This window comes from Peromyscus maniculatus, chromosome 4 (genome assembly GCF_049852395.1).
Source record: "Peromyscus maniculatus bairdii isolate BWxNUB_F1_BW_parent chromosome 4, HU_Pman_BW_mat_3.1, whole genome shotgun sequence".
Lineage (NCBI taxonomy): Eukaryota > Metazoa > Chordata > Mammalia > Rodentia > Cricetidae > Peromyscus > Peromyscus maniculatus.
Window position 1 is genome coordinate 107751479 of NC_134855.1, and position 60948 is coordinate 107812426.

Genomic DNA, 60948 nt, shown 5'->3' on the forward strand with positions numbered 1-60948 from the left:
ACTGATACGTCTTCCTGCAGGAAGCTTAGATGCTTCCTTGGCCTCAGAGCCATCCCTGTTTCAGGAAATTCATCTCCTACGCCCGCTGCTCCTTCACTCAAGCCTTTTCTCATCCTTTTTCTTCTGTCACTGTGCCGAACTCTGAAGTGCAATTCAAAGGAATGAACTGATTCGCTCCGTCCAGCTCTCAGCCCAATTAACAAGAATTTCATCCTGAGACAGGGAGCCCAGGTGCGGCTGGGAGGTGGGTGCTGAGCTCTGCAGCCAGACTGTTGGGGGCGGGGGGGGGGGGGGGGAAATGTGCTTTTTCATCTGGATGCAGAAGATGAAGTCTTTAAGAAAGAACATAGATAGAAAGAACATAGATAGCTGGGAGCTCGGGGCGGGGCCTAAGGAATCCTCTACTGCAAATTGGAGACTGAGTCCCAAGAAAGACTTTCAGGGAAAGCAGATGTTTCCCATGTGGCTAGCAGGAAGGACAGAAATCAACTCCACCTAAAAGAGAAAAATCTGGCTGTATGAAAGGGTCTACATGTCCAGAGGACCTAAGGCACAGGAAGATGAAATGCACTTAAGGAACGGACATAGGAAGGGTGCATAGAGACCCATAGTAAATTAATTATATGTAATTATAATTAATAAGTGCTCCCTCACTTCTTAGGGGCTCTCAGAGAATCATACTCCACCCCAGAACTAAGCCCCTGTCACAGAGACACAAACACAGGCTCCCATTGCCAAGGGGTGCAGGAGTTGCTGGTGAAGATTTCACTGTGCAAGTCAGTCCACAAACAGACCCAGAAAAGGCAGGGGCAGCAGCTGCAGACAAGCACTGGCCCACAACGATGTTGTACATGGCTTCTCTCCCTCAGGTTGTAGATTTGCCTCGAGTGACTGATAATCTTTATTTCAAAGGGAGGTAAGTAAAAGCTGATTGGAAGTTGTTCAGACACGGAGATGGCGTGACAACCGGCACAGGTCATTGTTGAGCAATGTGGCATCCAGCAAGCTCTTTCACGAAGCAGCCCCAAGGGCCATGGCTTCAGATCCTTCATCTGCGGTAGTCCAATTTCTTCATAAAAATGTACTCTAATCCATTGTCTGTGGGTGCCCAGGGGAGCCTAGATATGGTGTTGATGAGCTTAGATGGAAACCTTCACACAGACCCTTCTCACCAAAAAGGCTCATGTGTTGACGCCAGCACATTGTATCCAATCATTGAGAAGTAGGTGGATCATGAAGGCTCTTTTGGAGGTGGGGCCTGCTTGGAGGAATTACATCACTGGGGAGCATGTCCTTAGGACTGTGTCTTGTTCTGGGCTCCTTTCTGCTTCTATGTGACCTGGTCCCATGAGGTGAGCAATTCTGCCCCATGATGTGCTACCTCGCCACACCCGAAGCAATAGAGTCAACTGAAAACTACAAAACTATGACCCAAAGTAAGTATTCCTTACTTTCATGCTGTTCTCTTGAGTATTTCACATTGCAATGAAAAATCTAAGACAGATGTGAAACTCCTGGAGCTGATCTGTGAATATCGGGGGCATCATTATTCAGTAGCATCACATGGAAACCTGTCAGAAAAGTGAATCTTTTGGGTTCTCCCCTAAACCTACTGCCTTGGTTTCTTTTCTTGTTGCTATGATGAAATACTCTGACCACAAAACTTAAGGCAAAAAGGTTTATTTGGCCCACAATTCCAGGTTCCACTCCATCATAATGGGGAAGTCAGTAACTAATTACATTACATCTACCGTCAAGAGCATAGAGCAAAGAATTAATGCATGCATGCTAGTATTTAGCTCACTTTTTCTGCTTCTATATAGTCCAGGATCCTCTGCCTAGGGAATGGTACCACCTACAGCAATCAGGTCTTCCCACCTCGGTTAATGTAATCAAGTGTTTCACAATGCTGTGAGAAGTCTAACACAGATGTGAAACTTCTGCAGCTGGTCTGTGAGTGTGGGGACATTATTCAGGACACAGCATTTTAGTTTACTTTAACGTTTAGTTCTATCCTCGTAACTTCCCATTTGCTAGGAATGTCTGTAGTCATTGAATCTATAAACTGTGTTCTAAGTTCCTAGAGATTAGTCAAGCATGGTATCATATTCCAGCAGCCAGGAAGCTGAAGTAGGAGTATTACCACAGCTTCAAGGCCAGCCTGGAATACACTGAAAGATACTGTCTCAAAGAAACAACAGTTCTGAGAGATTATGCCCATATTGCCCCGTTTCAAAGCCAGTCCTGCTGTTCAGGTACCCTACTTTCCCCCCATCTTCTCAACATCTGGTTCTGCCAACTCCTGAGTCTTTCGAGCATTCTAGATGAACTGGATGTCCCTCAGTATCTTCCCTTCCTGGACCATCATGGATGCTCTTCTATCGCTCTCACAGTGTTTACCATTCCACAGCCTAGTTCCCATCTTTATCCGCACTATTTCTGGGTTAGTAATTCCCACTAGCTTCATCAAAGATGGAAAGGGTGCTTTTGTTGCATGCCTTTATTGCCTGAAGTGCATTTAAGGAGAAGATGGCAGAAACAAAACTCAGTCATTTTTTTTCTTATTTTATTTTTTTAAAGTGTGTGTGTGTGTGTGTGTGTGTGTGTGTGTGTGTGTGTGTGTGTGAGTACCAGTGCCTCCGAAGGCCAGAATAACCAGATCAGGAATTCCAGGCCATTATGAGCACTGGGAATCCAGCTCTGGTCTTCTGCAAGAAGAGTCTGTGCTCTTAACTGCTGAGCTCTCGATAATCCCCCAAACTCAGGCATTCTTAAATATGCTTAACACTACTGAACTGTACTAAAGAGTGATTAAGATGGTAAATGTTATGTTATGTGTTTTTAATTATAATTAAAAACAAGACAAACAAAATTCTGCCATTTAAAAAAATTCCCCATTAAGTTTCTGTAAATTTCAGAAAACAAATACAATAAGCCCTGTCCTTTTGAATCTTTGTCTACACAGAATGTGTCACTGCCTTTCTGCTGCTGTGATAGAATACCTGACAAGGGCAACTTAAAAAACAAATGGCTGGGCAGCCCCAGTTGCAGGATCTTTGGTTTGTAAAATGAATGAAAAATTTTCTTAATAAAAAAAGTGATATCATGAAATTTGTAGGTAAATGGATGAATCTAGAAAATGCCATCCTGAGTGAGGTAACCCAGACTCAAAAAGACAAATATGGTATGTACTCACTCATAAGTGGATACTATTTGTAAAGCAAAGGATAACCAGATTACAACCCACAGCTCCAGAGAAGCTAGGAAACAAGGAGGACCCAAAGAGGGAAGCATAGATTGCCCTGGGAAGAGGAAATAGATGAGATCTCCAGAGTCAACTGGGGGCAAGGAGGAGCAATAGAGAGGAGGAGATGGGGAATGAGAACATGAGGGAACAGGATGGTCAAGCTGGAGGAGGGACGGAGTGGGAGAACATGTAAGAGATATCTTGATAGAGGGGGGCATTACAGGGTTAAGGAGAAACTTGGTACTAGGGAAATTCCCAGGAATCCACAAGAGTGACCTCAACTTAGACTACTAGCAATAGTGGAGAGGGTGCCTAAACTGGTCTACACTGGAAAGCAGATTGGTGAATACCTTAACTGTTATCATGGAGCCTTCATCCAGTAACTGATGGAAGCAGATGCAGAGATCCACAGCCAAGCACCAGGTTGAGCTCTGGGAGTCCGGTCGAGGAGAGGGAGGAGGGATTGTATGAGCAAGTGGGGGTCAATATTATGATGGGGAAATCTACAGAGACAGCTGAACCATGCTCATGGGAACTCAAACTATAGACTGACAGCTGCAGAGCCTGCATGGGACTGGACTGGGCCCTCTGCAAATAAGAGACAGTTGTGTAGCTTGGTCTATTTGGGGGGCCCCTGGCAATGGGATCAGGATCTATGCCTGGTGCATGAGCTGGCTTTTTGGAACCCATTACCTATGGTGGGATGCCTTGCTCATCTTTGATGGAGGGGGAGGGGCTTGGTCCTGCCTCAACTGAATATACCAGGCTTTGCTGACTCCCCATAGGAGGCCTTACTTTTTTGGAGGAGGGGGTAGGGGATGGCAGGGGGGTACTGATGGGGAGCAGGAGGAGGGATGAGAGGGGGATCTATGGTTGGTATGTAAAATAATTAAATAAAAATTCCTTAAATTAAAAAAAATTAACAAAGGGTTTATCTGGGTGGTGGTGGCACACACCTTTAATCCCAGCATTCAGGAGGCAGAGGCAGGTGGATCTCTGTGAGTTTGAGGCCAGCCTGGTCTACAGAATAAGTTCCAGAACAGCCAGAGCTATTACACAGAGAAACCCTATCTTGAAAAACCAAAAAAGGAGGATAAGAAAGGGCTTATTTTAACTGATAGTTTAAGAAGAGGTCCAGTCTAGCATGGTGGGGAAGTGACAGTGGCAGAAATGTGAGACAGCTGGTCACACTGAGTCCCCAGACAGGAATCAAAGAGAGATGAATGCTGGTGCTATGCTTGCCCTCTCCTTCTTATGCAGCTTAAGATGTCAGCCCATGGAGGTGCCTCCCACACTCAGGACAGGTTTTCCCACTTCAGTTGAAGTTCTCTGAAAACACCTCCAGGAACATACCCAGGAGTTTTTCTGGTCTGTGATGCTGACCAATCCAGTTGTTAAGACCACCCATCACAGAGAGTTAGAACATTTTAATCCCATCCACACAATTTATTCAAATTATTACAAGAACCATCAAAAGTGGAACTTCTCAAAATGTGATTGTGTTAAGTCACTGTGACAAAATACTCAAGTGCAACATCATGAAGGAGCAAAGTGATTTGACTCCTCGTCTGAGAGGTTCTAATCCTCTGTGGCAGGGAGGGTGTGGCAGGGAGGGTGTGGCAGGGTAGAGCCGCTCCTGGCGGCAGGGAACGGATATCCTGTGCTCCGCCCTGTTGTCCCCCCCTTCCCTCCAACCCCTGACCTATGGGATCGTATCTCTCCATATTCAGAGCATGTTTTCCACCTTAGTTAACCCTCTCTGTGTCCTCAGGGACACACCCAGGGGGTGCTTAGACATCTCTCAATCTAATGTAACCAAAATTAACCACCAATATGGCTCCTAAAGCATCAGTACCATCACAAGGGAACTTTTCAGAAAAGTGAATTATTGGGTTTTTCCCCAAGCCTACTGTCTTGGTTTCTCTTCCTGTTCCTATGATAAAATACTCTGACCACAAACCTTACAGAAAAAAAGGTTTATTTGGCTCACAATTCCATGTTATACTCCATCATTATGGGGAAGTCACATGGCATGAACTTGAAGTAGCTAGTTAAGTTACATCCACAGCCAAGAGCATAGAGCAATGAATTAATGGATGCTTGTATGCATGCTAGTATTTAGCTCACTTTTTCTACCTTTTAAAAATTATTTATTTTTATGTGCATTGGTGTTTTGTCTGCACATACGTTTGTGTGAGGGTATGAGACTTCTAGAGATTTTGAACACATGAAATTTGAGGGACATATCCAAACCATAGCAATATTCATAGATAAATATGATCCTGAATTTAAACTTCAAATCTTACAAAAATTAACACAAAATGGGTCAAAGATTAGATATAAATTTGTCACTATACTTAGAAAACAATGGGAGAAGATTTTCAGGAGGTAGGACTGGATGGAAGTTGCTAGATGACCCCAAAGCATAATCTATCAAAGAAAAAAAAATGATGAAAATTGAACATTCCAAGTGAAAACCTTTTGTTCTGAAAAAGATCCTATGAAAGGGTTAGAAACAAAGGGGGTGCTTGCAAACCATGTATCTGACAATGTGCTGAAATCCCATAAATACAAAGAATTCTCAAAATTAAAATAAAGGCAATCAAATCAGAAAATGGACAAAGGCTCTAAGAAGTTACTGTACTGGAAAATATCTAGTTGCCAAGTAAGTGTGTGAAAATATTTTCAGCATCATTACACATTAGGGCAATGCAAATTAAAGTCAGTGAGGTGTCTCCTATAGCTACCAGGACTTTTTCAAAGAGAGAGAACTCAGAGTGTTGGTGAGATGTAGAGAACAGGGAGACAAATGAGAACGCCTCTCTTGTAGACTGCTGGGGATGTTAAATGGCTCAGCCAGCTAGAGTGAGGCATTTTCTCATGGTCTTACATGTGTGTTTATAACACAGCCAACGAGGGAGATGAGTTGCTGGTGAGTTGTTGAATATAAGCAAGCACACCACACACACACACACACACACACACACACACACACACACACACAGGTTAAACATGAATCTGGAGACGGTAGGTGGATTGCATCCACACCAATTTTGTGGTAGGGGTATTGTTTCTTACAATTACATGCCAGTGTACAGTGGTCTCAAAATTAAAAAGATGTTTTAAAAAATGTTTTGAGAACTGCAATGATATTTACTATATTAGAAATTAGACTGGGCACTGGTAGCACAGGCCTTTAATACCAGCACTTGGGAGGCAGAGGCAGGTGGATCTCTGAATTTGAGTCCAGTCTGGTCTACAGAGTAAGTTCCAGGATAGCCAGAACTACGCAGAGAAACTCTGTCTCAAAAGAAAAGAAAGGAAACTTAGTAACTTATTTCTAATTAATAATAAACACATTAATTTAAACATTTTTATGAACTATAATTATATTTGGCATTGTTCTGTAGTTTTGTAAGTCTATTTAATGTTCGACTTCACATAAAACTGGATCCTTAGCCGGGCGTTGGTGGCGCACGCCTTTAATCCCAGCACTCGGGAGGCAGAGCCAGGCGGATCTCTGTGAGTTCGAGGCCAGCCTGGGCTACCAAGTGAGCTCCAGGAAAGGCGCAAAGCTACACAGAGAAACCCTGTCTCGAAAAACCAAAAAAAAAAAAAAAAAAAAAAAAAAAAAAAAAAAAAAAAAAAAAAACTGGATCCTTATATTTGCTTCCACAAAATATGATAGCCATGCCGAGCAGCCTGGAAGGTTCTCTGGGGGTGCATATACTGAGTATGTAGTTCTGGGATAGAATGAAAGGTGAACAATGCCTTATTGTTAGTATGAAGAAAGTTTTCAACCTCACAGACCCCTTCAAACAGCCTCAGGAACCGCAAAATCCTCAGCATACACACTTTGGAAAGCCCACATTATTGTGACCTTTAGTCCACATTTGCTCCTGCATGGACAGCTAGTGAGGCAGAACAGTGTGCTTTCATTTTTTCTATTCCAAATGCCTTATATAATTCTTGGTGCTAGGCAGATACCGAATAAACATTTGATGAACCAATGAAATGTTAATGACTTGTTTGCCAAGGACAGAGAGAGGAAGGGAGGGAGGGAGGAAGGGAGAGAGGGAGGGAGGGAGGGAGGAGAGGGAGGGAGGGAGGGAGGAGAGGGAGAGAGAGAGAGAGAGAGAGAAAGAGAGAGAGAGAGAGAGAGAGAGAGAGAGAGAGAGAGAGAGAGAGAGAGAGAGAGAGACTGTCAATCTGGTTGACAGTTTATTACTGTAGACTTGTAGCTCTGAGTCAGAATAAAGGTCAGAATGTTCTGATCTAGTGTGGTCCAGGGAACAAACATTGTTCTGAGAGGCTCCTAGGGCATAAAAACCAGGGTATGGAGACTGAGTGGCCTTTTGAGAAAGGTCTCCCCACAGTTTTCACCCTTGCTCTTAAGGCCTCACCACACCATTCAGAACACGCACGAAGAAAAGGGACTTAGCAGGTTCTGTAGAAACATCATAAATGGCTCTCTCCTGATGTGCATCTCTCTCATACTCCTGATTCCTTGGGATGTTCCCCAAGGATCCATTAGTGGCCAAGCTCAATTCACTGAACCCACAGCAGCTCTAGGAGAAGGAAAAGAATTTTGGGGGTGCAGTTTGATTATGAGTTTGTTATTAGTTCTCTCTCTTTTTTATAATCTTTTTTTTTAAGATTTATTTGTTTATTATTCATACAATGTTCTGTTTGCATGTATCCCTGCAGGCCAGAAGAAGGAGCCTGATCTCATTACAGATGGTTGTGAGCCACCATATGGGTGCTGGGGATTGAACTCAGGACCTCTGGAAGAACAGCCAGTGTTCTTAACCTCTGAGCCATCTCTCCAGCCCATTATCTAACATATTAACCAAATCTTAATCCAGCTGGGGCACAGGTGAAGGTGCCATCTTAGAACAATCCTTGCAGGCTCCCACTCTGCACTGGACTGTGAGAAGGTCTTGTGGAGAAACACCAATCAGGCTGGCCAAGCTTAGCCCCTGCCTCGGTGAAACCCCCAGCCTCTGAGGGTGGGAACTCAGCTTTGTTGGCTGAGATAAAATATCCTAAGAAAAGCCAGGTGGTGGTGGCACACACCTTTAATCCTAGCATTCAGGAGGCAGAAGCAGGTAGATCTCTGAGCTTGAGGCCAGCCTGGTCTACAGAAGGAGTTCTAGGACAGCTAAGCTACACAGAGAAATCCTGTCTCAAAGGAAATAGCACAGAACAAAAAATCCCAAGCAAAGTAACTTGAGGGAGACAGGCTTTATCTTGGCTCTTAGCTGGAGGGTAAACTCCATCATGGCGATGAAGCCCTGGCAGTAAGCACTTGAGGCACGAGGTCAGGAATCTACAGTCGGGAAGACAGCTGCTGTCAAGCTCCCGTCTCTCCTTTTGATCCCATCCAGGACCCAAATCTGTTTTAAAGAAAAGGGAGGGATTTTTGCTTGGTGGCAACTTCAGAAATGACAAATTTCTTTAAAGACAGAGCTTCCTTTGTCTTGTTTAACTCTTTGACAGAAGAAGTAGCACATTTCATTTACAGTTCTGATGGGTAGACTTGTTTCTTTACTGTTACTGATGCCCCATCCGGAATGAATCAATGTTTGTTCACATAGCCCCAGGAAATGTCACACTAGAGCTCCTAATTACCTTCTTCTAAATGATGAAATATAGTTTGGGGAAGACCACATAGACGCCACCTAGAGAAAATGAATAGAAAAACAATTTTTGCCATAGCTGTAAATCATTATATCGAGAGCTGTCCTCACTGTCAACTCTTCATACGTGTGTTCATACATGTGCACTTGCCTGTACGTGCACACATTTGTGTGCTAGTGTCCTAACATTCATGTAGAGGCCAGAGAACATCCTTGGCCATTCTTCCTTAAGTTCTGACTACCTTGATTTTTGAGATAAAGTCTCTCACTGGCTTGGGGCTTATCTAGTAGACAAGGCAGGTTGACCAGTTAGCCCCAGAAATCTACCTGCTGCTGCTTCTTCAGTCTTGGAACCACAAGCATGTGCCACTTTGTCTGCCTTTTTTTAAATGTGGTTCTGGGAAATCAGACTGTTTCATGTTACCAGAGCACTATCCTCCAATCAAAAGAACCATTGTTGTTACAAGGCTAGCTGTGCCTGCTTGTGACAGACCACCATAGCTGGGCTTGTTGACTGAAAGGTAGGGGGTGGGGTAGATCACTGGACCCTCACCTGAGTGTCCATCCATTCCTCTCAGCCATGTATACATAATTCAGCTTTAATGCAATTGGCCTCAGGGCCTCAGGAAAGTGCTAGAGTACACAGGCTGTGGGAAGCAGTGGAAAAGGGCTCCATCTTTGTGGCCATTGGGAAGCCATCATCCATGCTCTATAACAGACCTTCCACTCCGGCTGCTTCAGGATCACCCACACTCTGTCTGGCCCATAACCCCTCACCCACGCTCTGTTCAGTAAGCCTAGGAAGTTCATTGGTTCCCCAGAGTGAACCTTGCTGGAATCATACTTTGGAAGGAGAAAGGACATGTTTACATTTCCTCAGGGAGAAAATTCTCACAACTGCCCTGAGCCAAGCGTGTTGCTGACTGAGCTATTGTGCCCGCCCTACACCCAGATTTTACGCAAATCTTTTGCAAGTTTTATGGGAAAAGGTTTTTAAAATATATTAAGGGAGAAAAGCTACATTGAATATTAGCATTCTGTGGCCAGGAATAGAAACCTAGAGGGGGAAATGGAAAAAGAAAAAGAAAAAGGTCTTCAGGCTAAGAAAGCTAGCTGAAGTAATTTGGAAGCAGGAGGATCTAAATGCTAAAAAGGTGCTAGATCACAGTGTAAATAGGATGAAAAAGTACGTAATCTAGAGAGTGCCCTGGATGATGCTGGACAGTAAAGATACTGAGATCCCTAAAAGAAAACCATCCATCAGTCTGGAATAGACCACTGAATGGACAATCCCTCTTTATGTCTTCACTGAGACCATGAGTTCCTGCTGGTTCTATTCATCTGTCCCCAGGCTGAAAAAAAAAAAACAAAAACAAAACAGGGGTTTAATGAGTACTCATTATACAAATAAGGAACATTCCATATTATTAGATATTATTTGTTACTAATTGAATTGTATTGTTTTTTATACCTGAAAAAAATAATTTAAAGTTAATGCCCCAAATACATAGAGAAAATGTTCAGGTCATATAGCATTACATTGAATGTAAAGGAGTCAGCTGAAAAATTTTTCCTTGGCTTTTAGAGCATGATTTATCCAACTATTTCCTTTATGTATGCAAAACTAACTGTCACTACAAAGGTACACATGTCATGTAATTGCTCAAGATCAGGAGTTTTGGAATCAGATATATGCCTAAGTTTGAATCTATCCATCATTTAGTGCTATGGCCTTGAGAAAGTCACTTAACCTCTTTTTTTTTTTCTCACATTCCTTAGGGAAATTAAGATAATGATAAAATATACTGCAAGATTTATTAGAATAATAAATTAGTTAACACTTAGGCTGGTCTTAATACATATATAACTCAATTAATCTTCACAGTTGTATATGCATATATTTTTTAATGATTTATTTATTCTTATTTTACATGTATGAGTGTTTTGCTTGCATGTTTATCTGGGCACCACATGCATGCAATGCTCAAAAAGGGCAGAAGAGGGCATATGATCCCCTGGGATTGTACCTACAGCTGGTTATGAGCCCCCATGTGGGTGCTGGGAGAAAATTTGGGTCTTTAGCAAGAACAAGTGCTCTTACCCACTGGACCATCTCTTCAACCCCTATGTATGCATTTTTAAATAAAATATGAGCTCATGCTACATATATCTCTCATGTTTTCTTTCTTTCTTTCTTTCTTTCTTTCTTTCTTTTTTTTTTTTTTTTTTGAGACAGGGTCTCAGGTAACTCTGACTGTTCTAGAACTCTCTATGTAGACTCAGCTGGCATTGAACTCACAAAGATCTGACTGCCTCTGCCTCCCAAGTACTCCATCATGCCTGGCATTTGTTTTTCTATGTAACGAAATGTCACAATATTAAACATATGTATATATTTAAAATATGTATTCGTACATGCAGAACAGGTCATTCTTTTGATGGCTATATTGCATTCTAATGTATAGCTCTACATAAGCAACACCCTGCACGAGTGTTCCTAATATTTTATCACTATAAATAACCACAATTCTGCTGCATATAAAGATTTTTATAGGTCAGGGGTGAGTGTGGACATGGCGTGAAGGGCAGAGGATAACTTCCTAGATCCCGTTCTTTCCTTCCACCCTGGGTGGGTTCTGGGAATCACACTCAGATTGTCAGCTTTGAGTGGCAAGGGCGTCTACCTGTGAGCCACCACACTTCTCCTCCCCAAGTTTTAATTTTTACTTTTAATTTTGTATGTGTTTGTGTGTATGTTTGTGTGTGATGAGTGTGGGGCATTTGAGTATTTGACACACATTCCTAGAAATGCAGTTCATGAATCACAGTGCATGAAATAAAGGAATTAAAATATTTTATTTAAAAATTGTCAAGTTGTTTTTAAAACATTTTTAAAAGATTTATTTTATGTGCATAAATATTTATCTACATTTATATCTGTGCACCACATGTGTGTCTGGTGCCTGAGAAGATCAGGGGTGGATATGAGATCCTTTGGAACTAGAGTTATAGATGGTTGTGAGTTACCACGTGGATACTAGAAACTGAACCTGGGTCCTCTGCAAGAGCAGCCAGTGCTTTTACCCAACGGGGCATCTCTCTACCCCCAGTTGTCCTTCTAAAGAGGTTTATGACTTTCCACTTGGACCAGCTAACATACTTTGTTTCATTTTGATTGTATATATTTTAGCCAGACTATAGTTTAACTCAATTAATTTACCTCAAATGTCCCAGTAGTTCCAAAGCTAAGGACTACACCTTGCCAGTTCTACATTTTAGTTCTTTATCTTCCTGCAATTTATAAGCAACGAAGGATTTAGCAACCACTATTCAGCAACAAATATTCAGATACATGGACTGTAGAAAATGTTTGTGCTACCACCAGATTGGAAGGGATGATATGCTGGTGTCTCATGGCCTTTCTGATGGCTGATATGGAAGAATGTTTGGAATTAAAATCATCCAAGTTTGGGAGAACAGTGGCCGCACCTACATCTTTCTGTTTTCTGTGACAGGCATACTCATTTAATGGACAAGAAGCTCTCTCTCTCTCTCTCTCTCTCTCTCTCTCTCTCTCTCTCTCTCTCTCTCTCTCTCTCTCTCTCTTCCGTTTTTTGAGACAGGGTTTCTCTGTGTAGCTTTGTGCCTTTCCTGGAACTCACTTGGTAGCCCAGGCTGGCCTCGAACTCACAAAGATCCACCTGCCTCTGCTTCCCGAGTGCTGGGATTAAAGGCGTGCGCCACCACCGCCCGGCCCAAGAAGCCTTCTCTATGGAGTAGTAATCTCTTTAGCCCAGTGTGTGATAAGGCTTGGCTGGCAGCCCCCAGATGAAGGTAGGTGAAACAACTGTACCTCTTGGCCAGAAGCTGATCAGCATCACCAAGTGGGAAGACTAGTAGTTAAGGCCTGTACACCCTTCTTAAAAATATGTGTGTGTCTGTCAGGCGGTGGTGGCACACACCTTTAATCCCAGCACTCAGGAGGCAGAGGCAGGCAGATATCTGTGAGTTCGAGGCCAGCCTGGGCTACAGAGTGAGTTCCAGGAAAGGCTCCAAAGCTACACAGAGAAACCCTGTCTCAAAACAAACAAAGTGTGTGTGTGTGTGTGTGTGTGTGTGTGTGTGTGTGTGTGTGTGTGTGTGCCACAACTGGCAGGTACTGGAAGAGGCCAGAAGAGGGTGTCAGATCCCCTTTAAGTGGACTTAAAAGCAATTGTGAGCCTCCTGATAAGGATACTGGGAATTAAACTGGAGTCCTCTAGAATAGCAGCAAGTGCTTTTGACCACTGAGCCATCTCTCCAGTCTCCTACTTTTATTTTAATAGCTATTTTAACTCAAAAGATGAACGCATAATATTTAAGAGTTAGATATCACTATGATTTGGATACTACCAAGGGACTAGGAGTTAGATCCCTGACAGGCAACGGACAGGGGGGAAAGGCTCTAGGTTGATCAATGTACCTTTTCACTTAAGCATTTAAAATGGCTGAATTCCTGCTTCTTCACCTTCTCTAAGAGACAAAGATTTGGGTTCTCCACCCCCCAAATCCAAAAGGTACTATTCAATGGGACTTTCAAACTCCCTGGGTCCTGTTGAAAGAGGCAATCAGTTTCTTTATTTTTGGATTATTCATTATGATGGAATAACCCAAACAATCCAATTCTGAGAAAAGTAAGGGATTCACTCACTCCATCCCCCCAAAAGAGTTTTGGCTTTGCTAGACAAACTTAGACACCATCTTTGGGTTCCTTCCCCATTAGGGAAACCTGTCTCTTTGTGTGCTTTGGTGAGTGTGTGTGTGTGTGTTTCTTTAAATTTTTTAAAGGATTATTGTATTTTGTAAGTATGAGTATCTTTCCTACATACATGTATGTGGACCATGTGTGTGTGTGGTGCCCATGGAGGTTAGAAAAGAGCATTGGATCCCTTGGAACCAGAGTTACAGAGTTGTGAGCCAACACATGTGAACTGGGGACTGACCCAGGTCCTCTGCTAGAGCAAGCAGTGCTCTTAACTGCTGAGTGATCTCTCCAGCAGTATGTGTTTCTACTTTCACTAAAACTTGAGTCCTGAGACCTTGCTTTCCCTGCCTTTTTACTCATTAAACTGACAGAAAAGGAATCCTGCAACCATAAATAACTTAACCACGATGTCATCATCACTCCAAAGCTAGTACGAACAATCCTGTCTTGCTGCCAATCCCAACCTGTTTTGGTTGTTTTTGCTCTCCACCCAGCTCCCAAATAAATCACACACAGAGGCTTATTCTTTCTTATGAATGTCAGGCCTTCGCTTGGCTTGTGCCTAGCCAGCTTTTCTTAACTTAAATTATTCCTCTGGACTTTTTCCTTTTCTTACTTCTGTATATCTTACTCTCACTCTCACTCCATGGCTGGCTGGGTGGCTGGGAGGCTGGCCCCTAGCATCCTCCTCTCCTTGTTCTTTCTTTGATCTCTCTTCTCTCATTCCTTCTTTTTTTCCTCCAAGATTTCTCCTTCTATTTATTCCCTCTGCCTGCTAGCCCCGCTTATCCTTTCTCCTGCCTTGCTATTGGCCGTTCGGTTCTTTTTTTTTTTTGGTTTTTCGAGACAGGGTTTCTCTGTGTAGCTTTGCGCCTTTTCCTGGAACTCTCTTGGTAGTCCAGGCTGGCCTCGAACTCACAGAGATCCGCCTGCCTCTGCCTCCCGAGTGCTGGGATCAAAGGCGTGCACCACCACCGCCCGGCTGGCCGTTCGGTTCTTTAATAGACCATCAGGTGTTTTAGACAGGCACAGTAACACAGCTTCACCGAGTTAAACAAATGCAACATAAAGGAATGCAACACATCTTTGCACCATTAAGCAAATGTTCCAGAGCATAAGCAAATGTGACACATCTTAAAATAATATTCTATTAATTATTATTAATTATATGCATCTTAAAATAACATTCTATTAACTATTATTATTATCAACCTATAGGTAGTAACTTTAGCTCTACAGTTGCTGTCCCTTACCTGATTACCGTGATATAGATCTTTCTCCTTTCTTTTTTCTCCCCCTTTCTTGCCCGCCTATTTTTAAGTTTTCTTCTCAGATAGGGTGCTCTCCAACTTACAATCTTCCTGTCACAGTCTCCTGAGCTCTAGAATTACAGGTACTCATCACAATGGCTGGCAAGTGTCACTTCTAAATGTCTTGTTTTGTTTTTTCAAGACAGGGTTTCTCTGTGTAGCCCCGGCTGTCCTGGAACTCACTCTGTCACCCAGGCTGGCCTCTAACTCACAGAGATCCACCTGTCTCTGCCTCCCAGGTGCTAGGATTAAAGGCGTGCACCACCACTGCTAGCAGCTTTTTTTCTTGACTTGAATATCACCTCGGGTCTTATTTGTTTAGTGGCTTATATGAGTTCCAAGTCAGACCCACACTTGTTGCCAGATCTCAGACTCTCCGCAGTCACCTCAGATTTACACTCTGTCTAGGATTAGGGAAATGTAAGGCATTCATTCATAAAGTGTGATCCCAAGAGACTAGCAGATCAGCGTGGACATCACTGGGACTGGAAAGAATTGCAAGTCATCACACCCCGTCTTAGTTAAGCTTCTACTACTGTGATAAACACATTGACCAAAAGCAATTTTGAAGCAGAAAAGCTCTATTTGGCTAAGCAACCACCATCTTGGAGAGTTCAGATTACCCTAGCTGGGTTTGCTGACTTGTTCACTATCCTTCATGGACAGCTGGGGGTGGTCACGTGACCATCACCTGAGTTTCCATCCTCTATCACGTTGTATGTATGCAACGTTGCCTTAATTGCGTATGACCTGGGGGGCGGGGAGCTAGAGAATACAGACTGAGCTGGCTCCATCTGTGTGGCTACTGGGGAGCCTTCACCCCTGCTGGGTAAAGGCTTTCCAGGCACGGCCTATTGAGGGGAAGGAACACCCACACCCCTGTAAGTAACCCCTCACCTGTGCTCTGTAAGGAAACGTAATAATCTCATTGATCACCCAGCATGAACTTTGGTGGAATACTGTCTTGATTTGTCATTGGGACCTTAGGAGAAGGGGTAGTGGACGTTGCTGACACCTCCCCCTGGAAAAGAATGTTAACAACAGACTTACTGGGCATGGTCCATCATCGGGGCAGCCAAGAGAGGAAGTTGGAGGCAGGAATTGAAACCGAAGCCATGGAAGAACACTGCTTACGAGATTGCTTCGGGAAGCTTCCTCGGCCTGGGTTCTTACACCAACCAGGACCACCAGGTTGGCTGGCAGCTCCCACATCGATCGTTAATCAAGAAAATGCCACACAAACTTGCCTACAGGCTAATCTGATAGAGGCAATTTCTCACTCGAGAGTCCCTCTTTCCAGAGATGTCTAGGTTTATGTCAACTTGACAAAAACCACCCGTGTATATCCTGCCCCAGACTTCCTGAATGAGTGGTTCTTTGGAGGACCTGGAAATCTGGGTTTAAACAACATTGAAGGATTTTGTTTGTTTGTTTGTTTGTTTTTCGAGACAGGGTTTCTCTATGTAACAGTCCTGACTGTCCTGGAACTCACTCTGTAGACCAGGCTGGCCTTGAATTTAAGAGATCTGCCTGCCTCTGCCTCCTGAGTGCTGGGGATTAAAGGTGTGTGCCACCACCGTCCAGCCATTGAGGGATTTCTCATAGGCACTCAATTTGCAAGCCCCAGTCTTCTCCATAAAATGGGGACACAGTCTCTTTCATGTAGCTTTTGTGAGTGGCATGGTATTGGGCATTACAGGAAGCTCCAACTTTCTCCTGGAGACTATTCTCATTAATCTTGATTGAATTAAGAAATGCCTATTGCACTGGTCAGTGGCTTAATACCAGCACTCAGGAGGCAGAGGGATCTCTGAGTTCAAGGCCAGCCTGGTCTACAAAGTGAGTTCCAGGACAACCAGGACTACACAGAGAAACCCTGTCTTAAAAACAAAGAAAGAGAGGAGAGAGGAGAGACAGAGACAGAGAGACAGAGAGAGACAAAGAGACAGAGACAGAGAGAGGAAATTCACAGTGCATTAATGAGGCACATCCTTCGGAATGTTTGTGTCTTTCACAGAGTTTTAATGGAGAAATGAAGACCCATCCTGTATGTGAGTGGCACTATCCCATGAGTTTCCAGGTAGAATAAAAGAAAGAAGGAAGGAAGCCACTGCTAAGCGCGTCCTCCTTTCTCTGCTTCCTGGTCAACACCTTGGACCAAGCCACTTCTAATGCTGTGTCTTCCTCGTCATAAAGGACTTCATTCCTCTGAACTGTAAGCCAGAATAGTAAATCTTTCCTCCCTTAATTTGCTTTTTGTTAAATTTTTGGTCTCAGTGTTGTACCCAGAGTCCCCCAAAGACCACCGAGAGACTGAATCCGATGGAAAAGCAAAGTCTTTGTACTGTTATAAGTGAACTCAGGACTCTCCATCTGTCTGACACAGCAGCAGAGTGGGAATAGCAATGGGGCAGGGTTTTTAAAGCAAAGGGGGAGCTTGGTGTCTACAAACTACATAGGAACAGACTCAGGATTCGTTTATGCGAGTGGCAATCATGTTAGTAACTTTTAATTGGCTAGGGTTAGTTGGGGGGTTACAGTTACCATTTTTGGGCAGGCCTGGACAAGTCCCAGGCTCTGTCCTTGAGCTGTCATGGCGGCTGGCTGGCCTAGCAGGTACTGACTGTGGGGGCTGACTCCGTGGCTCAGGCTCTGTCCTTGACTCATGCTCATAGCTCTAAGTTGGTGAGGGGTCCCAGACAGTAAACAATTGACAGAACCTTGAGCAATCAGAGTACGTGCAGAAAGGGAGCTACTGCAAGGACTATGTCTTTTGTTCATGGCGCTCCCAGAAACTGCTTGCTCAAGCCTCAGGAAACTGAAATTGAGGCCTGATCTCTGAGAGAAGACTGAGCAGCCTGTTATGGTTGTCTGCTTGGTCCTTTCATCCGAGATGAGAAAATAGATAATACAGAGCCTATGGAGTTACAGTGTTACTCAGGGGGAGCTTCACAAACTAGCTGCTTGATCCCCAGGCCCTTCCTAGTGTTCCTTGCTCAAGTGTCCACTCCATTGCAGTCCCCACCTCAAGTGACTGTCTCCACTATTCCTTCATCTCGGAAGTCCTCCTGTATCCTGGTACTGTGGTTTACCAAGGGCCGTAGATAGTAGATGAGGATAGCGCACTCACCCTCAGCTCACCCTATAACAATCACCATTCCACAGTGTGGCCCAGAGCAGCCCTCTCCCTCCCCCAAGTTTCCCCCAGCCTCTGGAGCTATCAGCTCTTTGCTTATTCCTTCTTCACTCTTCTACTCCCCACACCTTTCTCTACAAACCAGAACCCCCCCCCCACCTTCTCATGGAACCCGAGCCAGGCCTGGTGTTTTGTGGGTGTTCTTAGCCCCTTGGGGTGTGAGCATGGAGAAGGGGGCTGGATTCCCAGTTCCAGCTTCAATCTTCAGCCGGTTCACACTGCAGGCAGTTTTTGGTTTTGTTTTGTTTCATTTTGTTTATTTCAAGACAGGGTTTCTCTGTGTAGTTTTGGTGCCTGTCCTGGATCTCACTCTGCGGACCAGGCTGACCTTGAACTCACAGAGATCCGCCTGCCTCTGCCTCCCGAGGGCTGGGATTAAAGGTGTGCGCCACACCGCCCCCTGGGGGCAGCTCTTAATATGACTGAGCTTCAGCTCTCTTACCAGAAGTGTGGCTGTGTGTAGTAGCCTATCATCTCAGAAAGCCCTAAACCCTTACCGTAGTCTCTGCTCCTGCCTCGGTGTGGGTCCCCACACACCTGTTTCCTGCTGCTCTTACCTGTCCCACTCTCTGAGTTCCTGACCCACTGGCTTCTTGGAGTTCTTTCACCTCAGGGACTTTGCATTTGCTCTCCCATCTGACATGGAATACTTTCATAGTAGAGGTACATTTGGTTGTTCTTTTACAGAAATCAAGTCCTTGCTCAATGGCCCCCTATTTTCCAAACCATCCTTTCTAAACTGACACCTTGCCCCCACCCCTAGCACCACCTTGCTAAACCCAGGGAGGGTTTTAAGAGCCTGGGGCTTCAGTTCCAAACCTAGTTAAGAATTTTCACCTTCACCTGGGTGGTGGCAGCATACGCCTTTAATCCCAGCACTCAGAAGGCAGAGCCAGGCAGATCTCTGAGTTTGAGGCCAGCCTGGTCTACGGAGAGAGATCTAGGACAGGCACCAAAACTACAGAGAAACCCTGTCTCGAAAAACCAAAAAAAAAAAAAGGTTTTTCACCTTCATCTTCATTGTCTGTAAACGGGGCTAATGAGAGTAAGCGCCTCTCAGCAATGATAGCTCTCAGGCACAGCCAGAAATACGGTTATGTTTGTAATGTACCTGGCAATTTGTCAGCTGCAGAAGACTCACACTCATAGTCCTCCCAAGACCTGCATGCCCAACCTCTCCAAACTCGGGGAGGACAGTCATAGGAGGAGAGTGGAGTGGAGGCAGGCTGTGTCACATGGCACTCTGGTCTCAGAAACTTCTCCTTTAAAACACAAATCTTCATGGCTGTGGGACTTGGAATTTGTTTTTCAACTTTTTTGTTTTTTAGGACAGGGTTTCTGTGTCGCCCTGGCTGTCCTGGAACTCACTCTGTAGACCAGGCTGGCCTCGAACTCAGAGATCCACCCACCTGCCTCTACCTCCTAATCACTGGGATTAAAAGTGTGTACCACTACCAGCCAGCATCGTTTTTCAACTTTTAATTAAGCTTTATTGTGGTATAATTCACAAATTCCATCACCTTTGTGCCTGAAAGTCAACAACTGAAATTTCTACTCCCAAAGGCAGTGACTATGCTTTATATTAATAGAATCACACAGTATGTAGTATTCCCCGCACTGTTCCCAAAGGCTAGTGACTACACTTTATATTAATAGAATCACACAGTATGTAGTACCCCCCTATTTTTAGAGGTGAAGCTAAAAGGTGGATGAACATAGACCAAACCCATGAAAAGGCACAATTTGAGGTATTCTAGCATTTCCTATTAAAACCACCACCACATAAAATAATGAATATATTTCTCATCCTAAAAAGGTTTTTCTTCTATTTTCCATCACCCACTCTCCTGTATAAATTAGGTCATATTTCTTTCCAGAACTGTGTAAGAGTTACCCAGCACGTGTTCTTTTGTGCCTGGATTCTTCCACTCAGCAGTATTTTGATTCATCCGTGCTGTCGAGTCTCAATTCCACTTTTGTTCCCATTGTATGGCGATGACACAATTTGTCTATTTATTTATTGGTGAACACAGGAGTGTCTTCCAGTTTCTGGACTCTCATAGGAAGAGCCACTATAAATAGCTTGATACAAAAAGTCTATTTGTGAATCTAAGTTTTTATTTATCTTGCCGAATACCTAGACATGGCATTAATTAGGTGGGCCACAGGCAGGCATACAGTTAACTTGGAAAGAAACTGACTTTTAAATTTTTATTTATTACTGTGCGTGTGTTTCTCAAGGCGTCACCGGCTTTTTGGTCAATCTCTGTGCTCGGAAGATAGAAAATGCTCATAAATGTTAGCCATCAAGCATAGCAGTGAGTGAAGGTTACTTTAGAAATTTAAGCAAGTCCAAAATAAAGCATAAAATTTGAATCCAGGATTCACTAAGTGATTCAACAGCTGCAGAAGATTCGTATCTTTCAACCTCCCGGTTTTACCCCAAATCTTTGTGTGATTGTGGGCACCAGGGGAGAGGCCAGAGGACAACTTTGTGGTTCTCTTTCCACCTCTCTGTCGGCTCCAGGAATTGAAATCTGGTCAAGGGGTTTACTTGGCAAGCGGCTCTACCACTGAGCCATCACCCAGGCTGTTTCACATTCTACCAGTCTCTGTAACTGACTACAGTTTAGCACCAGTCTTGTCCTTACAGCATCCCTCTTGGGCTTGCTGCTGCTTCTCCCTGCAATGCCCCCACCACTAGTGACGGCAGGACTAGTTTCTTGCCATTTATCACCCAGACCAGTGTCATTTTCCAGAGACTGCTACCAAATGAATTACACCCCTATCTCAAAATCATGTGAAGTTACAATCCCCAATAGGCTGTTAACCATATTTGGAGATAACATCTTCAAAGAAGTTTAAATTATTAAGTGTGGTGGCTCACACCTTTAATCCTGACGCTTGGGAGGCAGAGACAGGCAGATCCCTGAGTTCAGGGCCAGCCTGGTCTACAGATCCAGTTCCAGGACAGCCAGGGCTACACAGAGAAACCCTATCTCAAAAAAGGCAAAACCAACAACTAAGAAAAGAAGTTTAAATTAAAATGAGGCTGTGGGAACCCTAATCCCATAGGATGGGGACTGATGACTGGTATCATATTGGACTAAAAGAGAAAGAAGCCGGACGGTGGTGGCACATGCCTTTAATCCCAGCACTAGGGAGGCAGAGCCACGGATCTCTGTGAGTTCGAGGCCAGCCTGGACTACCAAGTGAGTTCCAGGAAAAGGCGCAAAGCTGCACAGAGAAACCCTGTCTCAAAAAACCAAGGGAAAAAAAAGAAAAAAAAAAAAAAGAAAGAAAAGAAATAAAAGAGAAAGGAAAATCATATAAACAAAAACATGGTATTGTTAACGGTCCTGATTTTGATCATTGTATTGAGATTGTGCAAGAAAATCTTTGTACTCAGAAATAAAATATATAGAGATAAAGGAGTATGACATCTAAATTTAAAAGTATTTATAAAAGGATATACACATATACAAAATGTATACATATGCATGTACATATGTTCATAGAACATGAAAATATAGCAAAACAATGTAATTCTGACAAAAAGGGTGAGACTTCTCTACTAGTCTTACTCTGTGTGTGTGCACTTGACACTTAACAGACACAAGCGTCAGGGGCTTTCAGTGTGTGTGCTATCTTAAGTGGTGTAGCCCCAGATTTCAGAAACTAGTGCGTTTCTTTTACAGTACATTTCATCTATCTTGTTTGACTACAATGTCTACCATTTATTTTGCAAAACTCCGTTCTGGTCTCAGTACTTAACTCTGTAAACTCTATGAAGACACAAGGTTGATTGTCTCCTCCAGTGGCAAAGAACCACAATTAGGGCAAAGAATGTCATGCCCACTGCTCTTTGAGACTTAAAATAGCATGTAGCAGAAACTCTAGATATGCCCTTCAATATCTAGAGATTCAGCTAACAAATATTAGACATCTAGGCATTAGGGTACAGAGCAGGGCACGAAATATTTAAAAATCCACGTATAAGGGCTGGGGGTGTATGTAGTTCAGTTGGTAAAGTGCTTGCCTAGCATGCACAAAGCCCTGAGTTTGATTCCTAGCTATGTATAAACTGGGTGTGGAGCTGCACGCCTTTAATCTCATTACTCAGGACATGAAGGCAGGAAGAAAAGTTCAAGATCATTTAACTACATAGGCATTGTGTGCTCCCTCCCCCTACAACTGGCGGCCGGGGTGGAGGGGATCCAAATCCAACCCCAAAGCAGCTTATATCGGGGCACTCAATTAGTCAGCCATCGTATTTCATTTGGTTCTTTGCAACCTCGGAAGTGAGGACCACCCTGTTTGGCAGAGAAGGATATTGAGGATTACGTGCGGCTGAGATCACTGGGGTCATTAGTGGGCGTGAGGATCAGCATTCTAACCCAGGCCTGAGCTGTGAATCAATCAAACCTAAGCCATTCACCCAATCAGCATAAAGTGCCGGCGTGGAGCTACTATGCAGGTCAGACGCGGAGAGTGGTTTGCAGAGCGCAGACGACTCGCGAGGTCCCTCAGTACAAGTCGCGGGATTTTGGCGCGCTCTTTTTGTTGGCTGGGTGTTCTTGCCGGTGATTGGTTCCGGACTGTCGCGGCTGCTGGGTCGATCTCGGTTGTACAGAGGCGGCACGGCCCTGGGCTGGCCTCCTGGGGGATGGGCCACCAGGAATCTCCACTGACCAGAGCAGCGGCGGGAGGTGCAGCTTACATAAAGAGGTTACGTAAAGTGCTCAGCTGGCGCGAACTCGAGGACAGCCACGGGGATCTGGAAGCCCAGGCCTCCCCCGGGAGCGTTGCTGTCACTGCAGGAGCAGCGCCGCGACCGGCTGCACGTCTCGCCCGGGTCACCGCCTCGCGCCCTACGCGGCTCGGCAGACAACCTCGGCTCGGAACGGACCATCATCCGGCGCGGGCTCCAGGGGGGAACCGGTCCGCCCGGAAGTGGAACAGCGCCGGGCAGGTAAGAGCGAGTGGAGGAGGAGAGGCCGAAGCGGGAGACCCACACCCCACGGCACTCGGGGAGGGCCGTGGGACGGTCTCGGTTTGTTCTCGGAAGCCGGACTTCTTGCCCGTCTCCACCCGCTGTCCCCAGGGGCTTGGGTCGACCCGCTGGGCTCGGTAGGGTTTAATTCAAAGGACTGTTTACACCGGGAGAAGCCCGGGCAGGACGCGGGGAGGGGCTGCGGGGTGCGGGTTAAGCATCAGGAAAAGTTTAAGCGGGCCAGGTCGCCCCTGGAGACGGCTGTCTTCGGTGGTGGAGGTCCCCACTGCCTTTTTCTTTCCCTACTCCTGACGGATAAATCAATGGAGAAAGGGGACGGTTTGTGTTGGGTTTCCGGTCCTCCCTCTGTACTTCCCGGTGGTTCCGTCTTTCCCGCTTTCCTTTCCCCTCCCCCGTTCAATCCGAGGCGGTGGCTCCTTCTTAAAGGGGCCGCGACGACGGGCGGCGGAGGTGGGACGCCGGGCACTTCCAGCTCCTTGCCTGCCCTTCTCGGCCTAGTGGTTTTAATTGATTCTTTCGCCCTCAGATCACAATCCAAGGTACCGCTCCTCCGCATCTCGGGGCTAGACGGAGGGATGAGGCAGGGGGGGCCCGGGCGGCGCCGTTGCTGCTCCCCCCGCCTCCCGCAGCCATGGAAACGGGGAAAGAGAACGGAGCCCGCAGAGGGACAAAAAGCCCGGAGCGGAAAAGGCGAAGCCCAGTGCAGCGGGTGCTCTGCGCGAAGCTGAGGCCGGCGGCCCAGGCCATGGATCCCGCTTTGGCCGAGGCCCCGGGCGAGGCCTTCCTGGCCCGGCGGCGGCCAGAGGGCGGCGGCGGCGGCGGTGGTAGCCCTGCTCGGCCGCGCTACAGCCTGTTGGCAGAGATCGGGCGCGGCAGCTACGGCGTGGTTTACGAGGCTGTGGCTGGGCGCAGTGGGGCCAGGGTGGCAGTCAAGAAGATCCGCTGCGACGCCCCCGAGAACGTGGAATTGGCGCTAGCTGAATTCTGGGCCCTGACCAGCATGAAGCGCCGTCACCAGAATATCGTGCAGTTTGAGGAGTGCGTCCTGCAGCGCAACGGGCTAGCCCAGCGCATGAGTCACGGCAACAAGAACTCACAGCTGTACCTGCGCCTGGTGGAGACTTCACTCAAAGGTAGAATACTGCAGGCAGTCCTGGCCTCTCCTGGACCCCCTTCTTCTCAGTACTGCTCAGCCTGTCTCTGGCTCACTCAGGCCCTTGCCCAGGCTTTGGGACCTTCTCTTCCCTGAATGCTGCAAAAAATGAGTCTGTTCCCCAAACATTACCTGGCATTCTGTAACAAGCTCACTGAGTGCCAACCATGATCCCTCTGAGTATTCACTCAGGAGGCGTGAGCCATAATTACAAGTCTAGCGTTTTAAAGAGAGGTGAAGAGTAGGATTCACAAGTTATTGACCGAACTGCAGAGCCCCCCCTCACGCCTTTTCTCTTCAAAACATTGAGGAAAAAACTTAGTGGACCCACCCACCCATGCTCTCCTGGCTTTTAGTTTCCCGGTATCTTCCAGCTCCATTCCCAAACTCTTGCTTCCAAGTGTGGTTTCCTCTGAGAACTGCAACCCTTCACCCCAGGGCAGACAGTCATTCAGTTGGTTCTCACTTAGTCCCGGAGGCATGCAGGTTAATAACTCACAGAGTAATAACCCCCACAGGTGGGCCAAGAGCTTGGATAACAAAACACACCTTACATCTTTTCCTGCCAATTTACAATCTCAGTAGTTTTCATAACCTCTAGGGATGACTGAGAAGTGGTTTTGTAGAAAATGGGGCTTCTGGAGGCCGAGGGGCTTGCATTCCCGGGTGAACTACGAAAGGTGAGAGGCAGTGGACTAGAGAAGTCTGAGGCTTCCTGTGGCCAAAGAGTCGATGGGAACAATGACTAATCCGAATCCCAGCTATAATCTGAGCTCTAAACAATTGTAGTTAATATCTGTGAAAGTAAATTCTATCTCCATTCTATAAATAGAGAAACTTCGGCTTAGAGGGGAACAAACACAACTTGATTAAGGTTAATCAGCTTGAAGGGGTGAGACTCCTGGCTTCCAAGTTCTTGTGTCCTTGAAGCAGAAATGTTTTGAATCCAGACTTGTCTGAATGCGAAGATCTTCGCAGATGTAATACTGCCTTCCCTACCTAAGGTTGAACTTGTAAGAATGGGTGGGACTAGATAGGGTGATTTCCTAAAATCTTTCTGGAGCATCTGTCAGATTTTGCTGGAAGACCCCAGGAGAATCCCTTGTAGAGTTTTGAAGTAACTTAACAATGGATTGGATGGTGTGATCTATTTCTCTGGGGACCCTTTCCCATATTGCTTGTCCATTCTGAAAAGGCCTTCATTTCCAGGAGGGCGGATGCTTTTTCTTTCTTTAAAGACTTAGGGTGAGTTTTCTACTTTGCCTGCATTCTTATCACTTATTTTGTTAGCCCTTTATAAAAACACCAATTTCTTGATGGTGTACAAATGAATGAAACATACTTAATAAATGGTTGGTGTTTTTATATTTCAACACCCTGGAGTTTGGGGCTTACGTGCATGCAGTCCTGGCTTGTTCTGAACTGATACATGACACTGGACAAGTTGACAACCCATGAGGAGAGTGTCTTTAAGATGGGTATCTCTGTCATGAGGTGGTTGTGCATGCTGGGGATGTCAGTAATATTCCATAAGGAATTCACTGCCACGTTGGTTCAGACTGCTTTCTGAATTTCTTCCATCTTCATCCTCTTAGAGATTGGGGTGCTTACTGAAGTTTCCCAGACTTTGATATGGAACACATTTCCTGTGTGGTCAGAAGAGGAGGTTGAAAGCAGTACTAGTTTTTTCAACCTCCCTTTAGGAGCTAAAACTAGAGAAATTCATTTTTTTCCTTTGGGCTGATATTACTATTGTTCGTTTCAATCTGGAGTCCTAATATACATTGTCTCTACTAACGAAAATGACAGTCAGGCTTACATGTCAACTTAGCAAAGAAAATAGTACCTAGCCAGACCCTGCTTGCTGACCCTGGAAGTGTCTGTCCTGTGGCCCTGGGTTTCTAGCACGTTGTCCTGTGATAGCAGAGCTGAAGAGAGTACTGGATAGCCAGGGATAACTTTCCTTAAACCCAGAAGTTCTTTGCAACCATTCTTTGCCCTGTTTCTTGTAATTTAGAATTGTTTTGAGATAGCCCAAAATGGTTATCTACATTGGCATCTTTCAAACATACTTTTTAAACTGCATGCCTCTGGTAGTATTGGAAGGGAAACAAGAAAACAAAACACATTTTATAGCCTTTATGAATATTTGAAAAGTTTGAAGGCATAAATAGAGATCAGGGTTAGCTCATTAACCAGGGCTTTGTAGAGAGTGTTGTAGAGAGAATGAAGAGAAAAAGAAGGAAGAGTTAGCAGAAAAGGTGATATTGAAAGGCTAGCGCTCAGGCTTTAAGTGGCAGAGTATTGTAACAATAGACTAGTTATTTCCCCCTCTTACCTCAGCTTCTACTGAATACACAGAAAGCAGTTTTATAGTTTACAGAAATAACTTGATGTACAAATAAGTATCCACAATAAATTTAAAAAAATTAGAAAGAAAAACTGTGTTCTTGGTCATATCCCACTCTGTTAGTGTCTGTGCATTAAATCTTTCTGAGATGGACCAAACAAGTCTTACCCACAAGTACAGTGTGGCCAGAATATCTTATACCTCTTTGGGCCTTTTGCGGGAGAACACATTATGGGGCATAGGATTCCATGTAGCTCAGGCAGGCCTTGAATTTACTGTGTCCAAAGATGACTTTGAACTAAGGATTCTCTGCCTTCAGCACTAGGGCTAAAGGCATGCACCATCATACCTTTTATGTGCTGTTGAGGATTAAACCTAGGGCTTCGTGCATGCTGGGTAAACACTGTCCCAGTGGTGTTCTCTCCCCAGCCCTTAGCCTGTTTCACAAAGAAAGAAATAGGAGCTCTGAGAGGACAGGACTTGCCTAAAATGAAATGATGGCGCAACACTAACTAGCTCTAGAGCTTTAAAAAATGATTACCAGCCCTATAAATGTGATTGATAGGTTAGCAACTGTCTTCCGCTTTGAAGTCCTTCAGTGAAAAGGGGAATTAAGGCTTTAACAGTTGCTTTTATCACCTTTTTTTCCATCCCTAGAAACCCCTGTCCTGAATGTTCTTAAAACAAAGCTTAAGATCATTGCCACTTAGAAAATAGCAAGCAAGCTTTACTCCTTTTCACACTCCAAGCTGTTGTCCCAGTCTAAATCCTTCTGACAAGCAGGTAAAGATTGACCCCGTGTACTCTAAACACATACAAATTCTGCACTAATTCTCATAAAAATAGAAATTTAAAAGAGCTGGGAGGCCAGCTTACTTGTTATTTGATAAGCTCTGATGTCTACTCAAAATTCTTTGGTTCTCAAGATGGGTTTGACCCAGGCATTTGGGCAGCAGTCTTTGCCGCACACGGATGCTGCTGTAAACCTGGTTGCTGTGTAAGAGGCTTTGCAGGCTTCCCTTTATAAGACCTGTACACCTAAGAGATTACGCTGCAAGGTCACAAGTGGTGGCATCCTAATAAACAGGGTCTTGTTGAGAATTTCGTTAGTGGCCTAGTGAAGCAGGAACAGAAGTAGCTGACCGGGGACCTAGTCTGGAAATGAATTAACTTCAAACTTCCTGACTGAGTGCCTAAGGAAACCAGCCTGAGGGGCTCCGAGCAGGGTAGTCATCTTTTGCCCAGGCTTCAGTAAAGCAACTCTGAATTCTCTGCTTCTGTGGCTTGGCCTTGGAATGTAGAGACCCTCCAGGTCAATAGAATTGGATGTTCTTTGGCTGTTTTGGCATGGATAAAAGTGGCATGGGGGACTTTCACAATTAATGGGATACAATAGGACAATGGATTTAGGGTCCAAAGGTTTTATTCCCAATTTTACTAAAATTTGCTTGATGAAGCCAGTTGTGATGGCTCTCATCTATAAACCCAGCACTTGGAGGATGAGATAGGAAGATTGCTTTGAGTTCAAGGTCAGCCAGGACTACAGAGCGAGTCCTAAGTCAGTTTGGGCTGAGAGTGAGACCCTGTCTCAGAAACAAATAAAACTTTGCTGATAAGTGTCAAGTGCTGTTGTAAAAGCTTATACCATAGCTCATTCAGCCGTCCTGAGCATCTCTTGAAATGGATACTGTGAGTGTCTCTTTTGCAGGTGATGTATCCAAAATTAGTAAAGTGCATGAAGTTGTATTGTATAGTGTTAAATAGCTGAAGAAGTAACTGAACCCGGGGCTCAGGTGCAGACCTTCTGATTTGAGTTGTCTTTTAACTGCTAAGGGGCTGTGCTGGAGAACACGGCTTCAAGTTCAGAATTGTGTTTTGTTGTTGTTTTGGTTGTGAAATGTATGTAATTATACTTTACAGGCAGGATTTAGTACTAATGTATTAATACACACTGATGCAGACTGCTGTTTGTTGAATTCAGTGTTATCCGTGCTTATTGCACGGCTTTCTGTTGGGGCCTTAGTATCTCAGCAGCCAAAGACACTGCACCTGCTTTCTGACCTGTTCTTGGATGCCTTGGGGCAATTGTACAGACTTTTCTCTTGCTACTGCCTGTTTTCCTTCTATGTGTAGGGATTTTAGGAACCAGCCCCAGGAGATAGAAGCCACCCTGTCTTAATTGAGAACATTGATTAATTGGAGTTGCATTGGGTAAGGCTTTTTCTAGGGTAAACTCTCAGGGAGAACTTCACTTCCCTCATAGAGTATCAGTTCACCTTGAATTTGTTCTTCAGTCCTATCCTTAGGGCTAGGAATCCTCCTGAGTGACTCAGATTCTCGATCCTTATTTAGCTGCATCCTGATGAGTAGCTCTCACAAAGCACATTTAAGTCAATCAAAATCCTGTACCATAAAAAGGAATCTGTATATTCTGTAGTTGGATAATCCAGCACTAGGGACTTGATGAAGCTTAAGTTGCTTGGTGTATGCAAGAACCAGCATGTAAGGAGCTTGTGTAACAAGGAAAGTAGAATCTTCAAGTGTGAAAGTGCTGTTAGCTTTGAGTGAGGACTTCTGAATCTTGCCCCCAATTAGCTTCGAGACTACAGACAAATAGTTAATCTTTTGAGCCTCAGTCTTCTCACCTGAAAATAGGGTATAATTATTAGGATTAAGGGTGTAGTTATCAGGATTACAGTTTGGAGCAGAGACAGTTGGAGAGAATGCTTTGAATTCTTTGATTATCACAGGAGATTAGTTACTAAATTCTTATGTAAGCCTTCAAATCTTTCCCCTGTCCCTTTCCAGCTCCCTTCCCATGACTGTCCTCACCCAGTTTCAGAGTCTTAGCTGCTCATCTGCCTTCCCCACCTCTCGGCCTTCCGAGGGAACTTGGTCATCCATTGTCTAAGGTGTGATGCCCTTGCACAACTTAACCTCTCTGGTCTAGCTAGAAAGTCAGCTTCAGCTATCACAGCCCAAGAAATGTGATGTTGTCAATGGAGCAATCTACCTTCCTTTTGGTTCTAAATTTCCTATTTTGCCTAACATGTAACATAATCTATGGGCAATATTATAGTACTGAGAAATCAATGATTTCCAAGCTGAGTGTGGTGGCATACCTGTAATTCCAGTACTGGGGATAGCCTAGGCTACGTATCAAGACTCTGTCTCAAAAACAAAAAACAAAACAAACAAACAAAAAACATCAGGGGCTGGAGAGATGGTGCAGAGGTTAAGAGGATCTTCCAGAGGACCTTAGTTTGGTTCCCAACATCTACATTAGATGGCTTACAGCTGCCTGTCACCCCAGCTCCAGGGGATATGATGCTCTCTCCTGGCTTTTGCAGTTGCATAACAACCCCTCCTCCCCATTGATTTTTGAGGGACCTGGGCTTGGGTTGTAATGAGGATGTTAGTGATGGTCAGTAGATAATTCTCCAAAAGTATCTTATGATCTGCAAAATTTGTTGCACACCTGTGACTTAATTCACTGGAACCTTGTCGGGTAATGTTCAATTCTCAAATTTGATGGGTAAGAATTCTGAATTCAGGGATTTTCCCAAGGTTCTGGTTACCTTCCATTTGTGCCAATGAGCTATACATTAGACTAGAGGGTGAAGTTGGGGTCCGCAGTCATTCAGACTCTATTTCCTGGTCTGTGTTCATCCCATTTCCTTCATTTTGACTTGCTTCTCCATAGAAATTCACTCAGTACCAGACATTGTTTGTGTCTTCTCCCTTGGTCTTGATCATGAGTCAGCAGAAGCTCAGGCAGGTAGTCTGCTTGAAGGAAGGACTGGATAGGTCTCTTCTGTGTTCTGGGTGGGCAGCTGGGACTCCTGCATGAAAAGATACTCCAGGAAAGCATGCTTCTCCTGAGGGAGGCCCAGCTTCTTGCCTGCTCAGAGAAGTAACCCGGCAGTTTTTCCGTGTGGTTTGGTCAGTGATGTTTGTTGCACAGGTTCTGAGAAGGCCACTCCGCTCAGCATCTCTGTCGTCACAGGGCTCCTCCAGCATCCTCAGGCTCTATCTGCCCCACCCATAGAGTAGCGTGGGGCACTTTTACCTAACTTTTCTTTCCTGAATTCTTTTTTTTGTCCTGGACTCACTTTGTAGACCAGGCTGGCCTCGAACTCCCAGAGATCCACCTGCCTCTGCCTCCCGAGTGCTGGGACTAAAGGCGTGCGCCACCACTGCCTGGCTCCTTTCCTTGGATTCTTACAACCTAGATCTGTGTTATAGTTCCTCTGGCCAACTTGTTTTCTTTTATTCCCCTTAGTTTCCATAGTTACCAGCTTTGTGTATAAAATAATAATTTCCCTATCCGTGTCCGCTATTAGAAGTTTAGTTGCTATCTGATGTCGTCTTTACAGAAGGAATTTGATGGCTTTCTTCCTGGCTGTACTGTCAGGGAACAGTTCTTGCTGTTCCTTTTCTGTCTCTTACCATCTAGATGGGTTTGGGCTTCAGGTTGTGGCTTCATTTTTCTGGTTTTTTAGGTAGACTCAGCCTGCTTGCTAGTGACCAACAGAGAGTTATAGAGCAGGGGGTGGGGTTGAGGGGACACTGATCATAAAAAGAAGCCACATGCCCTGAACTGTTTCTGTCCGTGTTAGCTTTGATTGTGACTAATATAAACAAACAAACTGTACAATTACAAGGGAAGTGGGGTCTGTCAGATTGTGGTTAAAACCAAAAACTTTTGTCATATCTCCTCCTATCTCTGGCTTTGGTAGACTTTATTTGTACCTTAGTGATTTAGGGCCATTGGGGAAGCAGAGACTCATCTGGCTTATTGAATCACTGTAGTATGATACTGTGGTAAATAGCTAGGAAAAAGAACCTCCTTCCAGAGGCTGAGGAAGTGTTAGCCTTGTCTTTTGGGACATAGCATACTCTGAGCCAAGGGACCAGTTTTCAGGTCTTAACTCACTTAACAAATGGCCAGTCAGTCTGTAGTCTGGGTGTCTTCCTTCCTCCTTTTTTTGTTTTGTTTTGAGACAAGGTCTCAACTTTGTAGCCCTTGGCTGTCCTGGAACTTCCTATGTAGACCAGGCTGGCTTCAAACTCCTAGAGAGCTGCCTGCTTCTGCCTCCCAAGTGCTGGGATAAAAGGTATGAGTCTATACACACAGTATCTATCTTTCTGTTTCTCAAAATAAGACATTTCTGCCTTCTTGGACTCAGCTGATAGGGCATTTATCATCCAATAGCTTTCCCACAGGGACTTGGTGTTTCATCAGTTGCTTTGATTGACATGGAAGTGCCAGTCACTGCTTTCCTGGTTTTGAACCTACACAACCCAGCCTTCTGCTTCTGCCTCAGATCTCACTGTCCATCAGGCTCAGTTTTCCTACCTCTGTCTCCCATTTATCTAAACCTTCCTGCTCCACGTGTCCCGGTGCCCATTGTCTTTCTCATCTCTGCCTGGATGTTGCATGTGTGCTGATCTTCCATAGAAGGTGACCTTATTGCCAACATTCCACTTACGATAATTGCTGTCAGAGACCTGTGCAACCAAGCTCCATAGAGCCAGAGGCATGGAGCAGACCTCTCTTGGACTAGGCATGTGGTGAACTAGCATGGATTGGAGTGTACATCTGAAATAAAATTGTAATGTCATTGTGTTAATAAGAATGCTTAAGTGCATCAGGAAAGAAGAGAGCAAAGAACACGTGCCTGGCACCGATTAGAAGTTGTAGAAGCTGGGCCAGTAACTAAATGGGAATAGCAGAAACAGCACACACTTGACAGTTTTTTTGTATGCTCTTTATGCTCATCCTTCCAGCAGCCCTACAAAGAATGGTTAGACTTGTACACAAGTTCGAAAAATATAAATAAACAAAATGGCCTCCAAGTCAACTAGATGGCAGTAAGCTTAGGTTCTTAAATTCAGACCCTAGGTGCTCAACACCAGGCCCTAACGCCTTTGCCATCCCTTGACTTGTTCTCTCTGGGTAGAAGTGGACTGTGTGCATAGGGTTTGCTCAGTGCCAGTTCTGTAGGTACCTCTTGGCACAGTTATTATCACCGTCTTCTTTCTTTAATCTAGTGATGTGAATGTCCACTCAAGCTCTTTCCTGTCCTTTGGTTTAGGAGAAAGGATCCTGGGCTATGCTGAGGAGCCCTGCTATCTCTGGTTTGTCATGGAGTACTGTGAAGGTGGAGACCTCAATCAGTATGTCCTGTCCCGGAGACCAGACCCCGCCACCAACAAAAGCTTCATGCTACAGCTTACAAGCGCCATTGCCTTCCTGCACAAAAACCACATCGTGCACAGGGACCTAAAGCCAGACAACATCCTCATCACAGAGCGGTCTGGCACCCCCATCCTCAAGGTGGCAGACTTTGGACTGAGCAAGGTCTGTGCAGGGCTGGCACCTCGAGGCAAAGAGGGCAATCAAGATAACAAAAATGTGAATGTGAATAAATACTGGCTGTCCTCAGCTTGTGGCTCAGACTTCTACATGGCTCCCGAAGTCTGGGAGGGACACTATACAGCCAAGGCGGACATCTTTGCCCTGGGCATTATCATCTGGGCAATGATAGAAAGAATTACTTTTATTGACTCTGAAACCAAGAAGGAGCTCCTGGGGACCTACATTAAACAGGGGACTGAGATCGTCCCTGTTGGTGAGGCGCTGCTAGAAAACCCAAAGATGGAGTTGCATATCCCCCAGAAACGTAGGACTTCCATGTCTGAGGGGGTGAAGCAGCTCTTGAAAGACATGTTAGCTGCTAACCCACAGGACCGACCTGATGCTTTTGAACTTGAAACCCGAATGGACCAGGTCACATGTGCTGCTTAAACTCCAGGGCTGAACGTCTTGGGTGTTTTTAAACTAGGTGAGTGCTTTCTTGTTATTGTACATACACACTCGCTGGGCTGGCTGTGTGTCCTGTACTGGGTTGGACTCTGGAGCTGCAGAGAAAATGCAGGGCCAGGAAGAAGTAAGTCTTGTTGATGCAGACTGGCCCCTAAGTCTTGGTGAGTGGAGATAGGTCAGATTATTTAAGTACAAAATGAGAAGTGAAATCTTTAAGAGGAAATCTTAAATAAGGCGGAATCTCCCAAGTATTTTAGAAACACCTTTTCTTATTATCAAGTAATAAAATTCTCCCTGTAAAATGGTGCTGAAAGGAATACAGTTTTCAGAGAAGGAACTTTGTCCAAACTGTGTTTTTGCTGATCATGTATCCAGTTCTATCCACATGGAACCTGATGCTGGAGGACTTGGAAAGAATAGACCAATTTGGTGTAGTGTGGAATATAGATAATATAGAGAGGAAAGAGGACAGGGACCAACTGGAATACAGAACACAGTATCCAGAGACGTTTGATTTTTTTACCCAGAACAGTTAAGACTGGGCCTGAGTTAGTCTGAGGTGTGGACAAGACAGGATATTGGAAATTGGCCACCATATATGCTAGATATTACACATACTGTAAGTCATTTATTCCATTTCCTATTAAATTAAGGGTAGGTATATCTTACCTGAATTCACCTGCCCCCTTTTCCTGGATAACTGAGATGATGGGTAGGTAGAAATAAGCTGTACTTAGAGTTTGCTGATGTCTTGAGACACAGTGGTGGGGTAGTGCTGGTTTCATGGTCACAGCCATGGGCCAGCAGGCACGGGCCTGGCTTCTCTGTAGCTCCATGCCTCTGCAGGAGATGACTTGTACCCAGCTGAGCAGCCTGCACCTGTCTTCTTCTCTGTGGAGTGGGCTGGCTAGTGCTTTAATTCTGTTTCTACTGTAGCTTTCCATTTCCATCTTCGCCTCTGCATTTCAAAAAGACCTCTTAGGATTCAGATTTTCCTTGTATAAGAGAAAGGTTGTCATTGGGAAAAGGACCTGAATTTAGGTTAGGATTATGGGATTGTCTCAATTCACTGAGATCTGGGCCTGTTTTTGGATCAGCACATGAGATTTGTGCTGATTTCCAGGGCAAAGAGAAGCGACTTCATCTAAAAGAAATAAATACCCTTGAGAGGAGAGGGAAAGGGTAGGGACTTGTTTTTGGTTGCGTGTCCCAAGCTCTTCGGTTGGTTCCTTTTGTTGTTGTGACGACTAATTTGCCTGGCCTGTTTTGCCCTGACCTAGCAGAGCACTTTGTGTGACTGGTGCCTCGGGCTTCAGTACTGGTCAGATGGGCTGGATCTGCCTAGCTAGAGAATCCGAGGCGAGAGTTAGAAAGGGCCTTCGACCTAGTTTCCCTTCCCATTGCCAGACTAATTTCAGTATTATTGGGAAACATTTTGCTAGATACTGTTTTAAACATAAATGATACAATAGTGGGCAAAACCAAAACTTTGCACTTTCAAAGTTTATATTTCATTGTGAAAAGAGGCTGTGAACACAGATCTCCTGTTAGGAAAGGCTAAGTGTTGTTTATAGGTAGGGTCTTTTAGACAGACAAGATCAGGGTGCCTCCCCCCCCCCCCCCCCCCCCACACACACAGTTCCCTCTGAGCACATGCTAATAGTTGAGGGAATGCATTTTGAAGTGCCCTTGAGAGGAGAGGGAAAGGAGTGGGGGAACTATCGCAGTGATAACAAGCACTATACTGATCTGAAAAATGAATAGTGAGCTGGGAGAGGAGGATGTATGTACAAAAAGAAAACAAGGACTCATTAAGTGGATGAATTAAGCATTTTGTAATCCAGAAGAGGGTGATGGGCCCCTCACCTAGGTCCTAGGACCCAAACTTAGGTCCTTGGGAAGAGCATCAAGCCACTTAATGAGCTCTCTCTCCAGCCCCAAGAAACATTTTTTAGTGCTCTCTTCAGATGAATGATTGGATTAATTACAATATACCAGTTAGATATTGTCTTAGTTACATTTTATGAAAGATAACTCTTCTCAAAAACTAAAGATAACTAGCATTGGTTTGCAAGTCTGTTTACTTCTTGCCTTAGTCATCTCATGGGTTCTGCATTATAACATGGTACAGACAACTCATCATGTAAGTTCTGGAAAACTCCATTGTATTCTAAGGGAGAAGGAAAATGGAAAGTGCAAATGCGTCCTATTATCGTTAGGAAAAGTAGAGCTTCCTCAGTTACCAAACTAGATGGCAGGTTGAGAAGCAGTAATACGATGGCTCTTTCTGAGGAATTTGCTGTGAAGAGGATCTGAGAAGCGTGTGGTAGTCAGAACCCTACAGAGACAGGGATTCATTTGAGGATTGTCCCAAATGAAGGGGCAGAACTTAAATTCCCTGATGTCTAGGTACCTTTCTGTTAGACTTGTCATAGCTGGGGAATTTGAGCATACCTGGTCCTAATACCAACATGAAAAACTCAACTGAATAACATTTAGGTAAGTGCTGACTGAGTAGTTATTGTTGCTGTTTTGTAACAATGAGAAGAGGGAGATACTGCACTTGGGGCTGGAAAGGTAGAATTCGTATGGAGAGATAATGGGCTACAAACAGTGTAGGGATTGAGTCTTATTTCTGTGGTTTATTGGCTGTATGATCATCAGGCAGAGTATTTCACCACTTTGGGCCTTGGTTTTATTACCCACAAAATGGAATTAACCATGCATATTTTATAGGGGTTGTAGAAGTGCCCCAAACTAATTGTTTCAGTTAAGCTTTAGGTGTGTGCTTAGCCGAGGTGGAGGCATGTGCTTAGTAGCTTTTTTCTGTAAGAACATTGGGTGATTTGCCTTTAAAACAAAGCCAACTTGTCCTGTTGATTGTTCTAGAAAGGTATTTAACAAGTGCTCAATAAGGCCTATCTTTCTTATTTGTCACTTTTAGAAGAGAGTAATTTTAGTGAATCCTATCAGCCACAGCCTTATCCCAAGCAGGAAGCCAGCCAGACTGATGTTTCTGGTGCCATAACCCATACTTTCCCAGAGAGGGTGTTGTGATATGAGGGCCTTGTATTAATAACCAAGCTTGTGGTCCAATACACAGATTTCTATTATTAGGGCCTTTTGAAGCCAAGCTCTTGGGTGACATATTTGGAATGGACAGCTAAAGCCTGCTGAAGGAAATCAGATGTTGATATGACCTGAGGTATCTGGAGGGATGAGGTCATAGAAAATATTCTTCACTCAATATGAGGTCTTGGTAGTTGCTTAACATCAAAGAACTAAACCTGGTTTTTGTTTGTTGAAGGTCATAGAACTAATAAGGTGTGGACTTTAGTTTTTAACTCAAGTCTTAAGATATAGTCATAATTGAATCCGGTGAATAATTTAGCATGGACCAGCCTGACTTTGGCTGTCCAGCTCTAAGTAGTCTGAAGTGCAGGCAAGAGTAAGAGAACTTAGTAGGTTTCCCATGGGAGGTAGTTTCTTCTATGAGATTTAATGTCTTGGCCCAAGCCAGGCCTCAAGGAAAGGTGTGGTTGCTAAAGGGCCAAGGCCTTTGATTTCTGTCCCAGAAGCTGATTTTAGCCTTAGTCTCTGGAGCATTGAATTGGTGGGGGCAGGAGGAGGGACTTGCCACTCTGTGGCCTGAAGTAGATTATTGCATCCATAAGAATGAGGCATTTAGTAGAATGATCACTTGGCTACAGGGGATCTATTGATTCACAATTTTGGGGGGGGCGGGTGATTCAGGCAGACTTAGAACTTGTCTTTTCTGTCTTAACTTGTTTTGCGTCCCTGTCTCTAGAACAGGGGTCAGTGCTGTCTTAACCGGGTCTCACTAGCACTCCACAGAGCTGTGCCAAGAGAGAACTTTGGGGGAAGATGCCATATTTGGTTCTTTCTTGTCCCAGGAAATGGAACTTGCCTTTGACTGTGATGACTTTGGCTTAGGGACCAGTGCACACACATGTCCTTGGGGCCTTATCTTTCTAGGTGTTTTGGAGTTTTCCTTCACAAATGGGGAAAGCTGGTTATCAGGTTCAGGCAGCTTCCTGGGGCATCCTTGTTGCCGCCTCTTGATGGCTCCTGCTCTCAGACTTTAGGAAGCTGAGCTGTCAGTTCTGTAATGGGTTGTGTACCCACCCAGGGGCCCTCTGTTCCTGCAAGCCGGATGGATATGCAAACATCTGGAAGGAACAGGCCTGCCCTGGGGCTGTTGGTAGCAAGGCCCAGATGCTGCTCATACTCTCGCTCTCTCTGGCATCCTTGAGTCCACCCAGCAGAGATCACATCCCTTGGGTAAATCTGAGGGACTCTGATAATCATCCAGCTGCCAGCAAAGCTGCCTGAAGGTTTAGCTTTCTTCCGACTCTCATCTCTTGGGACCCTAGGGACATGAAGACACTCCCACTGACCAAAGTGATAACTTCATGTTATCAAAGAAGCCTGCTTTGGGAGGCCTGTGAGTTGGGGCCGGTGGCTCTTGCTCTTCATCTCTATCCCTGAATTAACTTATTCATGGAATTCATGTTGTTATGTACTTACTGTTCTACATCATCTGTCTAGTTATGTGTTTGTCCTCATTCTGTATGAGAGAGCAGCAGTTCACGAAGAGTCAGAATTCGATACAATGTGTATGTGGTCAGAACTTCCATCCCTTCCAGTCTGCCTTCTGCAGTCTCTTGAAAACCACATTTGTGTGGTTCAAGCTTTGAAAGCAGGCCATGAGTTCCCTTCTAGAAAGCTCTGCCCTCATAGGCCTGCATACATAGTTCCTGTGGGTGTCCTCCACAGACACAGCTGCTCTTGGTGTGCATAACGCAGCAGGACGACAGCCATTGCGTTGGTGATGTCTACCTGTGTCCAGATTTCTTTGGGTTACTCTGACACTGCCCTTTGGCAGGGGAGGCAGGCTCGGATAGAGACACCCATATAACCAAGGGGTGTTCTCATTTAAGTGATGCAGCAGCAGCTTGAGAAAAGAAGAGTCCTGGCTGAAGCCTGTTCCCAAAAGTCAGCCAGAAATTTCAGGTAGATGAGGACCCAAAGCAGAAGAGGAACGTTGTCATAATTTGCAGTGACAGATCTCCCAACTTTCTCAGATCCTGACTAAAGCTTCGGATGCCATCATTTTGTCTGCTCTCATGGGTGGGGCCGCCTGGGACCCTGTGTTGGAAAATTCTGGGGCCAAGTCAGGTTTGGTAGGGGAGTCATCTTAGAACCTGGCAGGCAGGTACCCATTGATGGCATGGGTCATTTAGAAGTCAGCATTGTCTCCTGAGAGCTTGCAGTTTAGTTATAGATGATGGCTCTGGAGAGCAGGCAAGCCTTTGTGGAGAAATATTTAGGGCTGGTTCTTGAGGGAGTTTGGGAATATCTTATCATAGTTGAGCTGCGAGGAGATCACTTGGGTATGTGCGGAGGAGGCCTTGTTCACTCAGGACTACTCTGTTGTGAGAGGAGGGTGGGATTCCCAAGTGCTGATGCATGGAGTCAGGCCTGAGGAGAGTGCCTAAGATTTGTCTTGACAAAGTGGGAAGCGCAGATAAATTGCCTGCCCCTCTTCATTCACCTAATACCTCATGATACTCCCAATCAGAGGAAATAGAGACCCCTTTCAGCATTTCTAGGGCTCAGAGGCATGGCAGGTCTTAAAAATGCCAAGCAAGTTTAAAATAAATCAATACTATAAAACACTGCAGTGAATTTCCCAACTTGAACGGAATTTCACTTTCAGTAAGAGGTACCAGGGGAAAGCTGTAACTCAGCCTGCAACATAAACAGGTCAGAAAGAATTCTGTATTTTGTTTCTTTGTTAAAGGAAATGATGTCTAGGGACTTGAGAAGAATGTATTAGAGCCACCCAGGTACCCCGTAAGGCATAGTAAGGAAGACAGAAATGCTTGTTTTCCGGCTACAAAACAAATCTTGATTTGATGCTGGGGGAAGGAGTCTTGTGAATGATGGCTGGATTTTTTTAGTTTTCTGAATTCAGAAGCCTGGTGCTGTAGCAGTGATGAGGGAAACAGACTGGCTATATCATGTTGGGTTTTAGTGTTGATCATATTGTCCAGTGAGTAAAATTACCAAAACGATGTGAGGCAGCTGGTTGATTCTGTATCTCTGTCCATTCTCTGGGAAAGGGACACCCTTAGCAACCAGACAGATACAGCAGATACAGCACCCCTTTGCTTTTCCTTTTCTCCTTTTTATTGGACATGCCGAAGACATGCCCTTCTAGAAGGCTGGTGTCTAGGACAAATCTCAGGCGTGGAGTAGGAGTATGCTGAGATCTTGGCAGATTGCTCAGACACTGCCAGCGGGACCCAGCCCCTTGTACCAGACATAAAGAAAACTGGAAGTCCCAAGTAAGCACTCATTTGTTGTTAGTAACCAGATTGCCTGTTTGGATCTGGTGAATGTTTGGAAGGAACTCTCAGTTTGCATGGGGCAGCAGAAATGGGTGTGAAAATACCACACCCAGACAAACAACAGGGTGACTTTTTACCTTTATGAAACTTGTTCTGGGGTTTAAGCCAAGTACCTAAAGTGAAGTACAGCTGTCACCACTGACACAGTCCAGACGTCCTCCTCCCTCCCTGGACCATCTCAGGGCCTAGGTTCATTCTACTGTGGTATAAAAAGCCTTTGGAGAACACACAGCTCCATCTCCGTTACAGAAAACCAGAACTCCACTTGCCCACCTGCTCCTAGAGCTGGGGGTTGATGCTGCAGGAAGACTAAGGGAAGTCTTCTGCGACCCCATTCCTTGACCTTGGGTGAATGGGGCTGTGTTGGAAGGTGATTCCAATTTAGCAGTGGCAAAAACTGAAGACAGCCAGAGCAAGGAGTTTCCTACTAACTAGATTATAATTCTGATCAGCTAGAGAGCTTCAAGCCACTGACACAGTCCTCTCAGCTGTCTTTAGGACCTAAGGACAGTTATCAAAAGCTTAGGGGTGCCTCCATAGCCTTAACTGGACCTCTGGCTGGTTGAGAAGAGGCTTCTGTCTTTCAGTATCCTTTCACACCTTGGTTTGAACGATACGTGGTACAAAGGAAAGGCAGGTCTTGGCAGTAGAACCAGGAACCCCTAGGTCCTTTCTCTTTGCACATGTGAGCATATGCAGGCCTGGGACAAGCTGGCTTCTTCATCATTGGGAAACATAAGTGGGATGTGAAAGGGAACCCCTACTTCCTCAACTTGCTGAACTTGCCAGACTCAGTACTCCTGCTGTTTATCTTGTTAAATCCTGTGCCGTTGATATTGCTGCCCCTTCTCCATGTTCTCACTTCCTTTCCAGAGAGGAAGTGATTTAGCTATGTGAGTGACAAGCACTAGCTCAAGGCTGGAGCTCCAGCCCAGGCCCTCCTCCATTGAGCTCCCAAAGAGGCCATGTAGGCAACCCCTGGGGGGTCCAGAGTGTCTTAAGGCCTGTAGCAGCTCAGAGAAAAGAGTGCTGTCTTGTTGAGATAAGTGACAGCAACGTTTGGGACTCTCATGTCTAGATGCACTTGGAGAAGAGCATCCTGAGCAGAACTCCAAGTGAGCATTGTCAGAGCACAGGAATATATGAGAAGAGCTTAGCCTAGGCTGCCTCATACAAGGTCAGATATCTCTGAGCTGCCGGGGGCTTTCTCAGCCCAAAGAAGATGAACTTGATCTTGCAAAGAAGGTGGGGCTGGAGAGTGGGTGGAACGGTGCCTGTAGGCTTTAGGAGGTGGGTCAGCCTGGGAGGGAGCTACAGAAGCACGCCTGGCAGGTGCCTCTGCAGAGAGCATGAGCTGCGCAGTTCCCTGACCGTAGCGAAGCTTCCACAGTAGTGACATTGAGGGACTTGCTATGGAATCTTCATGTAAGCCACACTCCACTTGCTGTGTCAGTGGCTCTGGGCAGCTCCTCTCCTTTCTCTGGGCTGTTTCCCTGTGTGAAATGCAGGATGGTGCTCACAGTGGTCTCCACTGAAGTTCAGCAAGCAAAGAATTCAGCAGTGGCAATGCCACATTTTACCAAAATCGTGGTATTTTCTTTTTGCCAGACCTTCATAAGCTGACCACGAGTATCATTTTCTCTCTCCTTAATAATGTGCAGAGGAGCCCTTCTTCCCCCTAAGAAAGCCATAGACTCCTTAGAAAGAGCCCCAAGGATTTCCCGTGCCATGCTCAGCTTTGAGCTGGACCAGAAGACCATGCAATTTTTTTGCCTATATCATTTTGGCCTTGAGGCTTTCCTTTATAACCACAAATTGTCCTGTCACCACATGGAAGAGTGACCTTGCCTTTAGAAACAAGGACTTAGATGACTTCCTCCTGGTGGGAAAGTGTCCTTTGGGGAAATCCCAGGATCCCCGACTTTTCCCTGGAGCCCTTTCTCTGCTAATCACAGCAGCTCAGTTGAACCTGGTTCTGTGGGGCCTAACTGAGGCAATTGGCAGCTTTTATTTCAGCCCTTCCCGTAATAAGCTTGAGGCAGGGTGTTTGTTATGGTATCTACCTATCTAATGCTGATTTTATCAGAGCTGTTTCTAGGGACAAAACCTGTCTCTTTCAGTCTTATTTCATCCAGGACCTGCTCACTAGCTAAAGTGCCCAAGGAAAAGCCCCAGCCCTAGCCCCAAGACCTGTTGACTTAGTCAAGGTCAGATCAGAGATCTCAGTGGGTCCAAGTTCTCCAGCACATTCAGGATGACTCAGCGGACAGCTCTACCTACTATCAGGTCACCATGGAGCCTTTTAAATCTAGACTCTTCCATCTTGGCCAGGGATTCTTCTTGGTGTCCATTTGGTGAACTTTTTAATACTATTAATTTCGGCAGCACACTTTAAGGAGTCAGATGGCTTGAAATAGTATTGTCAGTAATACGGTGATGTGACCGCTGCCATCTTATGAGCAGGTCTCCAAGTACAAGAGCTTCCTGAGTGCAGTTGCCATCGGCTCGCTCACTGCCCCTTGGAGCGTTCTGTCCCAGTACAGGAGAATCTGCTGTGTTTTCAACAGCATGCGACCCTGGCTTTAAATTCTCCTGTCCTTTCTCTCACCGGTCCTGCCCTGATGTACACTGAGAATTTGAGGCCTTTCAGGGATTCTAGACCCCACGCTGAATTCCTGAGAGTAGAAGAGCGTTGGATTAAAAATCCCTTCTCTGTTGTCAAGTTCTTCCTTGAGCACTTGGGGAACAAGTGAAGTCTCTAAAGGAAAAACCTGCGGTACCGGAAGCCAGGCCTCTCCTGTCCTCTTCCACCACGTAGAGATGCAGTTCTTCTGCTGTGTCGGACTAGGCCTCCACCTGGGAATCTGCCTAAGACTTGCCTGTGCTCTTGCAGCCCAGAGCTATCGTGCCTTTCAGAGAAGCCAAGAGGCCAGATTCCTCTGCACAGAGTGGGTGCCTGGGATGTGGAAGACGGGAGTGTGAGCCTCCTGGGTCCGAGTGGATACTGCCTGTTTCCTTTGAGAGCTGCCATCTGTCCACAGCCACCCCTCTGACATTGTGAATTAGGAGTGTGGAGTCTGAGTCCTCCAGCACTGCCAGAACTCCATTCTTCCCTCCTGAGCTGCTTGCCACCTTCGAGGAGTAAAGCCGTTTTCAAAACCTAATTACTCTTTATTTACTTGCCATCCTGTAGACAGATAGTTGCCAGGTTCTAACTCTGCTCTTGACATGAGCCGTGTACTATGTGTGATGAAACTCCAGGGACAGTCTGGAGCCAGCTGTCACTCAGCTTTGTCACACCTGGGTTTCAGGAGCTCTCTCAACGTGAGCATTGTGTGGAATCTGCTTTCCCTTTGAGGGAATTTCTCCTGCTGAGAAGTTGGGAAGAAAAGGTGGAGCCGGGAGCCCCTTTCTGTAACCAGGAGACTGTCTAAATGTCAGAAAAATTCATGGTCTCCATATGCGTCATTTCTCCTGGCCAGCTCTGATGGTGAGAGAGCCGAGGGATGGTTCAGCTTGGTTCCAAAGTAGCCCAGGCTTCAGGGTCGGGCACAGTTCCAGCTCTGTCCCTCACCAGATGTCAGAGCGTGGAGAAGTGGCTAAATCTTCATAGGTGTGAATGAACTTTCTTCCTCCGTGTACTGGCTGCTCAGATGCTCGCTGTGGGTGTGTGTCAGTACTGGGCAGTAGGCTAGGAGCTTAGTCACAGAAGTTCTTATAACCATATTTTCCCCTTAATGCTGTCCTGTTGGATGTATCTGAGGAGTTCATAAGTTAGTTTTATGTTGCCATGCATACTAATTTGAGAGTTTCCATCAGTCATTCTGTCTATGAGCTCATTGGAGCCTGCAGCAGCGTGTGGTATGTGATAGCCCTAAGAGACTCAGCAGACTAGTCTAATGGTAGTGAGGTGGAGGCCGGCAGTGTGGGGAGTAGAGGCTGTCGGGCTTCGAGGCTCACCACGAAGCAGAGGCCTTGCGAAGACTGTTCTTAGGCCATGCCTTGTGGGAGGAGGTCCGGAGGGGACCCGGAAGGCTAGGTGACAGCCAGATGAGGAAGGAAGCAGAAGAGAGGACAAGGAGGCTCTCACCCCAAGAGAAGGCTCACTAGAGACCAAGTTGTAAGTTTGCTCTAACAAAACAACTGTTGGGACGCTGGACATGGTAGCAGATGCCTGTAGTCCTATTAAGTACTTAAGAGGCTGAGGCAAGAGGCTTGTCTTTGGGACCATTACGGCAGATTTATGCCCTCTGACCAGAGCTCAGGGCTGCTCTCCACCACTGTTCATTCTCTCACCCTGTATGGAAGATAGAAGCTAGTCCTGAATTAAGGCTTGAGAAGTGAATTCCAGCCTAGTCATGATGACTCAGGCTTGTTATCCCAGCACTCAGGGAGGCTAAGGTGGGCGGATTACCTTGACTTAGAGACCAACCTGAGTCTAAGCCAGAATGAGATCCTGTTTCAATAAAACAACAAAAAAAGTTAAGTTCTAGGTCTGATGCCCTCAGCCAAAATGACCATTGGACAGTATGGTAGTTGGAGTGTCCACTCTGCCAGCCGAGTGGTGAATAGGTGAGTATGAGTGAACCAGATGGACTGCTGGCAGTTTATTGGAGTTCCCACTCCTCACAGCAGACATCAAAATGTAAATCACACTGTCTGCATTTCCAAAAAATAGGAAGGGAGGGAGGCAAGGATCATGGTTGTGACTAGGAGGTGGAGGCTGGCAAGAGCCCACCAAGGCTCTAACGGTCATCGTCTAATAAGCATTAGTAATGGGCTGGCTGCTCTGACTCCAAACCAGATAGTCTTTACTGTTCTTGTTGAGGTAGACAAAAGTGCCACCTCCATCCTCCTGTAAGCATGTGCTGTGGCTTCCCTGGAAAAGCGTGCCTGTCTGTCTTATGTTTCACTTGCTCATCTACTGAAAACACAGGCAGAAAGCAGCAGGGGAAAGCGCATGAGGCTGGAATGGCTGCTAGGTCATCAGGGAGTATGAGAAGCCAAGTTGAAAACTGGGAAGAAGTCCTCGAGCAGACCTTTGGGGGAATCTTTAATTCCTATTGCCAGTAGGGGAGCAGAAGCATCCAGTGAAACAGGCCTCAGAGATCTGAGTTTTCTCTCCAGAGTTCATGCTCCTTACATGTAGACTTCGGGTCTGGTTAATTTTGGTGCATGCTGGTTTTGTTTGTTTTTGACTTTTGAATTGAAAACATTTTTTTCCCATTTAATATATTCTGATCATGGTTCCCCCTTTCCCAGCTTCTCCCAGATCCTCCCCACCTCTTCACCCACTGAACTCCACTCATTTTTTCTTTCTCTCTCTCTTTAGGAAACAAATTAAAAAAAAACAAACCAGAATTTAATCCAAAACAAACAAAAAAACCAGGAGAAACTCATACATACAGAGAGAGACACCCAACACACAAAACACATAAACACAAAACCGGAAACGATAATGTGCAAAAGACCAGTAAGGTAAAAATTAAAAAAAAAAAAAAAAAACCTCCAAAAATACCATTGAGTTTGTGTTGGCCATCTACTGCTGGGCATGGGAGGCGGGGGTGCCCCTAGGTATAGTGTATATACTCGAACTCCATTGAGAAAACTAGGTTTCCTTTGGCAAGCCTTTGCCAATTGAAGATAGCTTCTTGGTTAGGGATGGAAGTTCTGTCTGGTTCCCCCTCTCAGTGCTGGGCCCTGTCTAGCTTGGACTTGTGCATGCTAACACAGTCTCTGTGAGTTCATAGGCGCATCAGTTCTGTTGTGTGTGGAAGGCCTTGTTTCCTTGGTGTCATCCATATCCGCTGGCTCTTCAAGTCTTTCCACCTCCTCGTCCACAAAGAATGAGATCTCATAGTCTGTGCACGGCCCAATTGTAGGTCCCTTTCCCATCTACTGTAAGTGAAAGCTTCTCTGATGGCTGAGCAAGACACCAATCTATAGGCATAGCAGAAAGTTGTTAGGAGTCATTTTATTGCTGTGTTTCTTTAGGAGAAAAATTTGGTATTTGGTTTTCCTCTACGTCTATGACCTGCTTATCCAGTCTCAGGTTCTTGGCCACCCAAGCAGTGTCAGGCATGGGTTCCATCTCCTGGAGTGGGTCTTTAATCCATTCAGATAGTGGTTGGTTATTCCCACAGTGTTTGTTCCAGTTGCAGGCAGGTTACCATGGTAGATCACAGGGTTTGTAGCTGGGTTTGTGGTTCCCTTTCTCCTCCGGGAGCATGCAGAGTACCTTCCAGTATCATGAACACTTGTCAGTAGGGGTGAAGGCTCTGCTTAGGTACCAGGTTGGCTTCCCCGTGTTCAAGGAGATATGTAAGTGTTGTTTGCAGCAGTAGGGCTGTACCATCAGCTGGTAGAAAGCAACCAATATCCTTCACAGTATCCTGAGTTGTTGGGGGCTTTCTATGGGGCCCCTTTAACCCATTCCTGGCACCGGAAGTTTTGCTTAGTGGAGAAAACTACAGAGGGAGGGCATTTCTCCTCCATGGTTTGACTCCATTTAGATTTCTTTCTTACATGTATATATTATAAGATGCTTCTACAGTAGTCAGTTTCCATATGACCCCCTCCAGTGGTCCTCAGTGTTAGTTGTCCCTCGCCATAATCCCTTCCGTATTCCTCTCTTCCTTTCCCTCCTCCCTTCAGTTTAATCCTCCCATTCCACCCCTCTCCCCCAATCTGTCTGTAACTATATATTCTGTTTCTCCTTCCTTGGGAGATGCTTCCCTTACTCTACACCTAACCTCTTTGCAGAGTGCATGCTTTTATGTAGAGATGTTGGGTCTGGTTAATTTTGGTGCATTCTGGGTTTTATGTATAAGTTTTGTTTGTTTGTTTTTTTTAATAATAGTTAAACGTAAGGATAAAAGGTGATTCTTGGTTTTGGTCCCTTCTTGCTGGCTGTCTTTTGAGGCAACACAGGGCATCATGTATCCAAAAGTCTGTGTGTGTGTGTGTGTGTGTGTGTGTGTGTGTGTGTGTGTGTGTCTGTCTGTCTGTCTGTCTGTCTGTCTGTCTGTCTGTGTCTCTGTGTATTTCAGTATGTGTGTAGGCTTTCCCTCTTTTTTGTTTTGCTTTTTTTTTTTTTAGATTTACTCATTTTATTTCATGTATATGACTGCTTTTTCTGCATGTATGTATATGTATCATGTGTATGCCTAGTTTCCAGGGCGGTCAGAAAAGAGCATAGGATCCTATGAAACTGAAATTATAGTTGCTTGTGTGTACTGGTACTCAAACCCAGGTCCTGGAAGAGCAACCAATGTTCTTAACTACTGAGTCATCTCTCCAGCCCCTAGGATCTCCCCCTTAAAAGACCATCAGAGCTTAATCATGGGATCCCACCCAAATGACTTATGTAATCCTAATTACCTCCCAAAGGCCTCATCCATTCAAACACCCCAAGTTTTCACCTGTTACCTTGTAAGGACTTTAACCTCCATCCTGAGCTGTAGAGACAAACCATATTCCTACTTTCTACCACACAGCTTTGTAACTTATGTATTCCACTTGACTCATTAACAGGCTTCCCACTGATGCACAAATGCCACCCATCTCTCATTCTTCACTAGAACATTTTTTTAGTCTCTAGTTTGGGACATTGGAAGTAATTTCCCATAATTGAACATCTTTATTTGTGAATTCTTTCTCCTGTTTAGAGTTAGAGGTGATAGCTAGGTTTCTAGACATGAGCTATCAGGCTCTAGCTCTCAGCAGACCTGAAGTTCTGAAAGCATCTTTCCCAGCTGCTTCCCATCCTCCGGCAGTGTGGAAGATGCCTCCTTTCCCATGGTGCCTGCAATTGCTTGTGATGGCTGAATGGCTGAAGGTGCATTCAGAGTCTAGCTGGAGACACAGGCAAAGGAAATGGGCACATTGCATATGTCCGAAGCTTCTGTAGGCCCTATACTTTATACTCCTTCTACTCAGAGCCCAAAAGAGACGGAAGACTTTACAGGAAGAGACAGAGGCAGACAGGCCCACCCTGGTGTCACTTTTGTGAATGAGCTTGGCCACCTTAAGACCTGAGTCTATGGGGCCAGTGTCGTCTGGCTGTACTGACCGCAGCTCCAGTGAAGAGGGTACACACTGGGCTGGAACCAGGGCGGACTTGTCAAGCTGCAGACAACGAGCTCGGTGTGTCCATGGAGCCAGGAAGCCGTGAAGGGTTGTACAAATACAGGGAAGGGCTTGTTTGGGCCAGTCATAGGGTGAAACTGTGCACCTTGAAAACTTTAGAACATCGCTGCCCAGATGACCTGCCTTGCCTAAGACAAAGCTATACTTAGCTATGTGATTAAGTGGCTCAGAATATGGAGCTGACCCAAGACTAATCTCTATTGGCTTTTATGTGCTAGGTTTCCTTGAAGGGCAGCTTCTTGTCTTATTCCTGAGGCCTGGCACCAAAGAAGTTCCCAAATAGCAGCCAGTGCTCACAGGACCAGACATTCTTCTAAGTAATACAGTGTGACACAAAATGATGTTTCAGGCAACAGCAGACAATATACAATGGTGGTCCCATAAATACTGTCATGTTCAAGCGGCTCTACATTTCATATATCATTAAGCCATGCATAACTGAATTTATGTAATCTTCAAAAACAGTTTATGACATAGGTGTAGATTATGAGACCAAAGAACAAAGGGCTTGAATTTGCACACAGCCAGCTGAGAGCCTGTTTACTAAGACTGTTTTGTCTCCAGAACACTCAGTCATAGCCCCAGTAGATGATGTTGTGGGCAGAATGGGTCCTATCACTTGCTTCTGGGAGATCTTTCTGAGTCCAAGTGACCTAGGAGGAGAGGGTAAATGTGGTCTCTTTAAAACTTGCTGGCTAACTTAGTGTAGGTTCTCAGATGCTGAGTACCATTTTCCCATTTGTAAAGGACAGTGAAATCTTACAAGGGTTGCTGTGAGGCTTATGCCAGTAGTTGTGGGTGAAAGTGGAGAAGAAAGGCTAAATAGAACCAAGACCATCAGGGTCTGTTGGGAACTTCTGTCTGGAATAGGTCCTGTAGAGTACAGGGATGCTGGAGTGGGAAGAAGGTAGAGAGACGATTTGTCATCAGATTGCTGATGGAGCCAGCATGCCTAAGTTCCCTCTTCCAGGGTCCACCCTTAGTCATTACGACCTTGACCACATCAGTTTCCTTACCGAGAAATGAGAGTGTCTTTACAGACGGCAAGGTAGTGGGTGGCTCAGCTTGCTCCACATCGAGTTCTTAGAACACACAGCTTCAGGGTCAGTTGGGTTTGGGTGCTGGCCCTGTACCCTCACCCACTGATCCAATGTCCACTTTTGCCTACCTTCTGTCTTCCAGGTCGATCCTTCGGGACCCACAGTCTCATCATGTCTCGGACAGGATGGCAGAGGGTACAGGTGGTGGCGATCTCCTGACAGCTGGACCTCCCACAATGTGAAGCTTTTGCTTGGGTTTCCCACGCTACCCTTTTCTTTTTCCTTTGTTATAATAATAATTATTATTTTAAACATTAAACCATCAAGACTTCTGAAGAGCAGAAGGCTACACTCTGGACAGGCACCTTTGTATTGTTTGAGTTTTTGTTTTGTTTTTAAGAACATTGAATGTGGGCAAAGCTTATGCATATATTCACCGTTAATCCGTTAATTTCTTAAGTTAGGAAACAATTTTAGTTTTATCTTTCATGTTCTGTTTTCTTTCTTACACATCTTTCAGTTTTGCTCTAGCATCCCATTTCCCAAAGAAGTTCTATCTGCCCCGAGTTTCGGTTTCTCCTGGAAAGGGATACGAAGATACAAGGAAGCAGCCTCCGAGTTCCCTCCCTACCAGACGTGGGAGCTCTTGTACTCCTTGGATGGGCTGGTCCTGGCCAGCCCTCAGGCCTCAGTCAGGATCAGAGATGAAGAAGCTCTCAGAAGAGGAAGACCAGGGTTTGGCCAGAAGGACTCTAAAGAAGACCTAAACCATGGGTTTGGTTCTCTTTTAAGTTCTTGGGAGCCTCAGGCCATACCAGGACTCACTGTAGTTGGAATTGCTTCCTTCTGCCCTTTCCAAGCGGAGTCCCTGAGGAAGGAGACTGAGAGTGATCATCCCATCACTTGGGGATAAAGACCCCCCACACCCACCCCACTTGCACAAGCCTATCTTCTATTAGGACTGTTGTGCTGACCCTTGTCACTTGGTCTTCCTTGGCCTCTGGCCACTGCTCTGAGGCCAATACCTTTTTCCCTGGATTTTGCCTCCTGGATTATCTTCCCAGGGTGCTGCAAGTCCAGCCTGTCATAGAGACTACCTAGCCCCAGTTTTGACCATTGCAGAGTACCCTCAACTGGCTGCTGCCATCATTTCCTCACAGTGAAAGGTGTGCCCTGTGTATCAGGATCCATGGTGTCACTCACCACCGGGTGATACTGTCAAGCGCCATCTCTCTTACCCCCAGGGACTTCGTGTTAGGTGATCACCCTCTTTGTAACTGTTGTCTGATGAGAAGAGAAAGGACCTGCCTTGAATAGGGAGGTATGGGGCAGACAGGGATGCCCACATGGCTACTAGAGGGCTCGTAGAGCAGCTAGCCGTCTTAAAGCATCCCAACCTAGATCCCCGTGACTCTGCTGTCTGTCTGCATAGCCTTTCACTCTTAACTCCCTGCAGTGTTCTCACAGCCTCCTAAGGGACGATACCTTCCCTCCAGCTGCTTCATGGACCCTGTCATTCTCTCTGGCGCATCCCTCGACTGGGACGCACCTTCGGTTGCTCCAAAACTTTTCCAGATTGTTCATCCTGTTCTGGTCACATGAGATGGGGTCTCTGGACAAGGAAGGAAGGTATCTATCTGTTTGTTTATCTTCCTAAACTAGCATAGGACAGGTAGGGAAGTGAGAGGCCAAGGAGAGCTTTTCTTCCAGCAGCTGTCCCTTGGTCCTGTAGTGTGGGAAGGCCATCACAACACTGAACCCTGATCAGCTCTGTCCACTTGCATTTCCCAGCCTTCTCTCAGGCAACTCAGCACCAAAGTTTCTTCCTCTTCTTGGCCAGAGGTCAGCTGCTGTTCCTGTGGGTACATGGCTGCAGGTGGTAATGTAGGCCCTTACCTTGCGCTGTACTGTGATAGCATCTTGTCTCCTTGAGTGACTTTTTAAGCAGCCTCTTGAGCCTAATCAGAGAAGCACCTGGGAGGGTGGGAGCAGCAGCCGCCCCTAATTGCAAAGTACATTCCATTTCTGTTCCACGTCCCTCCCTTCCCCTGGGCGCTGCTGTCTCTGTGCCTGAGCAGATGGGAAAAGCAGTCTCTGAGCTCAGGACCCCACACTTCCTGCTGTAGTCCTGCTCTGGGTTCCTAGCAAATCACTAGTCTACCGACCTTGCCCTTTCTCGTCCCTGTCTCTTGGCTCTCTACAATCAAGACCTGGGTTACGGTGCTTTCCCACCGGACTTTTCTTGGTGTCAAAGCAGCCCCCATTGGTTGTGGGTGGGTAGCCCGGGGAGGGGTAGCCTGCTTCCCTGCACCTTATCTTCCATGCTCCCAGCTGGCTCTGGCCTGATGAGTGCACCTCTCTCTATCTCTGGCTCAGATGAGAGCCAGGTCTTGAGCCCCAAGTGCCTGTTCCTGGGTTTGTTGTTGTTTTTTGTTTTGTTTTGTTTTGTCGTCCCCCCCCCCCCCTTGCAGTCTATGCTATCACCTACCAGCCAGATGGAAGCTGGCCCGGTGACACGCTTGCTGTGCTGTGGCCAGTGAGGCAGCCCCCGGTGGGCTCTATAGTCTTCCCAAAGCCTGGCTCTCCGTCTCTCTTAGGGATCAGCATCCTTGTCCTCTGTTCCTCCCCTTCTGCCTCTATATGGGTTGCAGGCCTGCCAGTAGCTCTGTGGGGCATCATCTCAGGTGCCTCCAGGTTTGTTAGATCTGTCCACATTCTAGAAGTTGCAGAACTTCTAACGTTTGTCCCTTTTCTTGGGTGTGAGGGTTGCCTGTTGGGAGACTGTCCTGGCCTGAGTTCTCTGCGCTCAGGCTCAGCTCCCTGTGAGTGAAGGACAGATCATAGTGCCTTATTCCATTGTCCTCCTCTGTCCAGACTCTGCCAGAAGCAGGTGGCTGTCTTCTGTGTCCATTTGTCACTGTACTCATACTCTCCACCTGTATATAGCCACAGGGGACGGAAACCTCTGAGCCCCCACCCACCTCCCGTGGGCTGTAGCCAGACACACCTCCCTCTTGCCTCTGTGGCCCTTCCAGCAGCTCTAGACCAGGACCAAATGCTGCTGCCCACACATGCACACTGCCTTTGTCCCTCCCTGTTCATACCTCTAGCCAGGAAGACACCGACTGCACCATGGGAACTGGCTCCAGCTAACCCCTTCTGGTCATTGGAGACTAAGGGTCGGGCTTTAGCCTCCCTCGCTCTAGGGCATTGGGGCGGGGAGTAGGAACTCTAGTCCCACCTTGTAGGGTTTGCCCTTTGGCTGCCTGAGGGATGTTTTAATGTTTACTTAAAGAAATACCCTGTTTACAGCTGGAGGAAAAGTGCGCCCACTCTAGGTGAAGATCTGAGTCTGGATAGGGCCCGGCCTCCCTGTGGCACTGCCAGCGGTGACTCCAGTGGCAGAGAAGGTGGATAGATGCCTGGAGTGAGCCCGAGGCCCCTGACTCACTGGCTTCGTAACCCCGTGGTGCTAAGACCACTCCTGTCCTCCTCACAGCCTTCTTGCCCCAACAGTCCCGCCCCCCTCATTCCTTCCTCCAAGATTTTCAGCTCTAACATATCACTATTTTAGAAAACCAGTGTTCGCAGCAATAAGGTTATGTTGTTTTTGTGTGACTATTTCCAAGAACAGGAAAAGAACATTGTGGGAATCTTTATGCTATTAGCTGTTTACTGTGTTAGAAGACAGCATAAAGGATGGATTGTATGTGGGTTTTAACCTTTAGGTTTCGTTTGCAAACTTGGGAAGAGCAAGAGTCTAACTGCTATCCTCCAACGAGGGAACGTTACTGCCCTGCCTTATTCCGTTGCCCCCCTCAACCCTGCTCACCTCATGTGAGCTCTTCCCACCTCGTCTCTTGATCATTTGCCCCGCCTTCCACATCTGGAGGCACTAGTGGCTCAACTCCAGGTGGGTCTTTGGGTTATCCCTACCCTTGACTGGGTTCTTTCTCCCCATCTGGCAGCGCCAGACAGCTGCTGGGAGTCTACCTCAGAATTGGCTAAGCTTGGTAATTCAGCTCTCCAGGCCAGCAGACTGGAAGCTGATGCCTCTGCCTTTGCTGATTCTGAGTTTGTCATACAGCCCTCAGGACAGCATAGGGTTGACTTTGAGGGAAAGGAGCCTTGTCTGGAAACATGCTCTGGGAGGGGAGCCCAGTAGGTATTCTAGAGCATTGGCTGATGTCAGCATCCACAGCCATCTCTGAGGGACGCATCTACTGCCATTGCTTGCCTGGGGGCCCCTAGGATTGAGGGGAGTACCAGGAGTGAGCCTTTTTTTTTTTTTAATCCAAGTGAGACCATAGGAAGAAGGAAACCTACTTAGGGGGTATTTTTTAAAAAAAAATTACATCCCAAAGGCTACTTACCATCAAAACCAGAGGATATTTCAGTTATTCTTAATGCTCATGTGGGTCAGACTTGGTTTTGAGGGAGATTTAAAGCCAGGCACAAGGTTAGTTTCAATACTAGTTAATCTAATTTTCCTTTTTTTTTTTTTTTTTTTTTTGCACAGAAGCTGGTAATATAGGACCTATGTGTGAACAACTTTATATGAATATTTTTTGTACTTGGCTTACTTGGGTTGGTATGATACATTATATTTAAGTTCTTTGAACACTGTGGATCCCCCTATTGTGTATGAATGACTGAGCTTTGTAAATTAAGGGACGTTTGTGTGAATAAAGTTATTTGATGGGGTCTAAAAGCCATATGCTATTTGCAAATGAGTGTTTTGTGATTTTGTTGCTACTGGTTTGGATGAGTGGAAAGGCCACAGCATTGTTATTGGGGTTAGGGTTAGAGCCCTGTGGCACCTTGGGCAAGCTAGACTTGCTGACCTGCCCTCGACAGACCAATTAAAGTAATAATGAAAAGCTTGCCAGCTGGGACAAATAAGAGCTTTGATGCACCTCTGTCTTTCCACGTCACATGGAAGTACTGATGGCTACCTTCAGCAAGCAAAGACAAAACAAGAGCTCGACACTGGGCCAGCATGGCGTTCGTCCTCAACACTGTAGTTCCTTTCCCTTAAGAGTCAGCTTTGGGCCGGGCAGTGGTGGCGCACGCCTTTAATCCCAGCACTCGGGAGGCAGAGCCAGGCGGATCTCTGTGAGTTCGAGGCCAGCCTGGGCTACCAAGTGAGTTCCAGGAAAAGGCGCAAAGCTACACAGAGAAACCCTGTCTCGAAAAACCAAAAAAAAAAAAAAAAAAAGAGTCAGCTTTGGGATTCTAGTAGTCTGGAAAGCTGAGCTGGCACTGTGCAGCACTGTTGAAGCTCACCTGTCTAATAAAGATTCATGTTTGACATACAGTCTACCATTGTGGGTCTTTCCCAAGGAGATCTGTGAGTCCCGGAAGAAACAACAAACACAAAAGGAAAAAATCAGGACCCTGGGATACGTGTTAGGGGAAAAGACTTCTGATACAAACTTGGATGGTGTAAACTCCGTTCCAGACCCTGGATACAGGGACAAAGCAAAGGAGTCTTCTCTCCTTGAGCCTGGGAGTGAGTTGGCACTTGAAGGTAACCCACAAGTTTAGTGGGTTATGTTTGTATTTCTGTGTGTGTGTCCTAAGATTTCTTTTTATTTTATGTATATGAGTGTTAAGATTTTTTTTTTAAGAGGCATGCACCACTAGACCTGGCTTTTGTCTAACTTTCCAAGAGGCTATATATTATTTGTAAACTTCCAATAATTGCATTTTGCCATAGCCCCCTGTAGTTAGTTGAGTAGGTGTGAAATGTAGATGCCTACTCCATTGTACAGTGGAAGGGCGGGAGAATAGCCAGGGGTTTCTTTTGATTCTGACTCACCTGGCAGGATTAAAGGGCTACAGATGAGCCTGCTGGTTACTAGCCCGTTAACCTCCGACCACCTCTCTCTGACTTCACTTTCTCACCCACAAAGTAGTCAAGGACAGAAAGCCTTTTTTACAGGAAAAACATAATGATGCCCTTTCTCTTCCCTGAGCATTCTTTCCCAATCTTGTATCCTTGACAATGGAGTTGGGGCAGTATTTAAAAAGAAAAGAGGAGGTTGTGGCACATGTGTGGGCATGGCTAACATGAAGCATTAGCCACCTGGAACAAAGTAGGGAAGCACTGTGCTCCGAGGACTAGAGGTGTGTCGTTTAGACCTTTGGTGGAGAGATCTAAACTACCCCATGTCCTAGTTACTTGTTTGGCACTTTGTTAAATAACTCAAACAGAAGCAACTTAGCAGGTTGTGGGGGTGCACACCTTTCACCGCAGCACCAGGGAGACAGGCAGGGGGATCTCGGGGTTTGATCCAGCCTGATACGCATAACAAGTTCCAGGCTAGCCAGGGCTACTTAGGGGATGGGGTAGGGCACAACTGAAGGAGGAAAGGCTATTCTGACTTAGTCTAAACTTGAAAGGTTGAAAGTCAAGATGCAAGAGCTTCAAGCAGCTGAGGGCATCTACAAAGGGAAAAAGGAAAAGTGGATATATGTATGCAAAGACAGAGTCTTTCCACATCTGTTAACCAAGAAAATCCCTCACAGGGATGCAAGTAAGTCTACACTGACCCCAACTCTACCCCTTGTCAACTGGACACAACACTAAACTGTAAAATGCATTCATCCAACTTGAAAAGTCTCCATAGTCTTTAAAGATCTTCTGTGATTGTGTGTGTGTGTGTGTGTGTGTGTGTGTACGCATGTGGGGGTGCACACATGTACAGACCTGCTAAGCCACCTCATAACACCCACACACACACATAGTCTTTTAACAATTTCAGTGCTTTAAAAGTCGAAAGTCTTAAGTGACCAACTTAGAATGACATAGAATAAATATTTTTTCTCCCATAAGGGAAGAATCTGGGCATAACAGCAAATGGTCATGTGAAAGCGAGACCTAAACTCAGTCCAGCAAATACCAAACTCTGAAGCTCTCTACTAGTGTCCAAGGCTGTGATAAAATTGGCTGATCTCCAAAGATACAGGTAGCCACACCCCTTCAGCTCTGTGGCCTCTCCAATTGGTCCCAATTCATTTTTACAACTTGCCTTGGCTCACATCCCACAATCCATCTCCAGTATCCTGGGGGTCTTCATTGCTTCACTTTCATAATTGCACACAAATGGCCTCTCAGGACCTCTTTACAGGGCTTCTGACCCTGTCAGAGATTACCTGGCCTCAGCTACTCTCAGTGACTCCTTCAGTCTTGTGTTTTTCATGCCTTCAAAACCAGTTGACAATACTGCCAGCCTCTTGGTTTGGATGGGGACACCTTTACTATGGTTCCAGCACAGGTTTCTGTTAATGGCTCTTCTCTCTGACAATTACAGCATTTTGCTGTCTACATATTCTTTACCCAAAACTTAAAGCCTGCTCACACACCTTTCCTCTGAAGTTCACCGAGTGAGAACATCAGGGTGGCCAGAGATTGAAGCAGATGATCACATCACATCCACAGTCAGGAGCAGAGACAGTGAATGCATACATGCTGGTACTCAGCTCTGTTTCTCCACGTAGTCTGGGATCTTCTGCACAGAGAATGGCCTCACCCACAATTAAGATGGGTCTTCCTACACCTACCAACATAAAATAGTCCCTCACAGATATTCCCAGAGGCTCATCTTCTAGGTGATTCTAGATTCTGTCCAGTTGACACCACTGTCACACCCACCTAAGTCATGCTCCTGTTAGTGGAAGGAGTTACCCAGAAGCTCACTAATCCTGCCTCTACCCGATTCTCTCTGCTCTTCAGCTTCAGCCTCTGGCTTAGTGGTTGATAAATATTTGCTGCCAGCCTACACACTGCTGCTCAGGAGCTTCTGTTCCAGAGGAAGAAAGTGGGAGACTATATAGGCACATTGGTCTGGCAGGCTGGGCCAGCGGGAGACAAATGAGGCTCTGGAACATCTGGGGGGCATGGAGGAGACAAAGCCTGGGTGACTGCCCTGTCCACCCTACTGCTTAGCCAGAATCCCACTCTAGACCCTGCTTAGCCTGCAATCTCAACGGCCCAGGTCTCCCTTCTGGCCTTCCAACTTGAAGCCTTACATGAGGTCTTCCTATTATCATATCCATGCCTGAGGTTCCAAAGGAGCTCCTATGTCATTGAGACCCATCGTGGTCAGTGTCCACACAATTTCCTTCTAAGTCAGCAGAGCAGGCCACACAGTAGCCCTTATTTCTCCTGCTTATTTCTTGAGTCTTGCCACCCAGCATCCTCTCTGTCTCTGCTTCCAAGTAAGTCATCTTGACTTTCCTGCTGTCCCTCAGCACACAGAACATTTCTACCCTGAGCCTTTACACTACAGTTCCCTCTACCTGGAATACATTGGTATTCCTACTTCATACAGGAGGTCTGTTCATGTCACCTGAGACCCTTTTTGACTTATTTAAAGAAACATGTCCCCGCCATCACTGACTCATTAACATGCTTCATTTTTCTTAAAGTACATCACTACCACAGTGTACTATATAATGTACATATCTATAATGTATACACAAATGTATATAAGTCATCAAGATACAGCTATAAATATGTATGTGTGGAGCACAGTCCCAACTGATATGCCTACAACACAGCTTTTTGAGCTTAAGACTCAGATCATTGTGGAAGAAGGGGCGGAAAGATTGTAAGAGCCAGAGAACAAGGAGTTTACTGTAATATTGTGTCTTGAAGGAATGTCAGAAGCCACACCCATAAAATCTCACCAACATGACTGCCTAAACATGAACTGAACAAGGACAATAGCAGTCGTGCTAACACTGATGCAAGAAAGCTCCTGGGACCTCAGCCCTACACACGGACAGACAACTAAGGAATGCTGAGTGGAGTGAACGGTATCCGCTCAGGACACCCCAAGACCAAGTCTCAGCACAAAGGAGATTTATTTGCCCCAGAGGGACAGAGGGCAGGGAGTAAGAGACAAAGACAGGAGATAGAGGACTAAGGAAAAGGGGAAGGGAACAAGGGAATGGGGGCAGGGTATTTGAGACAAAGGACCACCTCTGGCTGAAGAGGAGACAGATGTGGCTCATAGGAAAATGGTGGCTTATAAAGGTAAAAGGAGGAACTCTATGTTAGGATGAGGTGTTTATTTATTTTTTTTAAAGATTTATTACGTATACAGTGTACACCTGCATGCCAGAAGAGAGCACCAGATCTTATTACAGATGGTTGTGAGCCACCACGTGGTTGCTGGGAATTGAACTCAGGACCTCAGGAAGAACAGCTTTTAACCCCTGAGCCATCTCTCCAGATCAATGTGTTTAATTTTAATTGGATATGTTAATTCTGGCAGCCTAAGGGGGCTTTTGATTGCTGGACTTCAATACTTCCATAGGACCTTGGTAGTCAGCCTCAGGAGGAGGAAGTGGCCGAATAAGGAAATAGACCTTGGTGGCTAGCTTTAGGAATGTCATCTAATGGATGGGGGAAGGGCCCGGCTTGCCACACAATGTTTGTCATGCTGGAGCTACCTAGAGTCTTTTCACTGAGAGGGAGAGAAATAGTCGTCTTCAGGAAAGAGCACACCAATTGATTATCTAATACCAAATGGTCATCCCTGAAAACATACACATATAAGTAACATTATACAGACTGAGCAAGTTGTGTTTGTGAATTTAAGGATTTATATGTGCACATGCGCACATATATACATACGTATGTATGTAACAACAATGTATCAAAAAACAGACCATGAATTTGAAAGAAAGCAAGGACAGGCTTCTGGGAGAGTTTGAAGGGAGGAAATGGAAGGGGAAATAATGTAATTATGTAATGTAGTTATATTCTCTAAATAAAAAAATTTTAAAATATGTGTATGTCCCTAAAGAGTGCCTGGTAAGCCTGTAAGCGTTAAGCAGATGAATGAGAGAGACCCCGTGTAGTCAGAGTCTATTTATTATTCCACAGTCTCAAGGAAAGAGCTTGCTTGGGAGCCAGCAGGGCCGATTGTGGCCGTGGGGCGGGAACCGAGAGACTAGGAACCCTCGCCGTTCTCTGCCTGGCTTCAGGCCAGCCAGCCCCGGAGACACGGGGATGACACGTCTCAGGATATTACCAGGTGTCCATAGTGATGTTGCAGTTTAATTTCTCTCATCTGGATCAGGGCTCGGCAAACCTACCAGAGGCCAAACAGTAAGCAGTTTGGGCTTCGTTGGCCACAGGGCCCGTTGGACTGTTTCGGCTCCACTGCCGCGATGCAGGGCTGCCGCTGAGCGTGTGCACACAGATGAGCGGCCTTTACTTACGGACACTGAAATGGGAATTTCCTATTTTCTCCCGCGTGTCAGTTACTCTTCCTTCAGCTGCTTAGAACCATACCTGCCTTAATCCCAACGCTTGGAAGGCAGAACCAGGTGGATGGATCTGTGTGAGTTTGAGGCCAGAGCCTGTTCTACAGAGTAAGTTCCAGGCCAGCCAGGGCTACATAAGTGAAAACTGGTCTAAATAAATAAATGAAATAAATAAATAAATAAATAAATAAATAAATAAATAAATAAATAAATAAATAAATGAAATAGATAGCTGGATGGATAGATAGATAGATAGATAGATAGATAGATAGATAGATAGATAGATAGATAGATAGATAAAAACAAACTTTTGTGAGCAGAGTCTGTGATCTACATAATGATGTGATCTGCATGAGATGGGGCCAGGTCAGTGATGTGTCAGGTTCACAGGAATGAGGATGGTACCTGTGCCTGTTAAAAGTGGGGAGGATGGTCCAAGCCCTGAGATCTGCTCCATGCCCACCTGGTTCCCTGGCTACAGTTCTGAGTAGGGACAAGGGAAGTAGATGGCAGCCACTGTATAGTTTCCTTCCGTGGGAGTGCCAAGTGCCATGACAGAAAACAACTTCAGGGAGGAAAGGGTTTGTCGTGTTATACTTATAGGTTCATCGAGAGAAATCAGGACAGGAAGTTAAACACTGCTTGCTGGCTTGCTCATTGACTCCTACTTAGCTAGCTTTCATATAGAGCCTAGGAACATCTGCCTAGGGAATGGTACTGCCTACAGTGGCCTAGGCCTTCTTAACTATCAAGACAATCCCCCCCATATGGGAGATTCAATAATTAGTATTATTCAGTATTATTATTCAGTAATAATAATCAAGACATACCCAAAGGCTAATCTGATGTAGGCAGTCCCTCCATTGAGATGCTCTTCTCGGATGATCCTAGGCTGTGTCAAGTTGACAAGCTGACTAGGACACTTGCCATCTGACATGGCTGTGTCTAGAAGTAAAGTGAGAAAAAGCAACTGGAAGAGAAGTCAAGAGTCCTGGATCTAAATCCATCAAGGCCTCCTGGCAACTGTGTGGGAAGTGACAGGCTCACTCTTCTTTGGGGCTAGTAGTGTGGTAGATTCAGAAACCAGGGAGTGGGTGTTTAGGTTACCACTCTCTGCTTCATAGTGTTGATATCTTGAGTATATTATTCTCTGGCATGATTGTAGCTAGAGTTTTCCTGCCTTGCCCACAGTCAGGACAAATCTTTGTCACCCGCCAGTCCCACAGCCGCTCAGACCCAACCAAGTAAACACAGAGACTTATATTGCATACAAACTGTATGGCCGTGGCAGGCTTCTTGCTAACTGTGCTTATAGCTTAAATTAATCCATTTCCATAAATCTATACCTTGCCACGTGGCTGGTGGCTTACTGGCGTCTTCACATGCTACTGGTCATGGCGGCGTCTGGCAGTGTCTCTCTGCCTCAGCCTTCTGCTTCCCAGAATTCTCCTCTCTCCTTGTCCCACCTACTTCCTGCCTGGCCACCTACTTCCTGCCTGGCCACTGGCCAATCAGTGTTTTATTTATTGACCAATCAAAACAATTTGACATAAAGACCATCCC

The 60948-nt window shown here is 45.6% G+C and overlaps 1 protein-coding gene across 3 annotated transcripts; it reads left to right on the forward strand.

The window, feature by feature from the left end:
* Positions 1-22617: 22617 nt before the first annotated feature.
* Stk35 (serine/threonine kinase 35) lies at positions 22618-53834 on the forward strand. 3 transcript variants are annotated; one of them, XM_006984509.4, is made up of 4 exons: positions 22626-23108; positions 23677-24283; positions 32752-33501; positions 49247-53834. In XM_006984509.4, exons 1-3 carry the CDS (start codon positions 22803-22805, stop codon positions 33462-33464), a joined length of 1626 nt encoding a protein of 541 aa, XP_006984571.3. In that variant the 5' UTR covers positions 22626-22802; the 3' UTR covers positions 33465-33501; positions 49247-53834. The 3 variants fall into 3 exon arrangements, with proteins under 3 accessions (XP_006984572.4, XP_006984571.3, XP_015858494.2); XM_016003008.3 differs by lacking the exon at positions 22626-23108 and adding an exon at positions 23109-23266; XM_006984510.4 differs by lacking the exon at positions 32752-33501 and having other exon boundaries at positions 22618-23108.
* Positions 53835-60948: the final 7114 nt, after the last annotated feature.

Bases quoted from the DNA above. Each gene is read 5' to 3' on its own strand.
- Stk35 (XM_006984509.4), top strand. From the start codon at position 22,803: ATGGGCCACCAGGAATCTCCACTGACCAGAGCAGCGGCGGGAGGTGCA. The intron at 23,109-23,676 runs GTAAGAGCGAGT...TTTCGCCCTCAG, and splicing joins AGTGGAACAGCGCCGGGCAG to ATCACAATCCAAGGTACCGC. The intron at 24,284-32,751 runs GTAGAATACTGC...CCTTTGGTTTAG, and splicing joins GGTGGAGACTTCACTCAAAG to GAGAAAGGATCCTGGGCTAT.